The sequence below is a fragment of the Perca flavescens genome, chromosome 19 (assembly GCF_004354835.1).
Source record: "Perca flavescens isolate YP-PL-M2 chromosome 19, PFLA_1.0, whole genome shotgun sequence".
Classification (NCBI taxonomy): Eukaryota; Metazoa; Chordata; class Actinopteri; order Perciformes; family Percidae; genus Perca; species Perca flavescens.
The window spans coordinates 28,376,760-28,437,707 of record NC_041349.1 but is presented as its reverse complement, the minus strand read 5'-3'; the positions used below and the strand labels follow the sequence as shown (position 1 = coordinate 28,437,707).

The 60,948-nt window shown below is 40.3% G+C and overlaps 3 protein-coding genes and 1 non-coding gene across 6 annotated transcripts; 1 reads left to right on the top strand and 3 right to left on the bottom strand.

Annotated features, from left to right (window-relative positions):
* Positions 1-6,200: 6,200 nt before the first annotated feature.
* Positions 6,201-27,039, bottom strand: gal3st4 (galactose-3-O-sulfotransferase 4). Of its 3 annotated transcripts, none has more exons than XM_028564138.1 (4): positions 26,773-27,039; positions 13,853-13,969; positions 8,392-8,692; positions 6,201-7,469 (listed from the first exon to the last, which is right to left on the bottom strand). In XM_028564138.1, exons 2-4 carry the CDS (start codon positions 13,966-13,968, stop codon positions 6,378-6,380), a joined length of 1,509 nt encoding a protein of 502 aa, XP_028419939.1. In that variant the 5' UTR covers position 13,969; positions 26,773-27,039; the 3' UTR covers positions 6,201-6,377. The 3 variants fall into 3 exon arrangements, with proteins under 3 accessions (XP_028419939.1, XP_028419937.1, XP_028419938.1); XM_028564136.1 differs by lacking the exon at positions 26,773-27,039 and adding an exon at positions 15,274-15,541; XM_028564137.1 differs by lacking the exon at positions 26,773-27,039 and adding an exon at positions 15,274-15,541 and having other exon boundaries at positions 8,392-8,689.
* A 5,768-nt stretch (positions 27,040-32,807) lies between these two features.
* Positions 32,808-37,799, bottom strand: si:dkey-3k24.8 (lysophosphatidic acid receptor 6). The gene is made up of 2 exons (XM_028564763.1): positions 37,713-37,799; positions 32,808-34,019 (listed from the first exon to the last, which is right to left on the bottom strand). The coding sequence occupies exon 2, from the start codon at positions 34,011-34,013 to the stop codon at positions 33,069-33,071; it is 945 nt and encodes a 314-aa protein (XP_028420564.1). The 5' UTR covers positions 34,014-34,019; positions 37,713-37,799; the 3' UTR covers positions 32,808-33,068.
* Positions 37,800-45,552: 7,753 nt separating this feature from the next.
* On the top strand, positions 45,553-45,624 carry trnaw-cca (transfer RNA tryptophan (anticodon CCA)). Its single transcript has one exon. It is a non-coding gene; the product is annotated as a tRNA-Trp (tRNA).
* Positions 45,625-46,814: 1,190 nt separating this feature from the next.
* tm4sf21b (transmembrane 4 L six family member 21b) lies at positions 46,815-52,739 on the bottom strand. Its single transcript, XM_028564871.1, has 5 exons — positions 52,560-52,739; positions 50,820-50,885; positions 48,727-48,878; positions 47,436-47,619; positions 46,815-46,992 (listed from the first exon to the last, which is right to left on the bottom strand). The coding sequence occupies exons 1-5, from the start codon at positions 52,737-52,739 to the stop codon at positions 46,987-46,989; spliced, it is 588 nt and encodes a 195-aa protein (XP_028420672.1). The 3' UTR covers positions 46,815-46,986.
* Between the last annotated feature and the right edge of the window lie 8,209 nt (positions 52,740-60,948).

The following is a 60,948-nucleotide window of genomic DNA, read 5'->3' as shown; positions in this document are numbered from 1 at the left end:
ACAAGTTTTGATATTTTATATCATCCCTGTAAAAATGATATCCTACCTCAGGTCTTTCTACAGTCTAATGGCATTTTTCCATTACATGGTACCTGCTCGACTCGAACGTGGTCCTTTTTTTTCCATTGCAGATTTAGTACCGCCTCATGTGTGAGGCGAGCGCTGCTGGTCGTCATAGCGCCGCTTCAGGAAACTGCCGTGACCTAACGCAACGCGTCACCTTTTGGTCGGTTTCAACCTCGACTGATGTGATACTAAAAAAAGTACCTGTTAGCAGGTACCAGGGACTTTTTTTCATAATGGAAAACCAAAAAAGGCAAGTCGAGCAGGTACCATGTCATGGTGGAGCTGAACATAGAGTTTGACCTGATGGTGGCACTAGAGGAAAATGTAAAAAGTTATGTTATGTTGTAGGCACAATGATCTAATTAAAGAACAATGCTATAAGTATATGCTGTATAATGCTATAAGGGTAGGGCTGCAGGATATGAGGAAAATATCTAATTGCCATTATTTTTAACTGATATTGTGATTGCGATATGATTAATTTAATTGTATACATTTTTTTGTATCAATATTCTCATTTTCATTGGAAAATATTAACATTTAAAAAATAAACAAATGATTATAGTGTGAATTTAAAGTTTTCTTTTGTCTGTAGGATACCATTTGTAGGCCGGCAGAACGTACGCTCAAGTCGGCGTTTTGGTGTGTCCCGAGGCACTTTTTGGACCTCAGGGAGCCGACTGATCTCTCCGACTGCCTTTTCTGCAGACGGTCAGCCGTCAGGTTGGTTTGTCAGGGGCTTAAGACTGGTCTGGTCTGCTTAAGGAGGGGGTTAGGGTGGATGGATGGGTCCTAAAACACAGGGCTTTCAAGCAGGGGAGTGGAGTTTGCCTCCCGGGGAACACACAAGACTTTCACCCAGGAAATGCGTCTTTGTGTCCCGGGACTACTACTTAAGGCACACATGTCAAACTCAAGGCCCACAGGTCCAGTCCAGCCCCTCACAGTTTTTGATCCGGCCTGTATATCAAGGCCTGCCTAGTTGTGCGCCAAACCAAAAGGACGGGAAACTGCTTTCAAACTGCAATTACGCGAGACTCTAAGCAGAATTTGGGCCGATTTGCCGACTTTGAGACTCAGAAATTCCCACAGAACCAGAGCGTTTGCAAATTTTTTTTTTTGCTTGATTTGCTTAACTTTTGCTGACATTTTAGGGCTTTATGAGGACCATGTTGTATGTGAGAAGGCTATATGCAATAATACAGTCAAAAATATTTGACTTAATGATTAATAAAAGAATTTCAGTAAACTATACATGTGTGGCCCTTGATGTGACTCTCATTTTTCAATGTGTCCCTTAGTGAAGTTTAGTTTGACACCCCTAACTTAAGGGGACCGGTGTTTTAACCCAAACCACAATCATTTTTCCAATCCTAACTAGTCATTTTGGTGCCCAAACTTAATTGTCGTTACCGCATGACGGTGAACTCAACTGTAGCGGCCCCTGTAGCGACCATATTCTCACAGTGACTGGTACCTGACTCCCAGAAACCTTTCCTCGGCTAAATTTAACTGTAAAGACCGCTAAACTTAACTGTCATGCGACCAGCCGGCGATCGCCTAATTCCGTAGGCTATCACACAAATTGTTGTGCATAAGTGTTCCTACAATATCATCAGAAGACGTTGCCTGTGATGGTCATGGATCAGGGTTAGCTATTGTTTAGGCTCCATATTCCATATAAAGGTCACTGTAATGATGGATTATGTAACTAAAGCACATTTTTTTACAAGTTGAGTTTCAGATTATAGAGAAATAAATATAAACCGATGTTTGCCTGGAAGGAAGGGACATGAATAAACATGGGTATGTCCCTTTAATTTTAAATCTTGGTTAATTCTTTATGAACCCTTTTGACTCATTGCTAAACTAAGTGACTGTTAAGCTGATTAACAATCTCCTATTCACTGAGGGAAACAGAGGAGGCAGCCACAACACACAAAGCAGTACAGCCAATCCCCCTTGAGGGCCGACTGCTGTAAGGTGACACTGTTTACACTGCACAGCACGGAGAGTACACACTGCTTCTCTGTGAAAGTACTCTTTGTTTGGGAATATTAGCATCAGTCAGTCAAATGTTCAAAGTTGAAGACACACAATCCGAGTTTCCTGACCTTCATTCCATACGTGCAGCTGATTCACGTGCTTCGGGAGTTTAATAGTGCGTTCCATTTGTACTCTGAAGTCGAATTTCAGAGCTCAGAACTCAGACAACCCCGCAGTACCCCGAGTTCAAAACCCAACATGGCATCAACAGTAGTGAAAGCTGTAGTAACATACAGTTTATAAGTAATTCTGTCTTCTCACTAAACCAGTCGTACACACCATACTGAATATCGGGATCTGATACTGTAAGCAAAAACGACATGGCCCGTAATGGCTCTTTTCTGGACTCAGTCCTTCCTGGACCCCCCCAACCCCTCCCCCATACCTGCAAAATATCCATCTCTAAATATTGTTCTCAAATGGCTTGACTGCATGGCATGACACAAATGAGACCATGGTGGCTAAATGGTTCATGTTGCAGTTTTTCAGCTCAGGAAATACTGTGTGGTTTTGCATTGACTGACAGCAGTAAGTGGAAACCACAGCAGACACATGAGTCACTTTGAAGTGCTCTGACTGCTTATACACAGCCGGCGCTGCCATGGGTTTCCTGTATGCTCTCACATGAGAACCAGGTTAGCTAATGCAAGTAGTGGCTGCCCACTACTGCTACAGACACAATGAACTTCCTAAATCAGTAAAGTCAACTTTAAAATGTTTCTATTTATGTTTTGTATGCTTTTAAAGGAGAGGGGGGATTGATACAGCATAGTATTGCAATATCTTCCGTGGCAATACCGTTTCTGTAATGCATAGTACAGCAGAGCATACGCGTTTGCATTTAATTGAGGTGGACTAGGCTGTAATACAACCAGTTCAGTTTGTCAGGTGCATGCATTTATGTCAATGTTTTTAAGACAGTGTTGGTCAGTTTGTCTGCTTGAAAGCTTTGCTTTGGTCGTATTGTGTTCCTCCACAGAACTTGAGAATAAACTCGACTGAGCTTCAAGTACGAAACCAGTGTTACTGTTTGAAGAAATACAGCGCGAGATGGCTCCAGCGGAGTACGACAGAAACGCTGAACAAATGGTCAACAAAATCCAGAAACTGAGAAAAGGCGTAGAGGGACCAAAAAAAGAGGTCGCAATCGGATGGTCAAGTGTTCTAAGACTGGTACCGCTGAGTGCACTGACTGGGGCACTGCTGTCTGCCACAGTGTCACTAATGTCAGTTGAAAACACTACAAGTAAAGTTAAAGAAGCAACTAGGGCTGCAACTAATGATTATTTCCATTTTGTGCCAAGGTGAGCGTCACAGTTTTTAGTATTCTTGGAGTTCTCGACAAGAGCTGTTTAGAAAAACCAGTCAGACGATGTCAGCGAGCACACACGTACAGTTACGTAACAATGTAGGAATTCTGTGTTGACTAACTGACTGTAGGCAATATGCACAAGACTGTCAAGTGAGAACTTGTGGTCACACGTCCCTGACAGAGGAGTAAAGATGGTTTTTTCACTACGTATGTTGTAACATTTGACTCTTAATGGAGCAGCATGTCAATGACAATCAACGAGTCCCAAGACCAGGCTGTAACAGTAATGTGATCATACACTGTAAAAATAATGGACCAGGCTTCCTAGTCTGAAAAGTGAAGCCAATGTGAAAGTGCCTTAAAGCTGCATTCTTTCTCATTTCCAGCAGGGGGCGACTCCACTGGTTGCAAAAAGAAGTCTGTTTCTATAGAAGTCTATGAGAAAATGACCCTACTTCTCACTTTCATTTTAATAACAAGTTTATAATCTCAATTGCTATATTTAGGTATTCTTCAATACAGACGGATATTCATTTAGTAAATTATGGTTGCATTTATTTTAAAATAGGTGTTAAAGCAGGGTGCGCTTTAGGCGCGTGGCTACACGCTTTAGAGGCGTGGCTTCACGCCGACCTGTCAATCATGACAGAGGCTAAGCAACGCTAACCATGGCACTGTAGACTTTATTTAAAATAGCAGTAACATTTTTTTGTCGTCCTAAACTTTGACCCTCTCACTGTGTGTTTTCACTTCAAAGTTAATTGGAGCATTAAAATGGCTTCTCCAGTGTTACGCCAACCACGCTATCTAGCATTAGCTGGTAACTTTAAGGGAAAGTTTGCCGGTTTTCTGTGCTGCCGTACATGCAGATGAATGGCGGCAGTCCCCGGAGGTCCGCTGACTCGCTTTAGAAGGGTTGAAAATCTGCAAAATTCCCCCTTTAGCGTTTAGATTAGCGCAGCACCATTGCAACCAGAAACAACACTGGCTTGTCCGCGTCACCCACCCCAGCTCCACCCTCTCGTCAAAAATAGTCACATGCGTTTGCGAAAAAAAATGGGATTCGAAGGCTTCAAAATGTCAGTCCACAAACCAATCACATCACGGCTGCTGCGTCCACTAATTTTGCAGTCTATGAATGTGACATGCTCCATGTTTTAAAACACAGTGCTGAGATAAACAGCTGCAACATTAGGACGAACGTCATCATCAGTCTGAGATAGTTATACCCATCATTTTGACCATGGTCTCATATGTTACAGGAAGCTATCACAGGCCATTTGACAAAAGCAAAGCTGTTTTGTGCCCAAATGCTTATTTGCGGAGATATGAGTTGTGTTTTTGTCATAATGTTTAGGGATTTCTTTGTATGTATTGCCTATTTTGTTGGTCGTATTCTACTTTTTATTGTTTTTTAAGTTACTTAGGGTGTATGTTAGTGAGCTGTCTGACCATACAGCAACCTAAAATTCCTCAAATTCCTGCAGACCCATTATTCAAAGTTTACATGGGAGGGATTCTGGGGGAGTTGAGGTCATTATTAGAATCAGGGTGTGCATCTTTAGCATGCAGCTGTCTTGAGATATATTTTGGCCCACACTCATATTATTTCATTTTAAATACCTGGCATTATGACAAAGGAATGGAACTCCATGGTAATGTTACCGTATGTATCGAGAGATATATCAGCAGATAGTGAAAGGAAGGAATGTGCCCAAATGCTGACATTAACCAGCCTCCTGCAGGCCGCTGAGATTCAAGCATTCAGAACACAAGCACAGGCCTCGGGCGGTTTTCCGTTAGTGGTTCTACACAGGCTCAATACTAACTACTGAAAGTGTTTTTCAGGAGAGGAATAGGAACATCATCCTAATACTTTTTTTTTCCATTAACAAATACCAGCCTATACTGACTTTACAAATCATATCAGGAAAGGAAAATTAGTGTTCGTTAACCCCAGTTTGTAGTCACAGAACTAAGCGTGCAGCTTTCTGAAAAATACCCAGCAATCTTTGAAAAACTCAGAAGGTGGTTTAACAACATTTAGAATTGTCACAAAGACCCTGAATGAAAAAACAATCTATCCACTGCACGATAAAAGAGTTTCCTTATTCAGGTAGAGGGAAATAACATATCTCCTTGCTTGTTTTGTAAATGATATACAACATAAATGCGTAATATGGTATGAAAATATAAAATAATTGAAAGGAACATCAATATAGACAAGTATAACGGACAATAAATAATTTAAATTTGTAAATTTACATTGAGAAGGGAAATATGACATTTCCAGCTACGGTCTTTGTTTTGATTCATAAATACAGTCTTTGGAAACATCATCACCATCATCATCATCATGCAGCAAGCAGAATGTTTTTTCAGCCAGATTGCAGAAAGAGTCTGAGGATTCTGGGAAAAAAGGTTTTTAAATAGCTTGCGTTTGTCTTGGAAAGAAAAAAGGTGCTTAGCTCAGTGACTCAATAATAGTAATGGTACAGCATGAGAGGCAAAAACTGGGGCTAAATGTACCTTTTGAGAAGTTTCAAGCATGTGCACCGAGGACAACGTGAACATCGTAACTCTTTAAAGTATTAATATGAACAGGGAATACAAACAGCCTCGCAGAAGGTACCTGCCACCATTTTTAGAGTGCTTCTCCTTACAAAAAACAAAGTGGTCCTTTCACTTTTCTTCCTTCAACTTGTTACCGCATGCCATGAAAGCATCCCAGGCTCTCAGCGGTCAAAGGTCAAGTCCACGAGAATGACACCGAGTCAAAGCAAAGACGGCTTTTAAGAAAAAAAGCAAACAACCAAAAAGTGGAAGTACAAAGGAGGAGCTTTTTGTTTTCTCATGTATAAACCACACTTGGCTCAGTTTTCAGTTTCATTAGTCCGTATGTCCAAAGACCAAAAGGTACCATTATATTTGGGAACGAGACTCACCTCAAACCTCATCTTCCTTTTTCTTGCCCTCGTATTAAAGTCAGGTTCCTCCTCATTAAGCGGCTCCCATCCCAGTCCCTCTCCCCCTCCTCCACCGTCCTCCCCCCAGCCTCTCCCCCTACTGGCCTCTCTCCTGTCCTGGACGAGTCTTGTCTTGAAAGAGAGCCACCTGCCGCTATCATCAGGCCCTGGTTCGGTTGGCCTGGCTGGGGCTTGGCCGCCGGAGCCCGTGGGAACTGTTTAGCATCCAGCACGTCTTTGTACTGGATCTCAGGCCTGATCATGCTCAGACAGGCCATCCTGGTGGCGTTGTCCAGCCCCAGCTGAAGCTCGTAGCCCAGAATTTTCACCAATCCGCTCTGGTACGGGCGGATGTTTTTGTCTCGGATCCGGTGCGACTCTACAGGCTTTCCGCCATCCCTGAGACAAACCCGAGCCAGATCTTCCCTCCGCGTCCTGAGAAGAGCTACTTCCTGCTCCATCTGGGCGTGACCGAACCTATTGATTTCCCCCCAGAAGGTCCGGTTGAAGGACTTATATAAGTGCCAGTCCAGGGCGTTCCATTGCCTCAGCTTCTCCCGCTGTTCCTCCGTAACATTGGTCAGCGTCTTGGCTTGGAAACGTGGCACTCTACCGCCGACGCCGGCCGCCGCCACCGCTTTGCCCACCCAGCTCCCACCCATCCCCCCGATGACACTGGGCTTCTGCTGCCGAGCATTGAGGCTGAATGAGACGACGGCGTCCAGCGGCCAGCAGAGGGCGTGTCTCAGCAGGATCATGGACTGGTCAAAGTACTCAGACACCAGAATCAGCTTGAAGGTGCGGCGGATCATGGCTTCGGCGCGCTGAGCCAATGCCTCCGAGAAATTAGCATTGTGGTCCATGCCAAAGTCAAACCACAACAGGTTCCGGGCATAGTGGTTGTTGCGGAGGCGGGGGTCGTAGTATTTCTTAGGGTCGTCAGCAAAGTCGCCCAAGCTTTTGGCTTTCCGAAAGGCAGGCGCGACCTCTTTATAATAGGCAAAGGAGGACTCAGCCAGAGCGACTGGGTCCCTGATGATGGAGAAATAGAACGTGTCTGCAGGCATCACCTTCTCCGTCTAAGAAACAGAAAAGGAGAACTTGAGTTTTTAATGTGATGCAATTCAACTACAACAGGTGTATAATTTATTTGGTTCTTATGAGATTTGTTTTTTTTCTGGAAAATGATCATTAGTAACCACTGTTACTTCCACCAAGGAGATAATGTCAGCAGTATTACGGAAAACTAGCCCGATTTTCACGACACTTGGTGGAAGGGTGTGGCATGGGCCAAGGAAGAACCCATTACATTTCGGAGCAGCTCCAAATCATGGGGCGGATACACAAATAATTTTTCACTTTTGGCTCGGTTTGTTTGTCAGCAGGATTACAGATGAAATATAGGCCCAATTAATATGAAATTAAACTTTGGTGCGGAATCCGAATGACTGGGCAGATACACAAATCATTTTTTCCACTTTCGTTAACATTCAGAGATGGGGCGTGTGTTGCATTCAAGTGGTGTCGGACTATATGGAAAAATTTGTTCCCAACTGGGAAAATTCAGGTAATGCTTCCTGATGCTTCCTGTCACACCACAGCCACCAACCGAAGGTCCATCTCAGGACCGCCGCTGCAAGATGTAAACAACGGAAATAACGCAGACCCCATTTCTAAGCTAACGTTGCAGACTGTTTGTGCTGTAGGGGATCTGAAGAGAGGAAATAGACCTTGATTAGAAACTTATTTGAGGTACGTCAAAGACAAATGTAATCCCAGACAAAATGTATTTCCCTTGAAACGTAATTGAGAATGCAGTTTAGTTGTAGGGGAATGTAATTTTACGGAGACAGGGCTGCTTTATATTACAATGTATAGAGCTATGTAACAATACCCAGGGCTGGGTATCGTTCAAAATGTATCCTCGTCACTAAAGAACCTCCCATCATCAACATCCCCAAAGTCACACCACTCCCCCCCCTCCTCTCTTGAATAACTCACCTCAGCCTTATTAAATCTCATGTGATTGCCCATGATGTGGAACTCCACGGCTCTGGGACCTCTGTAACCTTTGACCCTGTGAGCGTTGAATGGTAGTGGGTAGCCCAGCTGGTAGCCCAGTGGCAGGGCGAAGCGCAGGTCACGCTCATCCCCGAAGCGGTACAGCATGTTGAGCACGGTGCTGCTGGCCGTCTTATGGGTCTTGAGGAACATGATGTGGGTGTGGGGCTGACAGGAGCCCAGAGAGGGCCCCTGGGCATCGGGGGAGGAAAAGATGGAGCGACCGGCTGACTGGACACTGCTGAACGACAGGGAAGAGGTAGGGAGCATTTTAACTTTAATTCACATTTAAAATATGTGTAAAAAATCCCACAAACGCAGCAAATGATCAAATGACTCCATTTAATGTTACAGGTGTCGCTTGTAGTGAACCTACAGAGAATTATCAATGTCTCTGTAGTTCCCCTCAGCTCTACAGGGCATTTAGGTCCTTTTTGCTTCGGTTTTCTGGTAAAATCTCATTAACTAGGTTTCCAGCAGCAGCTGTTTTTAGTGTAAAAAAGCTGATAATCCCACTGTATACTACCTGCCCAGCACCTAACCGCAGACAGACACAGTTAAAAACTGGTTGGTGAACATAGTGGAGCATTTAGCAGCTAAAGAGAGACATATTTTTCTCAGAAGTTGGTGGAGACCAAAACCAGAGCTAAAACGAGAGTGAATATTGGACTAACTTACATCAAATGGACACAAACATGACTCCAAATAAAAGGTTATGTTGCTCTGCGTCTGCTGGATATGTATGCTAACATGTTCAACATGACTTAAAAAGGTGATACGTCAATGTTGTTTACTTTACAGCCCCCAAGTGGCCAAACAATCAATTAATGCAGCTTTGATTTGAACTACTTTTCATCAATAATGTTAAAATTTTTCTGCATTTTTTGCACTGACATTTTAAACTAATAATTAAAAACAATCTGATTGTAGAAGTAAATGCTAACCAATAACTCAAGAAAACAATTTTTCTTCATCAACTTTATCCTTCTTAACTCAAAGACACTTAGACTGCTGAGCTGTGTCGTCATTCTTGTGAGCTACAAAAAGCTTTTGGGGATGTATGAGTAGAAAGTTGCCGGTAGATGCATACTAGAGCCTGGCCGGTAAGTGCATGACTCAATTCTAAAAGGGCATGTTCTTTAACTTTTTAATAGTCAAATCTAAGGGATCCTTATTGTAAGTATCAGTATTGGCATCCCACTCAAAAATCCAGCAGGCTTTAATGCATAGGTCAGTTAGAAGGCAGCATACTTTTTAAAGCCAGTGTTTATGCTTTGACAACACCATAGAAATGATCTCAACAGGCAGAGGGACTGCAACCTGAACCTCCCTCAGGGCCCTTGGACCCAGATGTTTAGAGGTTTGAGTGAAGGAGTTAAATAGTTAGCTTTAAAGAGGGCCTCTGCTCCACAAGACGAGAGAGGTTAAAGTCAAGTCAAAGACTACTTGAGGGTTAATAATTGTCTTCAGTATTATGGTCTTCTTGTGTGCAGTAAGTCAGTATTATTATCAAAATTGTATATCTGTTCAAATTGTCCTTTGAGAAAAAAATAAATTTCCGTTAAACTCCCAAACCCCTTAAAAGTATCAGTACATGTTATCTTGCATGCATTCTTCAAAAAAACATTCTTTGTACACTGTTGAACAAGTTAGCCATTAATAGCAAATGCTCACAAACTTCAACAGAACTAGTGAATAGACAGATTGTCCATTAGCAGTCATAACACTGAGCAGTCTTCTCTTTATCTCTGACTGTAGTTCAATTTTCAATGACGATACAAATTACAAAACATAAAAGTTACAACATAGCTTGTTTCAACATCACAGATACATATTTCACATTTCATGCTGCTAAGAGCTTATTTACAGGTTGTTAGTAAAAGACTGAAGTACCCTTTTTATCTTCCTCTCAGCCACCACAGGCTGCTAACACATCTCAGCTCAATGAACCACAATCAACCAACATAAAACCCTGTCCAGGCTAGGGTTGGGTACCGATCACATTTTTTCAGTACCGGTACCTGAAATTTGGTTCCGGTACACAACGGTACCTTTTTTCCCTCTGCAATAACAAAAAATAATTCCGGTCGTGAAGATAATTCCAAACCTATTTATCCTATTTACTTAGAACATTTTACACTCCACACAAAATAAAACCCCAACCTCTCCCCTCCCAAACACGTCCCTAAAAACTATCAAATCATTAAACATTTCTTTCACTGCCCTGAAACTTGTATTTGTATCTTATTCTATTTCAGCCTGTTTTTTAATCTCGTTTTAATTACCATTTAATGTTTTATGTAAAGCACTTTCAATTGCCTTGTCGCTGAAATGTGCTGTAGAAAAGAAGCTGCAATCTCCAGCCTGTCAGTAAGTCAAAAGGGCATCAAGAACACTGCCTGTCTGTCTAAGAGGAAGTGTAACCGCACTGCGACCGCTTTTGGCTCACCATTATATTGTATTCCAGCGAACGCTGTCTGCTGTTTACTATAACACTATGGATAATTCCCAGTGCTTTGGACTAGATCACTGTGATCACCGTCAAATGCTGAGGCGACAGGTAGGGCTGGGCAATATGGAGAAAATCAAATATCACGATCATTTTTGAGCAGATACCTCAATGTCGATACGGTTGTGATTATAGTGTTAAAAGAAACCACGGAAACTACACTGTAGCTCACTTTCCAGCATCACTGACGGATAGCGCCACTTCAATAACTTCATAAGCCACAAACCATGGCAACAACAAGTGTGTCCCAAGCCGCATGCATCCCTTTTTAGTGTCCCATGGAAACAGTTTCTGTTGTGTGAGCTTCTTGCACACAACATTGCATTTGCAGTATTTTTTCCAAACACACTTTTATAGCAAAACAAAAAGTGAAATGCTGCAAACAGAGTAAGGGCCAAACCATGACGAAATCTGTGGAAAGGTGTTGCAACGTTTGGCTTTAAAAAGTCAGACTTAGCGGACTCCAATAATCTGCAGACTATGCGGGCCAATGTGTCTGTTCATCACATTTGATCAAATCATTAGTTGACTTATCAAAAAAAGCATTAACAGATAAATTGACGATGAAAAATATGATTAGTTGCTAGGGCTGAATGATTAATCGTTTTCAAATCGAAATCGCGATTTGAAAACCTGCGATTAGCCGATCGTGAATCGAATGTGAATATTTAGTTGAATGTTTGGTGTAACATTTGATTCAAAGATTCATATTCCTCTTTCCATTATTATATTTACTGTTTTTTTTTCATAAGATGCATGCTGAAATAATGTTATATATTACAGACTGTTTACAGAAATGTACTATCTTCAGTGGATCTTTCATTTATTTTTCATGACTTTATTTAACATGAGCGTAGAAGGTGCAATATGTAGCGGGGGGGAAATCGCAAATCGAATTATAATCACAATATCTGGCGTGAAAATCTGAATTTTATTTTTCCCCCCCCAAAATTGTTCAGCCCTATTAGTTGCACACAAAAAAAATAATGAAAATAGTAGTATATTATGGTTAGGAATAGGGCTGCCTGATTAAGGAAAATGTCTAATTGCAATTATTTATTTTTTTAAAGATTATTTTTTGGACATTTTTAGGCATTTATTCGACAGGACAGCTGAAGACATGAAAGGGGAGAGAGGGGGGGGAATGACACGCAGCAAAGGGCCGCAGGTCGGAGTCGAACCCCGCACCGCTGCGTCGAGGAGTAAACCTGCTGTGCCAACTGAGCTATCCGGGCGCCCCTAATTGCAATTATTTTGACACATATGATTCACGATATTGAAGAGAATGATCATTCAATCATCATTATTCTCATTTTCATTGAAAATTATTCAAATTAAAAATGATTATAGTGTGATTTTTGCGAGGATCTGTACTGAACAAAGATTTTTTTTCTGTAGTCTATAGGATAGGATTTGTAGGCCCAGGACGTCTCTGCAGCTCCACAATACTTCATTCAGAATGGTTTGACACATATTTTGCCTTTAAGAAATATTGCACCCCCCTGCGATGTGGATATTGCACTAGTCCATTTTGCGATTAATTGTGAAGCCCTAGTTAGGAAGAGACACACTTAACTAATGGCATGTACATAATCCAACTGTAAAGCCAATATATTGCTCCAAGCCACGTCTTTGAACACAACGACTATTTGTTTGTTTGGTAAAGAAGTGTCCCACCATTACATTTAGCTGCCATATGGTTCTCCTCAGTTCCTCAGTGTGGTTCTTGTGGTTGCCACTGTCACATGGTGAGCAGACAGCTGAGCAAGCTGAAAAACCGTCATCTCATGCTGCCATGGTAAACAGCTGTGCACGTACACAGGAGCAGCAGTCACATTTAACAGGCTTGTGCCTCAATGGCCTGATAAAATAAAAAAATAATGACCCTACCTCTCACTTGATTTATTACCTCAGTAAACATTATCCTAACAAGTTTATGGCCTCAATCGCTAGTTTCAAGTCTTTTCAAGTCAATACAGCATGGTGTCCATTTAGTAAATTATGGTCCCATTCATTTTAAAATGAGATAAGATAAAACATGGGATGTTTTAGGGGCGAGACAACACGCCGACCTGTCAAGCCGGACAGAGGCTTAGCAATGCTAACCATGGCACTGTGTACATTTAAATAGCCGTGAACTTTTATTGAGGTGTTTGTCTTAAACTTTCGGTAGCACCTTGTCTCTATATCCACGACGTTTTCTTTGTGTTGGAATTTTAACCTCTGGTGGATTTGTGAGGACTATGGTTAACTGCTCTTCAGATCTCTGCAGGGTAAATCCAGACAGCTAGCTAGACTATCTGTCCAATCAGAGTTTTCTCTTGCACGACTAAAACAACTTTTGAACGTACACCAAAACAAGTTCCTTCCCGAGGCTATTTTGCAGAGTCACCGTTGCTCCGCCCGGTGCTTAGCACTGCCCAAGACGATTGTGATTGGTTTAAAGAAACGCCAATAAATCAGTGCACGTTTTTCTCCCATCCCGGAATGCTGTGTGGACTAGCCAGACCTGTCTCCGCAGCGCTGTGGAGGAAGGTCTAACGTAAGCTAGAAGCTTTAGGGGAAAATTACAGATGCTCTGTGTACTGCAGTTCATGCAGATGAATGGCACCAGTTTGTGTTAAACTCCGCTGAATGACTTTGGCAACTTTCTCTCTTTAGCGTTTAGCCTAGCACAGCGCCATTGCAACCATAGAAGGCACAGTCTATGATCATGATGTGATGTCCCCAACTGGGCTGCGTCAATCTGCTGTCTGTGTCCATAGAATATTAACTTAAAGTGCTGGTGTGTCCATATTGTAAGACAATGCAATGCAAAAGATACAGTATAACTGAAACGGCAGCTAAAGCTAAAATACATTTTAAAAAATACGAGTACATGATATAAGATACCTCTTGTTGAAGATGACGCCCAACAGCTGGCCAGCAAACCCAATGGCAACGAAGAGCAGCAGCGCCTTCCACATCCACACTGGACCCAACCGACCACAAACCAGCAACCGCAACATCCTGGGAGGAGGGGAAGAGGGGGGAGAGGGGAGGATGGATGGATGGATGGATGGATGGAGATTCAGGGAGCAAAGAAAAAGACAGAGAGGAGATGCAAAAATAGAAGCAAAGAAAATGATGGGTCAAATGAGAGAAGCAATGGAGTGGAATAAGAGATTGGGGGTGGGGGACAAAGGCATGGATGGGTGAGGAAAGAGAAATAATGTTACAGTATGAGGGGGGAGGAGTGGGACCAAGGGTGATGTCATAGAAAAAGAGAGGGGATGAAGAGATGGGCCAAGAGCGTGGGAGAGAGAGAAGGGTGGAGGAGGTAGGGGAGGGGTGGATAGGCAAAAAGGAGGGATAGAGGGAGGGAGAGATTCAGATGAGTCATAAAGTAAACATGACTAAGGCATCATCATCATCATCATCAGGGAGGAAAGCAGCCTGAAGCGTCCAGAGATTACAAGACCTGCTGCAATCTCTAGATCCTAAATATATTGTTCAGAACTGAATGAGTCTCATCAATATGACTGCTGATAGTTATGATTTGTTCCTTGCCATATATGCCTTAAAGTACTAGTTGATTAATCGATTGAGCGACAAAACACTGATCAACGTGTTCACTACATTTGGACATTAGATTAGATTTACTATGTAGATGTGATATTGTGTAATAACACATGGTAAATGGGTTGTAAAGGGTGCTGTTAGTGAGCAAAATAGGACAGAACTTGCATGAATAGTTGTTAAATGCAAAGCACATTGTCACACAAAATTGTAAATTGAATTGCCAAATGCAAAATACTTGAAATTTGAATAGAGACACCAAATAACTTCCATAGCCTACAGAACAGAAACCAACAGGGCAGTTTTCACTGGGGCCTGGTGGTACTCAGCCAAAGTGCTGCAAACAGTAACCACATAATATAAAACATATGTTATAAACATATGGAACGCAGAGAAAAGTCCCAGCAGAAGATGGGTGATACAGAGAGGAGGAATCAGCGGTGGCCACCACCCCACTGTCTCCACCACAACACAAAGAAGCCTTTAGTCTAGCCCACATCACAGATCCCCCCCTCCCTCCCCTCCAATGGATGGACTGCAAACAAAAAAAAATGTCAAGAGAAAGGCCTTTGAAGCAGCCCCTCCAGCCCTCCACCCACACCTTTTTCCCTCTTTCCCTGCAGGAGCACCCGCCAGCCGCCTTTTATTCCCCGCAATCACAGACTGCATCCCCCGGTCGCTGTGCTTCACCGACTCCCTTCTCTGGCCGGTTCTCGCACTCCACCCGGCTCCTGCTAAGCTATAGCTAACGTTACCTGGTTCTCCGTCTGAAAAGCATAGCTGAGTCCCCGGGCCGGTATCGGTGACGGTGTTATTGTGCAGCTGCAGAGCGCTCGGGGCATCTCGAAGGCTTCAGCTGCAGCCGGTCCGTCCGCCGCCGGTACAGATCAGGCCATGGAGCCGGAGCCGGAGCCGCAGCGGCCCCTCTGTAGGATGCTGAACGCTGCTTTTAAACCCTCACCGAGGCTTTAACCGAATTCCCTCTTTCTGGGTACAGACCGCTCTACCGTTATTCTACCGACTGCCGACACACACTGGGACATAACGCAGAAAGGGAGTCTGTGTGTGCGTGTGTGTAGTACTTCCGGTTACAAAATAAAAGCGGTTTTACGTACATGCAGCGCAACAATCCACAAGAACCTAGGGCTGCTTGATTATGGAAAAAAATCACAATCCCGATTATTTTGATCAATGTTGAAATAACGATTATTTAACATAACTCAATGACTTTTGAAAAGGCTCTGCAATTACTGAATTTAAAAAAAACAGTGAAAATACCTTCAACTGTGAAATTTTCCTTCATACTTTAAATAATAATAGTTTACTTTTTTTTTAATTCAGAACCAGACGCAGCCTTAATTTTGTTTCACCCGTTTCAATTGAAACAGGCCCCGCCCTCCAAGGTGGCCCCAACAGACCAAAATCCCATTCATTTTCTCCGTAGGATATTGATTTTCAGCCATAATGTCTAAACCATCCACGGTAGATTGACCACGAGATACGAGGTTGTGAATCAGAACACAAGACAAAATTTCAGAACTGATCAACATGGCAGCTCGTTTATAAACTTAAAATAGTTCATTTTATGCGAGAAATATGTTCTACGGTTGCTGAATCTGTCTTCATTTCAGATCAACAACAGTCAGTTTAAAAAGATTTTCGGGAGTTTTTTTAAGGGGCCACGAGTCGAGCTGGACGCCCCTGATTTGCATAGAGTAGCCTGGATTCAACTTTATGCAAATAAGGAGCGGGCAACCCTACGCCCCGTCTCTCGAAAGTCGTCGCGGCGCTGCCAGAATGCATTGCCCGGCCGCTTACATAGACAACGAATAGAAAACAGGGAAATGACGGTTGCCAGTGGACACGTACCACGATGGGAGGGGTCAAGAGGTTGTAGGCACATACAGTGGGGCATGCTTTAGCCAGGATTTGGAAATACTGAGGCCATGAGTCCAATTTCGCAGCAATCCGCCTATTTATTAATTTCAATCTTGAATTATATTTCCAGCAACTTGTATTACAGGTAGCTAGATGTTCGCTGTTTAAAAAAAAAAAAAAAAAAGCCTCCACACCTGTATTTTATTCTGGTGGAGAATGCTAAATCCCTACCGACACTGACCTGGAGGAATAGAGTTCAATGGCAAATTCATGCTTTTATTTTGAAGACAACGTTCTCGCATTTCCGGCGTGGCTTGTTTCACTTCTTTCACCTTGACAAACAGGTTTGCTGAATCTGACGTCACCCTGTAATGCTGATAGGCATCCAGAAAAAAAAAGTTATCCACATATGAGAACTCTGAGAAGCATAACTTTAGATGTGAGCATGTCTGTGTGTTACGCTTATTGTGTTTGAGAAATGTTTTGGATGTGCAGTGTGATGTGTACAGTTTCTCTTCTCTTTAACGTTTGATACTTTAAGGATATTTTGCTAGTAATACGTACTGTTCCTATACTTAAGTAGGATAGGACCACTTTTGTGTTAGTACTTTCACGTAAGTAAAGGACTTAAGTACTTCTTCGCTGTACAGTACATTTACTCAAGCACTGTACTTAAGCACACGTTGAGGCTCCTGTACTTCACTTGAGTCTTTTCTGTTCATGCCACTTTCTACTTCTACTCCGCTACATTCCAGAGAGAAATATTGGACTTTTTACTCTACTACATTCATCTGTTACAGCTTTAGTTACTTTACACATTAAGATTTTTGAACACAAATCACACGTAGTTTATACAATGTTTTATTCTAAATTAAACTTCCCAACAATATATCTGAGTAAACAAGTCCAGCTGAAGTGATTAGCTGATTAAACACTTAGTTGATTGACACAAGTGTTTGGATCGTTTCCAGTTTCTAAAATGGGAGGGTTTTTCCTGCATTGAGTACTTTTACTACTTTAACCCTTTGGTTGTCCTCGGGTCAGATTTGACCCGTTTTCCAGACAATTCTTCATAAAGTACTTTTGGGATGTCCTGGCTAATATTTGACATATACCAGTCTAATCCAAAACAACTAATAATTTCTCCACATTTTACTCAGAAATTAGGTATCATTTCATGTAAATTAGGTTGTATTGACCATCAATGCAAAAACTTTTACTTAACATTTTCAATGCAGAATTTCACTCGTAACAAAATATTTTTACAGTGTGGTATTAGTACTTTTTACTCTAAGTGCTCATATTATGCTTTTTGGCTTTTGCCCTTTCCTTTATTGCGTTATATATATCTTTTTTGTGCATGTAATAGGTTTACAAAGTGAAAAAGTCGAAAGTCCCCCCCAAAGGGACTTACCATCTCCAACAGAAAACACTGTTCACACACTGCTCCAAACAGCTCTATTGTAGTCCAGCCTTTACTTCAGAGACCAACGTGGTCACTTTGGAACACACGTTATAATGCTCACCTAGCTACTAGCATGGCTCGCCCTCATACTCTGCTTCTGACTGGCTAGTATTCCTTACCTAGGTACTGTCAGGGCACTCCCTCATACTCTGCTTCTGACTGGCTAGTAGTCCTTACCTAGGTACTGTCAGGGCACTCCCTCATACTCTGCTTTTGACTGGCTAGTAGTCCTTACCTAGGTACTGTCAGGGCACTCCCTCATACTCTGCTTTTGACTGGCTAGTAGTCCTTACCTAGGTACTGCGCATGTGTGACTCCCAACAAAGATGGAACAGAAGTGTGATGCCTCAGTCTGTACAGACTGATCTCAATAAGTGGCGTATATATGACACGCCAATTTGTATGCCATTTTCGCATGTTATCAAGATGCAGATTCGCTTTTTAGCGTGTTTATCAACACCGTTTGGCCTCCATTGACTTACATTACCTTGCGATTGCGTGTGAACTGATGCCGTAGCGAGTAGTATGAAAGGGCGAACTTTACACTGTATACTGTACCCTGTATAACCCTATATTCTACAACGCAACTCTTCATACAATTTGCACTGTTCAACATGGTGTTAAATGTAGGGTGCTGCGCTATTAATTGAATTTTAATCGTGATTACTACTTTGGGGCCATAACCAAAACAGTAATCGAGAAAAAGGATTATTTTGCAGAGACCTTTTTTATTTACTTTTTTTTTACTCAACAACGGATGTGATTTAAAATATAGCAAAGTACAATACTTCAAGCAAAATATACTTAAGTAAAAGTAACATTACAGATTTCAAAAAACTACTTTACGGACACTACACACAGAGAAACGACCCAATTACAATAATGCGAGTCATTGTAATTTATTACTTTCCAACTATGATGTTATGATTTTTTTTTTCTTCTCCATACCCTAGTAGCCCTAGTTAAATGAACTCTCTGAGCAGCAGTTAGTCGTTGTTGCACAGGGTTGACATGTTGGAACAGCTGCAGCAGTGTGAGATGACTGAACAGCAGCAGCAGCAGCAATGACCTGCACCCAACTCTGCTGGGAGCGACCAAAAAAAACTCTCAAGGGGACACATAGATTTAAACTTTGTATTCTAGCTGAAATCCTTCCAGCTTTCTCAACATGCACAGTTGAGATATGGCTTTTGGACAGCGGTGGGAGAAGTATTCAGATTTCAGGTTCATAATTGTATTTAGAGGTTGTACCAGAATAGGTTGATGTGGTTTAATCTTCAGAAAACACCATATATTTGTTGTGCTGCACATTGTTGCAGCTCCTCTTTTCACCCTGTGTGTTGAGCTCTCTGTTTTAGCTACAGAGAAACGGGACATCATGACTTTGCGTAAACATACACGCCACTTGGAAAGTTTGCGTGTTATCTGTACGCATTTTGAGCTATCTGCGTGTATGTCTACGGCGTATACAGCGGACGGGTTGCAGACTGATCTCAATAAGTGGCGTATGTATGACACGCCAATTCGTATGCCATTTTGGCATGTTATCGAGACGCATAATCGCTTTTCGGACGGTTGGGTTTAGGAAACGGGACACGCGGGACACAATCCACGCTCTCCTGGGTTTGACCCATCCTCCACCCCGACCAACGTGGCCGGTTTGGTTCAGTGGGTAGAGCAGGCGCACATGTATTTAGAGGTTTATGCCTCGACGCAGAGGTACAGGGTTCGAACCTGACCTGTGATGATTTCCTGCATGTCTTCTGTGCACTGACAGCCCTGCATACAGCTAACAAAAAAGGACAACAAAAGGGCTGAAGTTAACTTTTTTTAGCCACCAGCCTCTGTGGAAGGCGTATTTTAAAATCCACTAGCCGCACAAATGCACGAGCATCGCTGCTAGGTGGCTTCTTGCTGAGTTGTGGTCCTTCATTGCTTCTAAATTGAAGTTTTTTTTAGTGCCAATTACAAAAGGATTAACCTTTGCTTTCCCTAAGCCAGACACATGACAGTCACCGTTACCGTAATTGAAAAGCATTGAGGTGACTGCCTCATGAAGCTGGTTGAGAGAATGTCAAGAGTGTGCAAAGCTGTCATCGAGGCAAAAAAAAACATATTTTTAGACTTTAAAAAAATGAGTCAGAATTCAAATACATTTTTTCACATGTGGCCCTTATCCTCTTCCATACTTCTGCATACTCAACATGTTCTCACTTCCATCGCGTAAAATAATGACGTTTGGTCAGGTGCCTTTGGCGGTTTTCGGGCTTTCATACTACTCGCTTCTTAGTGCGACGTCATCTTCAAACACTGTGTAGCTGCTGCTCTCCCTGGTGCGTTCTACACACACGCTGAAGGACGCTTTTTACGTTGTATCGGATGCTGACAGCCACTGTCCAAACGTCTGCGTTTTATGAGTTCAGAGTGAGAACGGGTTGGCATACTGCATAATTCTTTATGTGCTATTTTACAGTTTGATCTACTGTACAATAGCCTATAGAAAATAAAAGGAAAGTACAGGAATACAGGTACAGGAATCTGCCAATGTGTAAGAGAATCCGTGTGTGTGCCTAATCAGAATTGTAAATGTGTAACATAATATGGGACCTTTAACATCTGCAGAAGAACACCATGTGGACTACTGAGAAGGTCCGTCCCCTATCATTGGGTCTGTCAGTGACTCACTAACTCCACCCCCAGGATTTGGAGGACCAGATCTCCTGAGAGCAGTGAGGGAGATGAGTGGTCGAGCTTGAGCTTCATTTAAAGCTGACGCTTGTTTTAGTCACCACACGATATCAGCGGTAACGAGAATAGTCTAAGCAGTGCTAAGCATAAGTGAATACACCCATGCAAAGTTGACTAAAAAGGGGAATAAAAAAATAATCTTTTGGAAATCTTAATGCCTTAATTAAAAAAATGAGGGAAAAATCCAACCTTTGGGGACACAAAGTTTCATTGTGAATGAACAATGTATCGTAAATAAATAAATGTTCTTCCTTAAACTACATAAGTGAGTGAGATGGTGACCCTTCACCATACCTAGAGACTGGCATGGTTTTATTTCAGTTAGTTTGATTTGCATTGAGAGATGATCTTATGGAAAGTACCCCATGTCAATCTCTAGGTATGGTGAAGGCTATGTGATGATGTGGGGCTATTTGAATTCCAAAGGCCAAGAGAACTTTATCAGGATGCATAGTATTCTGGATCCATGAAATAACTGGCCTTTAAAAATAAAAATCTGCCTGCCTCTATGGGAATTTAACATAGGGGTGTACTCACTTATGCCCCCTGTATTTTAAGGAAGAACATTTATTTATTTACGATACAGGTTGGATTTTTCCTCATTTTTTTTAATTAAGGCATTAAGATCAATTTCCTCATTTTTTTTTATTCCTCTTTTTGGTCAACTTCAGCATGGGTGCTACAGCTTAGCACTGTATATACTGTATAAGGGGAAATACATAGGTTCACTTTTAACAAAGCAATGCGTGGGATTTCCCCAAGGCTACAGGTACCGCCAGATGACGGTCCTTTCAGGGGCCATGTAGTAGAGTTTAGCCAGATCCCAACCGGTTCTTCTTTTCCTAAACCTAACCCGCGTGTCGCGTTTCCTAAACCAAACAGTAAGCCTCGCAATTACACGTAGCATCGCGATAACATGCCACGTGGCGTTAGAAATTGCCGTGTATGTTGACGCTGTGACGTTGCAGACTGCCGTCCGCTGTATACAGCGTAGACATACACGCGGATGGCTCAAAATGCGTACAGATAACACGCCACTTAGCTTTAGGAAAGTGCCGTCATGATGTCACGTTGCGGTACCATATTATATTGACTCTGTGGACACCGATACAATATTTACTGATATCACAAAGTCTGCCACGATTAGATTTTCATTGAATTTAATTCAGGGGCCTGCGACCAATTCACGATGATACATAAGCCCATTCAGTTACATTTATACAGTATATTTACAAAAAGCAACTAAAATATGATTTGACGATTTTGTTATTAAGCTTCAAAATAAAGGCGCATCTTAAAGATGACGATATGTATAGATATTTTCACTTTATATCAATAATACTGGATCAATATATTGATCCAGATCGATTAATTGTTACACACCTAGTTATTAATAAGCTAAAAAAAAAAAATCAATCAATGCAAAGTGATCAAAGCGGTTGAATTTGCTGATTCAGAGTCAGTGTGTGCGCAGCAGGACGCAGCTCCGGTTCTAAATTTAGAGGTAAAGCCTCTAATCGGTTAACTGCAGCCTTTGTTAAGAAGCGCCGCACCAGCTGCTCCTGCCCAGCCGCCTCCTCCGCCTCCTCCTCCTCCTCCTCCTCCTCCTCCTCCTCCTCCTCCTCCATATGGCCCAGAAAACAGCACTGTGTCCAAAACATGAGGCGCTACGGGGGGGAAGGAGGGGGGTGTCTGAACCACAAAGTCAAATCTGAAGGCTTTTATCAGGTGTAAAGACATTGTATACTGTACTAACACTTCAAACAACGACGGCTGAACGATTTGGAGAATAAATCTAATTGCGATTTTTCTAAGTTCAGCTAAAGTTCAATATTCACTGTGTAAAAGATAAAAAAAATGTCATAGAGCATTATACATGAGACACCGTCAAAACTGCTCTATATTCTCATGCAAGGATAAGTACATGGATAGTGTTTTTCTTTTAATAAGCATGGAACACTCAAACACAGACCATTTATCACAAAAGCTTAAGTTATAATAATAATAATCAAAAACTATTCCAATAAAAGAAATATCAGTACTTTTCTGTAAACTGAAATGTCTGATATGCCTCAGTTCAATAGAAGCATCTACATATTACACCTTCTACCATCATGTTAAATGAAGTTGAGTTGTTGTGATATGTAACATTATTCCAGCATTTATCTTAAAAAAAAAACTTAAACAAATGGTTACACCAAATTTCATTGCATTTGATCAAATCGTGATTTTGATTTGAAAACGATTAACCGTTCAGCCCGACAAACAGCATGCTTCTAGCTGCAATATTGAATGTATTGATTGGCTAATGCAGCATGTTGACAGATGAGGTTGAGACTGTGCTGCAGAAATAGAATCATTGACAGATACACTTTTTTTGCTGAACAACTTATTATTATTAAAAAATATAGATCTATTTTAAAATATATTATATATTTAGTGCGTAGTTTCTGTCTCCCCCATGAGGAATTCAGAGTAATGACAACAACACTGATGCTGTGATTCAATTTTGTACAGTGTCCATCTTTATATACAGTCTAAGGTACATACTGGCACAAGTTGCTCTCCAACACTGTAGTGGGCTACAGCAGCCCACAGGAAGGCCACTGTGTGTGTGTGTGTGTGTGTGTGTGTGTGTGTGTGTGTGTGTGTGTGTGTGTGTGTGTGTGTGTCCTTGTTCCTTATCACATAAATACACTTGCCGTCTGATTGCTGCTGTTTTGAAAGAATATGGAAGAGGAAGTAATTGCAAAATGCAGACAAACAAGAAAGTCATCAACAAGGAGCAGCAGTCGACATTTCATTTTTTGAGAAGTAGAACTTCCCCTGATAAGACGCACACGTCGCACCTTAATTAATTTGCACGTGCACGCTTGCTGAGCCCGTGCATGAGCCGTGCCGTGGTTTCTCTTCCCCAACCCCCTGTCGTTTTCTTGCCTCTCAGTCGCACTTACTTACACTCGGGGGGGAAAAAAGGAACACAAGGATAGTTAGGCCACAGTTTATAACCCCTACCCTAGATTTCAGTCTTTTTTAAACTCCTTTTCCAGCTCTGTTTTGAAACTTCCCAAACATTGGCAGTTCAACGTGTCCTCACACTCCGAAAAGACCATCCATTGCTGATAGCAAAATAACACGGCACTGTTGAGTCACCGATAGAGTTGCACAAGCGAGTATATTCAGTCATGCAATTAGGATAGCTTTGATATATTGGTTGATTTTAGATTTATATAACGGCACACACTTGTATAAAACAGACAAACCCCGGGACAGGGATAAAGACAGACATTTTAGATTCAAATCCAGCACCCCAACCTAAACACATTTGAAGCTGCAGTGGGTAGAATGCATGAGTTAGAGTTAAAAGACATCTTCCTGCAGCTCTCCCTCTCCCGTCTTTGTCGTACAGGCAATGCATGCCCAGAACAGCCAATAGGAACACTCTCTCTCTCTGAAATGATCTGTGATTGGCTGAAGTCTCCGGTCACGGACTAGAATTTCTGAAGCCTGAATGCAGAGCCAACAGAAGGTGCAGTAGGCTAGTTTTCTGTCAGACCACGTAAATAACAATATGCTGAAAGGTTATTATGGAATTTTTGCCCAGTTGCGCCAAAAATAGGGTGGCTAGCACAACTTCCTCAAATGTACTTTAGCTCACTGTGAAAGTTTTGAATTTCAACTGTGAACTTATTTGCATTGGTAATTGTGAGTGAATGTTTGTTTCCACACCTACAGTCCGGTTCAGGTCATCCGTTATGCATTTACCATTGACATGGAAGGGAGAACTTTTGCCAGGCCGCCATTGTAGAGAAGAACAATTTGTTCTTAGGGACTTGTCTGGTGAAATAAAGGTTCAATTAAAAAAAAAAAAAAAAAAAAAAAGAGAGTTTAGCATGGGCCAAGGAAGAACCCATTTCATTTTGGAGCGGATCCAAATCATGGAGCATTACACCAAATTATTTTTCACTTTCCTTAAAGGGTAACTGCTGGGTTTTTTTCAACCTGGACCCTATTTTCTTATGTTTTTGTGTCTAAGTGACTGATGGGAACAACAATCTTTGACATTGGTCCAGTAATAAGCGAGATCGCTGCAGTCGGCAGCCGCGAAAATAAGCTTCAATGAAAGTTAATAGGGTGCAGCTTGTATTCACGTTCACAAAAGTGCTCGTTTTGCCGCGGACAGGCTCAGATTATTTTTCAAAGTGTCTGACAACATTATGGAAAGGAATTCTAAGGAGGTCGACCTTTCGAGAGAGGGCATTTGGCCCTGGTGGAATAAATGTCATGCATCTTAAAATCCATTATAAGCTTTTCGAAACAGTAAATTGACTGTATGTAGGCTACTCCACCACAAATGTGAAACGACTCGAATGAGGTTCTTCCCAGTGACAAATCCTAACTACTGATCCATTGCTGTGATCGTCCTGGTGCTCTCATCCAGTAACCTGGTGTATTATCCTGGCCCGGTCAGGCCGGGGTAATGCTACAGGATCAGTCAAACAAGATTTCCCCAAACGGTTGGACCAAAATGCCTGGACAATAAGCCAACAAGTGCTCTGTGTACTTGAGGATATACCAGACAGGCAAGACGAGCAGGGCAATGAAAATTACTGTAGTTATGAACTGATCAATTAACCAGGAGACAGTGTGGTCTTACAAGTAGGGATGCACCGAATCCACTATAAAATACCCACAATGCAGTGCTAATTTGAGTGTACATACGATGTACCCTATATTTTATCCCCCTATACCACTATGCAACATGGCTGCATTTTCCCGGAAGAGAAGAAGGAGCCAAAGTCACCGCGAAAACTGAAAAGGAAAAATGGAGCGGGCTTTTGTTTCTAAACAGTGGAAATGTAACATGCAACATATACAGTATACACCCCTCATATTTTAGTAAATATTTCATTATATCTTTTAATGGGACCACACTGAAGAAATTACACTTTGCTACAATGTAAAGTATTAAGTGTACAGCTTGTATAACAGTTTAAATGTGCTGTCCCCTCAAAATAACTCAACACACAGCCATTAATGTCTAAACCACTGGCAACAAAAGTGAGTACACCCCTATGTTAAATTCCCATAGAGGCAGGCAGATTTTAATTTTTAAAGGCCAGTTATTTCATGGATCCAAGATACTATGCATCCTGATAAAGTTCCCTTGACCTTTGGAATTCAAATAGCCCCACATCATCACATGCCCTTCACCATACCTAGAGATTGGCATGGGGTACTTTCCATAAAATCATCTCTCAATGCAAATCAAACCAGCTGTTAAGCTAACTGAAATAAAACCATTGTAGCAAAGTGTAATTTCTTCAGTGTTGTCCCATTAAAAGATATAATGAAAGATTTACTAAAATGTGAGGGGTGTACTCACTTTTGTGAGACACTGTATAATATAAAACCTTTTACTATCCTCCTGGGTGCTCGGTTTGCTTCAGGGACGTATTAGAAGTATTTTTGTTATGGCATATTTCCACGCAACAATGTGGTTTCAGTGAGTGTCCGAAATCTTGTTTGTTCATTCCCTATAGTTCACTATTTAATAAACAGTATATAGGGAATAGTGAGTTAGTGAATGAGGGAACGGGTTTGAACACAGCTACTGGTTTAGAGTAGTCTATATCCACAACGTTCCACTTCCGAGATTGCTCCGGTGCCGCCGAAAATTCCGCCGTATGTCCTTCTTTTCTGCTGATGTCCGTTTCCTCCTGCATTCTTTGTGTTGGAATTTTAAACTCTGGATGGATTTCTGAGGACTATGGTTAACTGCTCCTCAGATCTCTGCAGGGTAAATCCAGACAGCTAGCTAGACTATCTGTCCAATCAGAGTTTTCTCTTGCATGACTAAAACAACTTTTCAACGTACACGTTCCACCAAAACAAGTTCCTTCCAGAGGCTATCGCAGGGGGGCGCAATATTTCTAGTCTCATATCACAATATCGATATAATATCGATATATATTGCCCAGCCCTACGTTAATATGAATTCCAAAGTGGAAATGTTGCCTAACAATTTATGTTAAAGGGAAATGTAGCCTACAGAACGTCCGGTGTTTTTCTTGCCTATATCCCCAGTTTAACGTAGGCTAACGCGACCCAGCCTACGTTAGCCTACTGTTTGCCTAAATGTTTGAATATAAAGTAGACTCACCTCGTTTCAAAACGTCAACGTGGAGTGTGTCGTCAAAAAACTGAGCTCCCGCTGTTGGACCTGTAGTTGCTCTCCAGCAGAATTCCAGCAGGAGAGCGCTGAAAAAGTCCGTTAAACTCCCGGGCTTGTGGTCAAACTCCCAGACAGCGTAGCCTACCGCGGTCCCGTTGGACAACGACTATTCCCCGCTCCGTCCCTCTCCGCCTGAACGCAGAAGCAGTGCGTGCAGCGCGGAGCGGTCATCTGAAACCCAGCGTTGCTTTCATCAATCCCTCCGGTCCTCCTCCTCACCCCCCCACCACCACCACCCCCCACCCCAGCCCTCTCCTCTGCTTTCCCGCAGACAGGCAGCGCCTCCAATCCGTTTAGCCGACCTCCCCCTCCTGTGCTTCCACACACACAGCCTACTGTGAAACATTTCTGCCATTTGTCCCATTCTAACGAGCCTCTGATAGAGGAGCCGTATATGGTGTCATGGAATGTAGCCTAAGTAGGCTACATTTACTCAAGTAGCCTACTGCACCTAAGTACAAATGTGAGGTAGCCTACTTGTACTTGAGTAAGCTAGCTACTTGAGTCTTTTCTTTCCATGCCACTTTTAGCTTCTACTCCACTAGAGACGTATTGCACTTTTTACTCCACTACATTTGCTACACTACATCCACTACAGCTTTGGTTACTAGTTAGAGTTAGGGTTAGGCTTAGGGGGTTAAACTACCCAACAATATATAGGCTTATTATAGCCATTAAACAGTTAATTGACAGAACTGTTTTGATCGTTTACAGTTACTAAAATATGCATTGGGAACTTTTAATACTTTAAGAACATCTTCCTGATGATACTATACATACTTTTGCTAAAGTGACATTTTCAATGCAGGACTTTTACTTGTAACAGAGTATTTTTACAGTGTGGATGATGGAAGTAAAGGATCTAAATTCTTCTTCCATCACTGCCTGTATTGTTCTTCAACAGGTGTCTGCAGCGGTTTATTCACACACCACCAACGTTTGGGGTCACTTAGAAATTTCCATTCCACTCCATTATAGACAGAATACCAGCTGAGATCAGTTGCATTGTTTTTTTAACCAGAGCAGCAGTTTTCAGATTACATTATGTGCTTACATAATTGCAAAAGGGTTCTCCAATGTTTTCTGAGTTAGCCTTTTAAAATTATATCAGATTACTAAACAGAATGTGCCTTTGGAACATTGGATGAATGGTTGCTCATAATGTGCAATGTAGATATTGCATTAAAGGTCAGCCACCCACTCAGATCAGCTGGTATTCTGTCTATAATGGAGTGGAATGGAAATTTCTAAGTGACCCCAAACTTTTGACCAATAGTGTATATGTGTGTGTGTATATATATATATATATATATATATATATATATATATATATATATATATATATATATATATATATATATATTCTCCCATATATATATATATATATATATATATATATATATATATATATATATATATATACATATATATATATATATATATATATATATATATATATATATATATATATATATATACACGTTTTTACATGGCCATACATTGCGCAATTGATCCAAGCACCAATTGTAGGTGGCCCATTTTCTTCCAAATGAGAGCTATAGTCCTTTTTGCCTGTAGTATAGCAAAATCAATACTATTATATTCTTGGGGTTTCAGATTGAGATTTGTTGGATACAGGTGCAGCAAAAATCATCTTAGGGTCAAGTGGAATGTTCACAGACAAGATGAACATAGTTTTATTGATCACCTCCCTCCAGAATGTTTTCATTTTGTCACACTCCCAGACACAGTGCATAAATGTTCCTTTCGCCTCATTGCATTTAGGAAGACAATCCTGGAGACAGTTGGGATTGGCACTGTGTCTTTTTGATCATCCATGTTGAATTGGTGACTCCCGGTGGTAGACTACTTCAGGTGCCAGTATGCTTCCTCAGAACTGCTTGTCTGGTGGTCGAACAGCTTAAAATAACAGGAAATATTGAGCATCTACATTGTTATAAACACGGGAGAATTTTTACAGATGTTTTGTTACATTTTCTGATGAAACCAGAAATTACAGTAAGTAGTATTTTGACAAGACCTTTATATGGAGCTAAATGTGGGCCAAAAGTTTTGATAATTTAAAGAAAATAAATTTGAAACTGACTGTTTTGATCTTGAACTTTTAAAAATACAACAATGCATTCCAACTAAAAAATAAGTGTAGGCAAAGTTTATTTCAGGTTAAATATCATTTAGATTCAGTTCTGAAATTCTTTTGAATATATTATTTCTTTTCATTTTTCACTTTCATATATATTTTGCCATTTGAGGTCTTATTTCTTTCAGTTGCAGATTTTTATGTTCTCAGATTAAGAAATATCAAAATATACTGTATATGAAAGCGATAAATGAAAAGAAATAATATATTCAAAAGCATTAGCAACTAACTGATTTAAAGTGGCTATATGTAACTTTAGACAAAAGCGCTAGTGTTTTTACCACACCATTCTTTACGATTTAGCTCCATACCTTTGCTGCTATGCAGAATTGTTCACCATCACCCACTTCATGAGTCACCAAGTTCCTTTATGTGCATGGCAAATAGCCAGTTAGCGGAACGTACATTTGTTGCAGCCATGGAGCCTTTATGTCTGGGCCCTGAGATCTTTATTTTATTGAGGTCAAGTATACAACACACACACAGGAAACCACAGACATGATTACAATGCATGCCGCTCCATCATGTAGGCTACATACATCTTGGCGGTAGTGTTTTTACCACACCCGCTGTCGTAAAGGTCTTTTCTTTACGGTGCTGTATTACCCAGTGTAGATTACTGAGTTAGCGTTACCGGGAGGTCATATAGTTGCGATGAATGTTTTGCTTGGACAGAAAATTAGCATGAAAACATATCCCAGAGAACGGTTGACTCGGTACATATGTGTTATTAACCCCTAGGTTCATTTTGCACCAAATTTGTCCTTTAACCTGACATTTTTATTTTTCAAAGTTCAACATCCATCTTGATCTTTCAGTTTGAATTTTATTTTTGAAATGATCAAACCTTTTGGCCCAGATTTAGCTCCATACCTTTTCTGCTATGCAGAATTGTTCACCATCACCCACTTCATGAGTCACCAAGTTCCTTTACAAACGTGTGCATGGCAAATAGCCAGTTAACTAGCGGAACATACATTTGTTGCAGCCATGGAGCCTTTATGTCTGGGCCCAGAGATCTTTATTTTATTGAGGTAAAGTATACAACACGCACACAGGAAACCACAGACATGATTACAATGCGTGCCGCTCTATCATTTAGGCTACATACATCTCTTCAAATCGTGCAGACACAAGCAAAAGCAGAAGGTAACGCTGCAGGGCTGCAAACACAGATGAGCTGTTCCTGTCCTGTAATCACTCACTGTTTCACGTTTGTAGAATAGATAGAAGAATAGAATAGAATATATATTTATTGTCATTGTTTTCAACAACGATACACAGTTTAGCAGCTTTCAGTTTGGCAGTGTAAATAAACAGACAATAAGCAATAAAATAGCAAAATTTTAAACATATTTAAAATCGAGATAAATAACAAAGTGAGGTGACGCTGTGTCTCTGTTTCTCTTTCCATCACTTGTGTGTGTTTTAAGGAGCTTTCAGAATGAAATAAGATAAGTGCTTAGTGATAGTGCGAAAAAGAGATTATGGTGTCATTAGAAAGTGCAATACAATGTATCTTGTTCTTTTTTTAATCTGTGATTACTTATTTGCACAGAAACAGATTCTGATATTGTTCAACATCACTGGGTTGTTGTTAAGATGTTAACTTTTCTAATAAATCTACATTGTGAAGCAACACTTGGTGATATTTTACAAAATACACTGAATTACAAGGATGTAGAGAACAGGGCGCTATTGCAGACTTATATACTAAGGTTTTGATTACATTTTTTTTTAATATAGTCATTCGTGAAGTAAAGCCGGTCTAAGGCATGCAAATCCAGGGCTGAAAATGAGTCCCAATCCGGCCCTGCAGCCCAGTAAACATGCTCAAGTTAGATTCAAAGTGGCTTCGGTGACTGTGAATGTCTAATTACAACCATGGAAAAATGGCTACATACTAGGTCATTATGGGATGTACTGAAGGATAGTTGGATGTCTGTATTTATCATGGTTGCTGTGATAGACTGAATACATGTCCCGTGCATGCAGGGATAGGCTTCAGTGTATGTGTATATATGTATATTAATACTTGTATTCATGTATTTCTCTGAATGATTTGTATATGCGACCGGAAGACGTTTGTGGGGTCTTGTAATGCCAAATGTTTGGCATGACATAGAAAGAAAATAAAATTAAAGACTAAAACTCTAATGCCTGTACATGGAAGACTGTAAGATGATTGGCTGCAGTCTTATGGTTTGTGTCCATATAGGTGTTTTTTCATGGAAGGGATCGCCCCTGGATTCAACTTTACGTTTTATGAGTGTCCTCCTGGATCCTATTTTACTGTAGGCTCCTAACGGCCTGAGGGTAGAGCACAGGTGTCATACTCAAGGACTGCGGGCCAAATCCGAATCAAAATTTTGATCTGGCCCGCATATCAATTTAGGTTCACAATAAATGTTGGCCCGCCTAGTTGTGCGCCAAACCAAAAAGACAGGAAACTGTTTTTCACACTTGCGAAACTCAACGCAGTATTTGAGACGCTTTATGTGGACCAAATAGGCTACATGAATACAGTCCAAAATATTTTACTTTTCGATGAAATAAAAGCATGTCAACAAACTCTACACGTCTGGCCCTTGATGTGATTCTCATTTTCCAGTATGGCCCTTAGTGAAGTTGAGTTTGACATCCCTGGGTATGTCAAACTTCTATTTACCGTATTGCTGTAAATGCTTTTAATTTTTCGTGCCTCTTAAGTTCTTATAATTAATATTTCATGTACCACATAGACCACATCCTTCCTTTAGATCTAGAAATATTTCTGTTCTACAGTAGCTTGTGGTTTAGCCGGCATGTCGTGTAAAAAAAGTCCAGCATGGGACAACCCATGATTTTCTAAAGGGAGTTTCTTACAAAGGAAAAGGTTGACACTTCTCACTGTGGTTAAATTTTCCGGAAGTCTGGTATTACAGTGAGGTTTCAGGGTTGGTAACCTTTTTTTTTGTACTGAGACCAAAAACCAAAATGTTATCATCCACAGTATCTAGGATAGCAAACTGCACTATAGCAGCCACTGCTGCAACTAGTATTTAAACAAAACAATTTTTGGACATATAAAGCTAAAAGCCTTCGGGGCCACTCCCCCTAAAATTATAGGTTGTCATACATTATATATATTGCATTTCTGTTAGTAAACAAATGAGATACGTGTGAACCAGTTAGCATTACAGATTCTGTAGGACCAAAGGGAATTTTTCGGGTTATTGAGAGGAACAATGGAGCGTCGGAGAAATGAGCAGTCCCCAATAATTTGAGGCCTGTGTCAGTTTATCTGGCTAGCTTGTTAACATGCTAACAGTGTGACCTTATGGCTTTCACGCTGAATTGAAAGCAGGCTAACTGTGCTGCTTTCACACCCACTTGCCTTTGACTTTCTATATGCTGTCAGCGGGTTCACTGAGGATCTTAGCTTTACTGGAGCTATATGCCTGAACCCCTAGATGTAGCTTTCTGCAGCTGCTGCTTCTATGTCTCGAAGAATAAGCCTAGAATACTCAACCAATTTCCCAAGCATTTTTACATAAGGTCACAATAAAATTGAAGCAGATGAATTTTAGGTTTTTTTTGTTTCCGTGTTACACTTTGCAAAACAAATAGTGTATCCTTTAATTAATCATATAGCGGCAACTATAATATTTAAATTGTTAATTGTATAATATAAAATGTATTTGTTTAATTTGTTTCTCTGTAGGGAATGAAAGAAAACACTCACTGCTACATATCATTTATTGGCTTTTCACCACCAAAAATGCATCTACATTACCATAGAAAAAAAAAAAAATACATATCTGTTGGGCAACATTTTAGCTTGTGGACACTCCAGAGGGCGGCCCTTTTTGTGTGGTGGCACCGACATATACCTCATACTGAACCCTAAAACTACAGAAGATTGCAGGCGGAATATGTTCATTGGAAACATGAAATCTGCCAGCTTAATCTTAAAAAGTGGAACTAAGCAAAATGAAGTAAAAAAAAACAAGTTGTGTTGTTGACAGTCGGCCTTGGAGTTTGTTGGATGGCAGTGTCTGTTGGGTGGTTCTCCAGCAGTCTTTTAGCTGTTAAGCATATTGCTCCTGTTGTTCACATCAGAACTTTGACTATTCAAAGGAAACATCCTCCAAACAGCACCTATGTCTATGTTCCTCCGGAAGGTGTCCGTGGTGAAGTAGTACGCAATGGGATCTAGTACTGAGTTGAGACATGCCAACATTAGGCTGTAGCGGTATGCAGCTTTCATTGGCGATGGTGTATTTTGTCCATACACAGAGAGGAGACCCAAGGTGGCGTGGTAAGGGAGGAAGCTGAGTAGGAAAATGAAGAGGCTGGCGGCAATCATCCTCTGGATCTTTCTGCTGTCCACCAGGTTGGTCTGGGCCACTGAGCTTCGTCGGACAGCACGGACCAAACCCCAGGAACAGATCAGCATGATTACTAGCGGGATCCCAAACCCCACTAACAGAGTGGGTACAACCACCACTGGCTTTGTGGCAAAGGTCGGAAATCTATTAAAACAATTCTCATCATGGATCACGTTTGTTTGCTTAATGTAGATGGGCAAGCTGGCCCCGAAGGTGAGCATCCATATTCCAAGACAAACCAGCGGCGCTTTCTTTCTCCCTGCCTGGACACGAGATGACATAGGGAAGGAGACGGCCATGCAACGGTCAAAGCACATGCACGTCAGAAGGAAGATGCTCCCATACATGTTGGCCTTCAGGACCAAACCAAGGACTTCACACAGCATCTCAGGAAGGCCACAATAGCCTAGATGGTAATAGATCCTCATGGGCAGTGTGAGGGTGAGCAGCACATCTGCTAAGGCCAGGTTAGTCATGTAGACAATGGTTTGCGATCTGGATTTGGTTTGACAGCAGAAAAAGACCAGTGCAAGGACATTAAAAACGAGACCCAGAATGAAAATAAAGGAGTACATGCACACATGGAAGACGTCAGGTTGTCTGGTGTCGTTGCAGACAACGGAGGCGTTGGTGGACATAATGACCTGAGATGGAGAAGAGAGAGAAGAGTGGTTAGGAAAAAGTCTTTGTGAGAGTAATTACCAGTGTTGTAGTCAAGACCACCTAAACCGAGACCAAGTCATCACCAAGACCAGAGTGTATCGAGACCAAGTCAAGACCAAGACTTTGAGGGGTTGAGACCGAGTCAAGACTGAGACCAGACCAGGGCCAGACAGCCAGAGCTTCTCCTGTCTCCCGCAGTCACTTTCTTGGGCGTGTGTGTTAAGGTGGGGTCGGGGAGAAGGGGTTAACAGTGACAAATTTCAAATTAGAAATGAGTCAAGTTATTGGTTGCATTTGAAGCAGGACGTTTTACATCCAATCACAGCGATGATGTTAACACATACAATTAGACAATGCAGATGCAACTTAGTGATATCCCTGCAGTTGTGGTATTGACCGGTCTTGAAATAAAATCCAGAGTCTTCATTATCCGAGACGAGACCGAGACCTTCAAAAAGTGGTCTTGGGACCGGTCTTGAGTACTACAACACTGATAATTAACGTCCTCTTTAGGCAGCAACGACACACAAGAAGGAGGCCAGGGTGGATGGTTGAGTCATCTGTAGTCTACCGTAACTGTGGTTCCATATCTGTGAAAATAACACACATAATATTTGTGTAGTTTGATTGCTCTAGGATCAGAAAGGATCATAGACTTCAATGGTAGCAGCTCGCTACAGCGAGTTCCACCAATCCAAGACGTCGCTGTAACTAACGCTTAGGATTGTGGGTAGTGTGGTATTTCTCCATAAGATGATAGTTACAGGAGCATAAACCTTTGTTTCACAATCTCTTTATTCATCATTATGGCTGATAATCAAAATCCTTATGGGGAAAATGAATGGGATTTTTACTTCCATACTGTTGACCTCTTTTATAGTGGTTTTAACCACGTCATACAGGCCTACTTTGCTATGACGTGTTGTATATTTTTACTGTTGGGTTAAAACTAGGGCTGTCAGCATTAACGCATTAATCGCGACGCAATTAAGGGCCGAACATAACGCGTTCATTTTTTTTAATTGCCTGCAGCCATTTATTAATTTTATTAATTTATTTTCACTTCACTCTGCTTCACGTCGTGCCTAACAGGCTACTATTTTGACCCTTTGCTGCACCGTTACTTATCATCAAGCTGTCATACTTCCTCCTAACACATCCTACTGCTGCAGGCTGCAGGCATGATGGAGAAATGCAGCAGCAACACAATTCTGAATGGCACTTTTTATTTTCCAAAACTCTCGGACAGCTCGTAGACCAGTCGAAAGCCACAGGCACATTGTGTAAACCCGAATTAAAATATCACCGAAGCACGTCAAGCTTGAGCTACCAGCTACGAGCTAAGCATATTTTGGAGAGTGCTACTCGCCGACCTGTTATTGAAACCAAAGTGCAAAGTGCAAACGCTGTCTCATCAACCGGTGATGACTGGACGTCAGTGAGTAATCCAAATTATTCATAAGTTACTGCACACTATACTGACTCTGGTAAGTAGGGATGGGTACCGAAACGTGCCGACCTGGTGCATTCACAGTAATTGTAAAATACCATTTTCCCATCTGGTGGTTGTTTTTGTCATTCAACAGCAATTTACTGGTGAAATGAGTTATTGTTATAGTAATTACATTATTATTAAATCTTTAATTTTGACCATGGCCTTAACAATAACAAGTTCCTGCTGTTGTTTAGTACCCTTCTTTTTTTTCTTTTTTCTTCTTTTGTTTACAGAAAATAAATAATAAACTAATACAAATCTTAAAGTCAAGTTCATAAAGTAACTTTCTTTGCATTCATTTGATTCCCAATCAAGATACACTGGTAAGAATGTCTTTCCATTGTTAATATGTACTTAAACATTTCTGAAATGCAAAATAATAGAATTTTAATCATGTGATAAAACATGCGATTAATCGCGATTAACTATAGAAATTATGCGATTAATCGCAATTAAAAGAAATTTATCGTTTGACAGCCCTAGTTAAAACCTTGTATATCTGAAACTGTTGTTTTTCAGCTTATGAAAAAAGGCTAATTTGAAGACATTTTATTGAGCTATTTACCTCAGGCAAAGTCAGACGGAATCGCCTCGTCATTTGAATATTTGTAAAACCCACAAAAATTTGGGTGTCCAAAAACATTGATCTATGAAAAAGAAAAAAATGTAAGTGATTAAATATTAGGAGATACAAGGTTACTTCCCTACAGTAACAGCTGTATTACTCTCGTTGAACTAAAGTGCTTACGTGCCTAACATTCAGGGTTTTAATGATAATGCATGACCATTTTTGGTGACATGTTTCTCCCCAAAAGATACTTCCTCCTTAACAAACCAGCTCGTATTGATTATAACTGCTGTTGCTGCAGTTGTTGTGCACCGCTCTGCTGAATGCATGTTTGTGGTTCTGCATCGACCTACGCCCTTTTCTACAGTCCATGAAGGTGATCACTCCCTGTGATCATCTGGCTTCATTATGTGTCTGAACTCATTTTTTATTGCCATTACTTTTGTCTTTTTTTACTCTCTGTCTGCTGGTCTGCTACATAGTATTACTTCAAATTGTTACCCCATTCACCTGTAGTGTCTTGAAAAGTGTATGGAATTTTACAATATAGTACAACATACTGTACATAATCTTAAAATATAAAATCTTATAAAGGCTGCTTTCTCAAAATGAGTTTTTTTTTTCCTGTACTCTGAGCCAGAAATGTCCACTTCAGACTTTGTAAATTGCATTCCTATCTACATTCTGAAGGTTTTTACAGAGAGCTTTGTATTTCATTTCTAATATATTATTCATAGCCTGATGTACATGATGTTTTATACCTAAAAACATGTGAAAATTGTAATTGTAATTAATTTATTTTTTTATTTTATTGACAGTATTTTCTGATTTATGGAGTGACAAAAAGAGATATCCAAAATCCCCCTGTAAAAACCTTTGATTGTAGTATGTCAGCAAAATAAAAATCATTTTTGAACCTCCAATGTTCACATTTCTTTTCTGGAGTTGTAAATTACAGCATATATTTAATAATAAGACAGTGCTTCATTTGAGTATTTTAACCCTTGTAATACCCAAAAGAATTACCTTAATGTAAGTGATGGTGTATTTAACGGCGCTATTTGTAATGTGTTACCCTATTTACCTGTAGTGACTTCCCTTAAGAGGAACATGTTCTGTTTCTCAGCCTGCAGTTCCTGGTAGAAAGCAGAACTGTGTTGGGTTGCGTTGATTGTTGCAACTAATAATCTAATGATCTTTATGGTTTCCTCTACAGGCAACGAAACCACTACCTCATCAAACATTTTGCTTTTGTGTTAAAACTCTTCTAGGTTTTATCTGAAACACATATGGTGGTACAAAATGGAAAAAGAAAAAGTGAGAAGAAATCATTTGCATTTGCATTCAGCACTTTTCGTTTGTATTTATTTGTAGCCACGGTTCAAAATGAACTTTTTTCAAACCCTGTTTGTAGCTAATACGTCCTCTGCTCTCACATTTCTGAGTACAACGTTGTGATTCTCAAGTAAGAACATACAGTAGCTTACACACCCGCACACAAGTCATTTCCCATCAGATTATGATTTGATCCTGTTTTACAGACATGTGCGGTGCAGTAGTAGCCCACATTTTTACAGTACGCGTAGAAATGAGCTCACAGTGTGACTTTACCTGTTGGATGATCAAAAAGAGGGGTGAAGATCCAGCGGAAGAGGAGAGTGTGTGTGCCTGTCACCACAGCATGCTGACACCCTTATACCCCTGTCACACTCGGTGTGAGAAGCAGCACAGGAAGTTGACCAATCTCAAGACGTAAGACGTAAGACACACACAAACACACACACACACATACACTCTCTCTCACTCTCTCTCTCTCTGTGTTAGTCTTATGTGTCCCCTCCCTTCTGCAGACCTGCTAATGAGGATATGAAGCCTACCCAATTTTTTACATTCTAGCTGCAGATATAATTATCTACATACCCAAATTGTCTGTCTCTCTGTATCTGTTGCCTATACTTTTTATTCCTTTTATATGATTTTACTGATTGCATTTAGGTGAGTTAAGATAGTAAGTTAATTAAGGCTAGATGCAGTCCAAACAGGTCTGAGACCATGACCAAAGAGTGTCCACATCATCGTCCAAATCGGTCCAAATGTTGAAATAGTAACAGTTAGAGAATAGAGGAGCTGTAGACACGTGAAATATTATAAATGACTAAATACTAAATTAGCATTATCTATTCTAGAGGCTATATTCTATGTTCTTTAGATTATTATGGACATTTGGAGTCCAAATCTTACAGTGCTCCAAACTAAGAGAGCTGTGATTCCATGAACTATTATGAACAGAGGCCGGGATACGTTCACACCGCAAGTCTTAATGCCTAATTCAGATTTTTGACCTTTGACCTTTTAAAATGTGGCCTATATCAGACTCCAGTGTGAACTGTTTGCGGTTTGGAACTGACCTGCATGCACAAAAGATCAATAACAATGACATCAGACGCAGCACGCTGTTGCACTGAAGTTAGGGAGGTTATGGAGGAAGTAAGCAGTTTCGATTTTATTTCAAAATGTTTGCGTAATGGCAGCCGTAACATTAATGAGCAGGTGCCGAGGAGGAGAAGAATTTAGAGAAAGAGAGCCAAATTAGCTATTTTGGCCTTTTTGTTGGGTTATAGCTGCAAATTCATAACAGAGGTCTGTGTGGATGCAGAGACGAAGCCAGGAGTGGTGGGACTGCGTTGTGAATAGCTTCACTGAGACGCAGTTTATTCAAAACTTTCTGTCAGTTTTTAATTTTACTGTCTGTGTCTAGGGCTAACTCCCTCCGGAGCATAATTGTGACAAATGTCAGTGTAGATTGACGTAAAAGTCGCATAAAATCCGCCTTGGTTGTTCACACTGCGGCCGCATTGAAAAATGGGTCTGAATCAGGACCACATATGGAAGTGGTCTAAATCTGATTTGAAAAAATGTGATCTGGGCAAGATTTGTGTATTCACACTACTTCTGAAGAAGTCTGACCTGGTCACTTGACCCCCCAAAAAAATCTGATTTGGGCCATTTTTGCCTGCAGTCTGAACGTAGCCGTAGTCTCGCTTTGCCAGACCTTCCTCCAAAGCGCACCGAAGGAGAGTCTGGCTAGTCCACACAGCTTTCCGGGATGGGAGGAAAACGTGCTCTGGTTTAATGGCATTTCTTTAAACCAATCACAATCGTCATGGGCAGCGCTAAACTCCGCACAGAGCAGCTGCAAAATAGTCGTACGAGAGAAAACTCAGATTGGACAGATAGTCTAGCTAGCGGTCTGGATTTACCCTGCAGAGATCTGAGCAGCAGTTAAACATAGTCCTCACAAATCCACAAAATTTAAAATTCCAACACAAAGAAAGCGGAAGGAAAAACGTGGAACGTCGAGGATATAGACTATCAGACAAGTGACTCAGGGAAAATGAGACAGAAGTCGACTACTGGCTGATAAGAAAAGCTCATTTAACAACTCTAATTACATTGCTCAGCATAAGTGAATACACCTATGCTAAAGGTGAATAAAAAGAGAAATACAAATGGTTTTATTTCAGTTAGCCTAATAGCTGGTTTGATTTGCATTGAGAGATGATCTTATGGAAAGTACCCCATGCCAGTCTCTAGGTATGGTGAAGGGTATGTGATGATGGGGGGCTATTTTAATTCCAAAGGCCAATGGAACTTTATCAGGATGCATAGTATCCTGGATCCATGAAATAACTGGCCTTTAAAAATAAAAATCGGACTTCCGGTTTTGGATGCGAATGGAGTAGACGCGTCTACCTCATGGTCCCTGTACAAATCTTCTACTTTATCAGTTTATAACCCTCTACCAGTTTATTTTTTCTGAATGTAATGAGATAACAAGTTTAATATACACGAAAGCAGAATGGCATTCAAATCAACCAAGCATGCGAAGAAAGACACAAGTTAAGACGACGCGATCGCGGCTCATGGCGAGGTTAGCATGTCGGCCTTGACTAGCTTACTGGAGGAACACAGAGCCGCAGTCGGCGTAATAATATCAGGATCATTGGCTTACCGAGTCTGTTGAGGGTTCTCGGCCCACAGTGTTCTTTTCTGAGATGCTGTCGGAAATCAGGGGCGAGCAGTTTTGCCGTCTCCTCCGGAACTTGATCAAGCTCATCGGGCTCTGATCGCTAAGATGAAACCGGGAGGGAGACCGAGAGCGGTAATAGTCCGTTTCCATGACTGATTGGTGCTGTGGTGTTTAATCTGAGGTCATCGTTGAATTAGATTTGTTGTATGATGTATCTCATTTATTTATTTATTTTTGGCGCAATCACAAATACTGCTTGCGAGAGTTTGATTGCAATTTTGGTTTACTTTAGGGACATTTTTTATTATATTTTTTACATTCTCATTTATTTTGATTTGCCCTGTGATCATTACATTGGTCATAGTATGATCCAAGGATAATTATGCCATGGGTCTGCTCGTATGTTAAGCGTACTATCTGATATTGGAGTGTTATCTATGTGTTGTATAATGAGGATACTTTGTTTTAAGGGATTGAGGATTATATAAGGTAAGGCGAAATAAGGAAGTGTTCAGAACACTTAGTTCTTGTTCTAATGGGTAGTTTTGCTGTCATTGCAATGTTCTTTAAGGGTTGGGTTGATTTTGTGGGTGGGTTGGGTTTCTGTATGAGATAGCGTTGTGCTGACCTTTGTTGTTCCTTTGTTGATGCTATGTCATTTTACTTTTTGTAATTCTTTTATTTTCATTCTCCGATCACAGGCTTCTGATAAATACTCTAATGGGTAGAGAGTTGAGATTTTTGAGTTGGAACGTCAAGGGCTTAAACCATCCAGTTAAGAGAAACAGAGTTCTTGCTCATCTTCGACAGCTCAAAGCAGAGGTTGCTTTCTTGAAAGAAACCCATTTACACATCGCAGATCACAATCACCTCAATCGTGGTTGGAAGGGGCAGATTTTTCATTCTTCTTTTCAAGCAAGAGCAAGTGGTGTGGCTATTTTGATTAATACGAATGTACCCTTTATACCAAAAGATATTATATCAGATAAGAATGGCCGTTACATAGTTGTTGTAGGCACGCTATGCAATAAGAATGTAACTTTAGCTAACTTTTATGCTCCTAATTTTGATGATGTCAGTTTTTTTAAACATTCTCTCTCTCTTATTCCTGATCCAAACTTACATTCTCTTATACTTGGGGGAGACTTTAACTGTTGCCTGACCCAGTGCTTGACCGTTCATCATCTAGACCATGCGCTGCAAACAAATCCTCCATTTTTCGAAATAATTATTTTTCTGAATATGGTATATCGGATGTATGGCGGCGTTTGAAAAGGAGTTTTCTTTTTTTTCAAATGTTCATCACTCTTACTCTCGGATTGATTACTTTGTTCTGGATAATGGTTTAATTTCTAGAGTTCAGTCTTGTGCATATGAAAGTATTATTATTTCGGACCATGCTCCTCTTACTCTTGATCTGACTTTTCCAAATTTGCCTTCACCTAGGAGGAACTGGTGTTTCAATACTTCACTCTTGTCAGGTGATAATTTAGTTTCCTTTGTTGCTGACCAAATTCCTTTTTTTCTAAGCGTTAACAAGGACTACGTGCTAAACAAATTATAACTGGTCTTCGTCTAGATAACGGGGAGGTCACAGCTGATCAAAATACTATTAACGACAAGTTCAGAGATTTTTATTCTACTTTGTATACATCTGAACCCTCTTCGCAGGGGGATATTGAAGATTTTCTTGGCCGACTAAATGTCCCCACTTTATCCTCGGATGTTCGCAACCTTTTAGAGGCGCCGATTTCTCAGGAGGAAATGGCGGCGGCTATCTCTTCTTTACAATCCGGCAAAACCCCAGGAACTGACGGCTTTCCGTCAGAATTCTATAAAAAATTCTCAGTACAGCTCGCTCCTTTTTTGACATCTGTTTTTTCTGAGTCTCTTAAGACTGGGACTCTTCCCCCAACGTTAAATCAAGCCTGTATCTCTTTATTACTGAAAAAGGATAAAGACCCCTTAGACTGTGCGTCATATAGGCCAATTTCTCTACTCAACTGCGACGTTAAAATTTTAACGAAGGTGCTTGCCTCAAGACTTGAAGATGTTCTCCCCACTATCATCTTTCCTGATCAAACAGGGTTTATAAAAAATTGTCAATCAATCGTCAATTTTATAATATCCGCCGATTACTTAATGTGGTATACTCTCAGCATCAGGCCATTCCAGAATGTGTTGTCTCTTTAGATGCAGAGAAGGCGTTCGACGGGGTTGAGTGGGAGTACCTTTTTTTAGTTTTAGAAAAATTTGGATTTGGCCCAGTCTTTCTTTCCTGGATTAAATTACTTTATAGTGCTCCCTCTGCAGTAGTCCTAAGTAATGATCTGTACTCTAGGCCATTTGACTTGCATCACGGAACCCGACAGGGCTGTCCGCTAAGCCCACTACTATTTGCTTTAGCTATAGAGCCCCTAGCAGTCGCCCTACACCAGAGTCAGCAGATCACTGGAATTGAGACCATGCATAGGTTAACTCTATATGCAGACGATCTACTGCTTTTTATATCAAATCCACAAACTTTTTTACCTGCGGCTCTATCTTTGCTTTTTGGCTACAGGCTTAATCTGCACAAGAGTGAACTTTTTCCAATTAAGAAGGTAGATACGCAATTACAGTATTCCAACATACCTCTGAAACTAGTCAAGAATAAGCTCACTTATCTTGGGGTCTGTATCACTCGCCATCATAAGCATCTTTTTAAACATAATTTTGGCATGCTTCTTGAACGGATTAAGAAAGATCTTTCTAAATGGTCACCTTTAAAGATTTCCCTTATTGGGCGCATTAATTCCATTAAAATGGTTGTGCTTCCTAAAGTTAGGGACCCCTCTCTTCTTAGCCCTGTGTTCCGTAATCATTTTTTTTCACCTTCGATGCAGGATGGCTCATTCAAGAGTTGGTCTCGCAAGGGGATAAAATTTTTCAAAGATTTATTTATGAATAATGTTCTCGCTTCTTTTGATCAATTGGTTTTACCTTTTGGTCTTACCAAGTCAGATTTTTTTAGATTCTTGCAAGTACGACATTACGTTAAGTCACTTGTACCAGACTTCTCAACGATGCCTTCTGAAAATCCTTTGGATAGTTTCCTTTCATGTAACGTAATAGCTAAAGGCTCAATCGCTATTATTTATAATTTAATGATAAATCTGGCATCTTCATCCCTGGATAACATTAAAAGAGCTTGGGAGGAAGACCTTAATAGACCACTATCCGAAGACACATGGAACTGTGTTCTTAAACAGGTCCACTCATCATCAATATGTGCTCGACACTCGCTTATACAGTTTAAAGTAGTACACAGAGCTCATATATCCAAAGTTAAACTAGCTCAAATACTTCCTGATACTAACCCTATGTGCAATAGATGTCAATGTGTGGAGGGAACATTAATACACATGTTCTGGACATGCCCCAAATTAGAGCATTACTGGCGATTCATATTTCTCACCCTTTCTGTGGTCCTTCAGCATAGATTAGAACCAGAACCTCTAGTGGCATTATTTGGAGTTGCTCCAGAGGAGGTATGGTTGTCAGCATCAATGTGTAAGGTCCTTGCTTTCTCCTCCCTGATCGCACGTAGAGCAATATTATTAAAGTGGAAAGACCCCTTGCCACCCACTCACACTCAATGGATCAAAGATATGATGTCTTGTCTCTGCCTCGAAAAAATTAGGTATTCGCTAAGAGGATCGGAAAAACAATTTTTTAAGCTGTGGCGCTCTTTTATTGAATATGTTGATAAGTCTGTTTAAATAATGCCACTACTATGGACACTTTATTATTTATTTATTCATTTTCTTTTTTTATTATTTTTATTTCTTTTTTCTTTTTTATTCTTTATGTATGTATGTATTTGTTGTGTTTGGTTGGAGGTTAATGTTTGTTAGTATGTTTGTATGTATACTCGGTTCTTACAATTCTATTTTTATTTAATGGACAGTATGGACGCTATTCTAAGGTTTGGGGGACTGTGAATGTGATTTATGTTAAAAACAATAAAAACAAACTGAACGAAAAATAAAATCTGCCTTCCTCTATGGGAATTTAACATAGGGGTGTACTCACTTATGCCCCCTGTAGTTTAAGGAAGAACATTTATTTATGTACGATACATTATTCATTCACAAAGAAAATTGGTGTTCTTAAAGGTTGGATTTTTCCTCATTTTTTTTGTTACGGCATTTAAAGATCAATTTCCAAAAGATAAAAGATAAAAGATAGATTTTATTCCTCTTTTTAGTCAACTTTAGCATGGGTGTACTGTAAACTTATGCTGAGCACTGTAGAGTCTAGTCCAGTGTTTTCTCAAATGGGGGTATGCGCACCCCTAGGGGTACGTTTGAGTACTGCAGGGGTTGCGTGAGATTAAAAAAATAAAATGAAAAAGGTCATCAGTCATGCATTATTCCTAAAATAATTATACAATAATAATTTCAACGTTTTTTAGGCCAAGGACCCCCTAGCTGAAAGAGAGACCGAGCATATATTGTATACAAATTTTGTTGCATATTAAACTGGGACAGATGGATGAAAATGGATATATCGATATAACAATATATTATTTCAACATGTTTTAATGTTAAACGTGGAAGGCAACGTAAGTCTTGAGGTCTCTGAGGTAAACTGTAGGCCTATCTGTTGATGGCCACCATAATGGCTAAGAGTATCAACACTGTTGTGTAAATTAAATTAGTTTTTTTTTTGGTACGAATGGGCCGATTCATCTTTGCTTATAATATGTTGGATTCATCGTAATGTGTATTGGCAGACATTTTAATTTCAAAAACAGACAAACTTTCAAACGATATATATCAAACAATAATTTGGCGGCCACCACGCAGTAACTCTGAGGACCCCCTTAGGGGTCACGGACTCAATGTTGAAGATCTCTGTTTTAAATGTTGCATATAAGTGTTTTTCAGTTACAAGGTTGTTGTTTAGTAAATCAGGCAGGCACTGTATTGTACCTCTTTTAATATGCTTCTTTTTCTCCTTCTGGGGGGTATTGGCTGAAGAAATATTTCAAAGGGGGTACATTATTGACAAAGGTTTGATAACAACTGGTCTAGTCTACAAACACTACAGATATAATCTGACTGATTAACAGACATTACCTGGAGCAGACGGGTGTATATGGGCCATGACGTAGGCTAAATTATGCTGACATCTGATTTAAAATGTATATGATATCTTGTGAGAGAGCCCTCTAGCGGCTAATAGGCCTACATTAACAACATTGCCTTTCGCAATGGCTGAACATTTAATTTTAAATATTACTGTGATATAATGCCACAGATCGACAACGTACATTGTTTAGGAAAAGCAGAGTCATATCTGAAATGCAAATAACAGTCTACTATACGGGGTAGGGCACAGGCTCTTTAATTTAATGTCGGACCGTTATCTGCTGTAGACCTCGTGGCGCAACGGTAGCGCGTCTGACTCCAGATCAGAAGGTTGCGTGTTCAAATCACGTCGGGGTCAAGTGTTTTCCTAGGCTGGTGTCTGTTTTCTTTTCATTTCAGTGTACACCGTTTCTTATCCCCACGGTCAGCAGCACCCACATCAGATTGTGAGAGATTTCCATAAAACCAAGGCCTACTGCATATTTGCAGCGGTGAAATAATAAAGACCTATATATTTTTAAGGAAATTGTTTTTTAATTTTACACCGTTTCAGTTAAATAATGTATGCATAGTAAAATGCACTTAGCCTATATGAGTATTAAAAAATAAGTAAAATCTATATAAAATGTATTTTAGTAAATGGATAGAAATGAGAACGATGAGTTATAATGACCTTTAATGTGTCTATTTGATGTATTAAGGCTTGCTTGTTTGTTGATAGTTTTATTTCATTTAATTTCTTAATGACTTGTATTGTTGTTTAGATTTTTTTTTTGTCTGTGTACGTCCCACTCTGGATGAATATGTTTTATTTTTTTTCCCCAGTTTTGATTATATTTGGCTGAAGCACAATGACAGAATCAAATCATATGTAGCTGGTGGAGACAGAGCTCATTTTTGACCTTGTTTACTGTTAGGTAGTTTAATCTGTAATCTCAGTAACCATTGCAGCTGTCAATGCAAGGACCTCAACATTGTACCGTATTTAGGTAAATACTTATTCACATTCAACTGGATATTTGTTTGCTATACTGTTAATATACATGTATCTATTATTTGATTCATGTATTACATTACTTTGTGTAACCTATGACTTAGTTAAACTCATTTCAAGCACCAAAACAAGTTGTCCACATGAGTAAAGGTATGTTTTTACAAGGGATTTGAAGACTTTCCAAAAAAAAATCAACTTTTCAGCTGTAGGGCCACATTATCTCTTTACACGTTGCTCTAGGAGAAATTCGGGCCTCACTATACAGAAAACCAAGTTTGTTCTGAGCACTTTGACAATAGAAAATAGATGACAACTTGTTATGACAATCTTTTGATGTGGGTGTGTATTTCTGCCTCTCAGACAGTCCAGGTTTTAGCCTCTGTTAAATCATGTTTCTGTGTTCTCTGCAAGCCTATGTTCGGAGCTTTGTTACAAAATATTTTAAAAACGTACAAATTTACAAATACGAATACAGCATACATCCGTTTTTTCCCCATTTACATTCTTTCATCAGCGTAATCTGAAAACAATGCTATCGATTATGGCTATAGTCCCAGTCATTCCTCTTGAATCATTTCCGACTGTGCGCCTCTATCTCATCGCCCGTCGGCGCAGCAGATCAGGAGAGTGGCGATGATGATGGCGATGATGACAGAGTGGATGGCGATGGTGATGGTGATCCCTGTCATTTCTTCTTCAAGAAGTCATGGTGTGCTGTAGCTCATCTTATTGCTGAGAGAAGAAAGAGAGACAGTTCAATCACCTGGAGCGCACTTCACACTAGGGCTGCACGATATGAGGAAAATACCTAATTGCCATGTTATTTTGCCTGATATTGCGATCGCGATATTGGAGGGGAATGATCCTTTTTGTATCATTGAAAAATATATCTGTACAAAACAAAGACTTTAGGATAGGATTAGCACAATAATTAAACTTAATTCAGAATGGTTTGACACATATTGCGCCATCCCGCGATTTGGATATTGCACTCGCGCATGTGGCGATTTCGATACAGTTGCGATTAATTGTGCAGCGCTGGTTCAGACACACATTGCACACAGTTCAGTAGCAGAGTGAGACACATCACTGGTTTCGGGGGGCAGACAGTCGACCTGGGTATAACCCTGGTTGAGCCATCGGTGTGGAAAGTGTATAGTCTGCTCTGGTCTCACCTCTTTGCCACAGGTGCCACAGATACAGCCAAAGAGTCCGTTGACCATCTGGATGGCACACAAGGCGAGCTCCAAGCACGCTGCCGCCAGCAGAGTGGAGAACAGGCCCACGTTGAATTCAACCACGTTCTTTGGCGCTTTACACCAATTCCATTGGTCTTTTTCAAACAGGTAGTTCCCGGAGCTGGAAAGGATGACATTTAGTAGTGCAAGCAAACATACAGTAGAACACAGGGACATGCACAGCTACGGGCTATAGACCTTTTTCACGGCAGACACGTTGACATGTCATAGTAGGAAAAGCACAGGTGTATTCAAAACCATTACTGATGGCTGCATTCCACTTAGGAGATACCCTGGTATTAAACTATTAATGATGGCTGCATTCCACTGAGGAGAGGCCCTGGTATTAAACTATTAATGATGGCTGCATTCCACTTAGGAGAGGCCCTGGTATTAAACCATTACTGATGGCTGCATTCCACTTAGGAGAGACCCTGGTATTAAACCATTACTGATGGCTGCATTCCACTTAGGAGGGCCTGGTATTAAACCATTACTGATGGCTGCATTCCACTTAGGGAGGCCCTGGTATTAAACCATTAATGATGGCTGCATTCCACTTAGGAGAGACCCTGGTATTAAACCATTACTGATGGCTGCATTCCACTTAGGAGAGGTCCTGGTATTAAACCATTAATGATGGCTGCATTCCACTTAGGAGAGGCCCTGGTATTAAACCATTAATGATGGCTGCATTCCACTTAGGAGAGACCCTGGTATTAAACCATTAATGATGGCTGCATTCCACTTAGGAGAGACCCTGGTATTAAACCATTAATGATGGCTGCATTCCACTTAGGAGAGGTCCTGGTATTGTGCATGCTGACTCACTGAAATAGTTTACTGGGACACTTTATGGAACTGAGCCATTGTTAAGGTTATCAATTTCAGCTGTGTTTTTCCTACCATGACAAGTCAAAATGTGTGCTGTGAAAAAGGTCCATAGTTGCCCGGACAACAGCCTGTTTTCCCCAACTGGCTGACTGGAGACAGAGCCTGAATAACTCTTTATTTTTTATTTTTTGCTGTTGAGCATCAATAAGATTAGCCCATTATTAGTAAAGTTAAATCAAATTAAATTGCCATATCTTCCAATCTTGTGTACATTTTTTTTCAGGTTAGAGCAATGGCCCCTCCAAACGTCCCTGACAGAACATTACATTGACTTTAGAGTATTCTTTTATAAATGCAGTTCTCATTATAATGTCTATTCATGAAGACTGTATACCTGTTAGCGAAGGGTGCTCCCCATTGTTCCTTCATGCTCTGTTGGTTGCTCCAGAGACACGTTGGCCCGTTAGAGAGGCCCAGGGCAGCAGTACTCAGACTGTACACGGCCCCCAGCACCCCAGCTGCTGCGAAACCAATGGACAGGAACATCTGCAATGAACACACACACACACACACACACACATACACACACACACACACACACACACACACACACACAAAGTGGAGTCAGTGCTAGAGGGACAGATTCAGATTCAGATTTCAGCGACACTGAAACGGCATGCCAACTTTTTTGGAGATTTTACATTTTGAACTCATCTCAACTTTATAAAGTACCTAAATAAAATAAAATAAACACCAGGGTTAAAAATGATATAAAACCAATGATTCACACTTATGAGATAATGCTATAACATTACTCCAAATGTAAAGGCCAGATTAAAAATATAGCTCTTTCATTTCCTTTTCAAAATACAAAGAGAGCTTGGCATTCTGACATCCAAAGGCAGTGAGTATGTAGGCAGGGATTTTTATGCCACTTTTTTAGCCCTGAATGTTGTACTTTTTTTTCTTGTATTTTTAACTGCAACATTAGCTACCATGTCTTTTTGGTAATGGTGTGTTTGCAGTGTTTTTTCTTTTCTTTTGTGTCTTTTGTGACACATTTTTACGCACCACGTTGACCTTTTAAGTCACGTATAATTTCCATTACTGCTAACCATTTCCAAATGCATACAGCAGCCACTGGCTTCCATGTTTTTCACTACAGTGTGAAAATCAAATTCCATCACGGTTATTGTTTGAACTTAGACCACAATAAACACGATATGATATGTTATGATGATATGTGTGTGGGGCAGAGGGGAGAAGCAGCGTGCATACTGTAGCTGCCTGCCACAGTGCCTTGACACTAGGGGTCCTCAAAAACGCTTCCTCCCACTGGCTTACAGTAACTAAAACCTAGGCAACTTTGTGTCTGCAAATGTATACTGAAAAGTTTAAGAATACAGATTTTTCGGTGAATAAAAAATCATTACATTTCACAGAGAAAGGTTGGCTTGAGAGAACACGTTAATTTCAGCTACAACTGGAAGATGTCCACATCTATGGCTGCAGGTTTCACCGAGTCAAATTTAAGACTTTTAACGTTTTTTTAAGACCATTATGAATGAAATTTAAGACCTTTATCACAACATCAACTGAGCCCTAAATTCCATTTTAATCAAGCCAAGCATCGCTAAACTTGCACTTCCACATACCTAAAGAATAAAATCTGTTTTATGTCTTTGGTACAATCCAAAAGAGACTCGCGCCAAGAACACGAAAGCTGATTGGCTGCAATTAAAGTAGCATGTTGGACTCATTTGTAGTCATAATACAGCGAAATTATATTTTGACTATTTGGTTAAAACTACAACACCACGGATTTAAAAAAGAAAGAGCATTAGAGGTAGCGTTGCATGGACGTAGGGACATTAAGACATGCTTCAAATTATTTAAGACCTAGAAGACAATAGTAGCGAATTTAAAACTTTTTAAGGCCTAATATTTAAGGCCCGTCAGACACCGCCTACCAAGAGTCTGGGTCTGCCGAGGTTTCTTCCTAAAAGGGAGTTTTTTCTTGCCACTGTCGCAATAGCCACTGCTAATGCTTGCTCTTGAGGGAATTACTGTAATTGTTGGGGTTTTGGAATTTATAGAGTGTGGTCTAGACCTACTCTGTCTGTAAAGTGTCTCGAGATAACTTTTGTTATGATTTGATACTATAAATAAAATTGAATTGAATTGAATTAATATTTAGATTTTTAAATTTTTGACTTTTAAGACCCCGCGGAAACCCTGTAATGACTTGTCTGTACATTTGAACCTGTGCTGTTTCCTGTTGCTCTGGTCTCAAAACATCTGGCCAAAGGACTACAGTTGAAAATTAGCCGGCTGGCTAACACTGGCATGTTTACCGAAATATTGATTAATGTGTGTTGTCCTTTATAAATTAAAAATTAAAAAAAACATGATGGGGCTAACATGGTACGGTAGACAAAGATATAGGCAACATTTGAGTCAGACAGTTGACATACTGTACACACTCACCCCACAGCGGTTGGCACAGCAGTTCTTAGCACCGGTCAGGTGAATGTGGATGGCAGGAATGAGGATCTGGCAACAGAAACAGAGGAGGGAACAGAGAGAGAGAGAGAGAAATTACATTTAATGTAGGTAGCGCTAACAGAGACGTAGCTAACGTTATGGGTGGCCTCTGTTGTGATTGTTTCCCGACGCTTCATTAAACTGCCGTTAGCGTCGTTAGCACCCGGCACTGGAGTTAAGTGCTGGCCGGGTACGGATTGCTGTAATGATGCTAGCTGAATGGGGGCTAACGGTAACTAGCTAGCTATATGTCCCGGGGCTGTTGTCAGCTGTCATCCCAACTGAAGTCTCTCTGCGCCGGGGGAGTGAGGCAGACCGACCAGAGTGTGCTAGCTGGCTAAATTAGCATTAGATTAATTGTCTATCTATACAGCTAATGTTAATGTTACTAGTGAACTTATTCGTGGGTTAGCCCAGTGCTGTTAACCATGGTCAAAACAATCATACTAAAAATAACTTTATGAGCATGTTGAACGATGTTGTAACCTCATAATGTTACCCACCAAGCATTAGCATTAACGTTAGCTACTTGTCAACCAGCACACTGTAGTAACGTTAAGCTGGATCGATATTGATATGTATCAATAAATCACAAAATGATGCTGTGTGGCAAAAAAAAAAGCAGAATTACAGTTATGAGTATTTCTTTCTGTGACGTACGTATCATCTGGGTGACCGTGTTATGACGGAAGTTTCTAGTAACTAGAGGGTGAAAGGTTATATGACGCCACTGTCAAAAAATAAAATAACAGATTTCTCTGGGTTTGAAATTTGGTGGAAACATTTGGGATAGTGTAAGAACACAACTCATAAAAATATATAACATAGGTATGGTCGTTTTAAGACATTTTAATCCAGAAATGTTACATATTGTACCTTTAAGTGCCCCTTTAAAGCATAGAAAAATGACACTTATCACATCCCATCTCTTACCAAGTGGTTTCTTTTCTCTATGATCTTTCTTTTTTAATCTGAACCAAGTAGTTTCAGTTACCTTAACTTGATCAAACCTTATAGAAACCACTACAAACATACTTTATACATTGAAATCATCATATCATTTCCAGAGGTTGAAAGAGCACAAAAATATTCTACTTCAGTAAAAGTACTATTACTTTAATGAACTTTTACTTAAGTAGCCTACAAGTAAAATTACCTGAATAAAAATTCAAGTAAAAGTAAAATGTAACTCATTTAAAATTAAAAAGTTACTTAGTTACTTTTCAACAGCAGGGGGGAAATATTTTTTTTTATTCATACTTAATATTTTATTTATACGTATTATACTTGTTTAATTAAAAATCGCAGTCTTTTGTGATTTATTAAGGGCACAAAGTAAAAAAAACTCAAAAAAGTGACATAATCCTTTTAAAAAAAAGCTAATTAAAAGTAAAAAGCGTTTAAAGACCTTTTTTTACTCAGTAACAGATGTGATTTAAAATGTAAAGTACAAAATTCAAACAAAACATACTTAAGTAAAAGTAAAATTACAGATCTTACAAAACTACACTAACTGACTTTAAGAACTGAAAGTACACAAAAAAAACTACTCAATTACAGTAACGTGAGTTATTGTAATTAGTTACTTTCCACGTCTGGTCGTTTCTATAATGGTAAAATGGGCCTTTTTTGTTGGAATACCTAAAGCATTACTCCCACTGAATGTAATCTCAGTCTACTCACCATGAGTCCTCCTCCTATAAAGCCCCCCATGTATTTGACCTCCTCTGTGATTTGGCCCTCTGCGGCTGCATACTTTGTGTCAAAGTCAGGGAAGAAGAGAATGATGTTGCAGATCATGGACACTAGAGCCAGGATGTAGAGCGGGATTGCGATAAACTTAGAGCAGGCTCCCGTACACATGGTGGCGGCAGGTGGAGGTCTTTCAAAAAGGTAAAAATGTCAAAAATCCCAACCGCTCCTCCAGTCTAAATATTCAGACTCTCCTTAACGAAAGCTTTTCCTCTGTCACTTGGAGAAATTTAAGGATTGTTTGCTATCACACTTCAAGTGCAGCTTCATGCATCAAATGTCACAGAAAGTAAATGGAAGAACTGTTGGAATATATATTAGAGGTTTTGGAGGGTGGAGGGTATATAAAGGTGCAGCTACAGGAGATAAGCCTGATGATCACCCTCTTTATGACCCAGACTTTATGCCATGGGTGTGCACGTTGTTTCCATGGGAGCCATAAAAGGCAGTTGTTTGTGGTCTACATTATCTTTTTGTGAGCTAACAGCACAACTAACATTATTACAAGTAATTTTCCCTCATTAGCACATATTGGTTTTTATTTTGGGACTGGGGTTATATAAAATAATTTGGATTTATGGTAAGAACACTTAAGGTGTGTTGAGACTGAACGCAAGGCAACTTTTAAAGGTAGCGCCATGTTACATATAGTTTATGGAAAGATGTGGGCACAAATCATAGACTGTAAAAATAGTGGACGTAGCATCGGTGACGTCAGCCATTGGTTTATGGACTGCCGTTTTGAAGCCGGGAGTTTGCATTTTGGCCGTCGCAATCTTGGTATTTTGGAGCCAGAAGTGACCATATTTGGACTAAAGGGCGGAGTTGGGAAGGAATTCAACGCTTCTAATTGTATGTGTCCATATACGAGTTGTTTTCACAGATGGGATCGCCCCGCTTCCCAGCATTGCACGCTAGTGGGCTTGCCACCAATTTCTCTTCAAGGACCACTGAGAAGAAACCAGTCTACACCCTCCTACAACCGCGATGGCTGTATAGGAGCTGATTGGACGAACTCGTCACATATGGCTGGCTGCTCCCGAATTTCAAAACCGACCACAATAGCAACTCGTTTGCAATACGATCTCGTATTTTACGAAAAATAGTTCACCAAAACTTGTTTCTGAAAACATTTTAAGCGAGAAATTGGCCATGAAGTTGCTGAATCTGTCTTCATTTCAGATCGACAACGGATGGATTCAACGTTATGCAAATTAGGAGCGGGCAACTCGTCGCCGTGCTTCCCCAAAGTCCCCGCGACGCTACCAGAATGCATTTTCACAGCTGCTCCCATAGAAATGAATAGGAAGCGGGGAAATGACGCTGGCACCTTGAGCCAGTGTTGTGTATGGTTTCAACGGCACTGTGCTAAGCTAAACGCTAAAGATTGGTCGAAAAAAAACAGCAATTGGTTGAAAATCAGCAAACTTGGCTTAAGTTACCAGCTAACGCTAGCACTAGCTAGCTAGCTCAGTTAGTAGAATGCTATGCAAGACCTTATTAATTCAATTTTCAATTTTTTAGGCAACCAAAATGTTCCAATTAACTTTGATGAAGTGAAAACACACAGTGAGAGGGTCAAAGTTTAAGATGGAACATGGAAAACACTGAGAAGTAGGGTCATTTTCTCATGGACTTCTATAGAAACAGACGGCTTTTTGCAGTTAGAATCTGTACAGTCAGCACATTACTATTCTGGGCGAATAAAGCTAGAACACACGTCCAATGAATAACGTGAAGCCTAAACGTGTCTGCATCTAATTTTGAGTCAACACTGTTTTTAGCAAATCAGGACAGGTTGTTGTTTTAATATGATTTTTATTTGTTTTAATATGAATTCATGAGGACCATTCCATTTAAAATTATGAAATTCCTTTTTGAAAAGATTCTTTGTGTATGGACATTTTATGGCTTCATTAGGCAGGGACAGTGCAGCGGTGACAGGTAGTAAGGGGAGACTGGGAGAGCTGTAATAAAGTGGGTGGGTGTCTTACAGTGACAGGCAGAAGATACGCTGTCATCACAGATCCTGACTCAGCTGTAGATCCAGATCCTCTCTGCCAGAGGGTTCTCCTTTAGGCTTAACATGAAGACTCTTTTATCAAACACTGATAGCTTTGTAGAAGTTCAAGTTTGTGTGTGTGTGTATGTTTGTTTATGGTTTTATTACCTTATCAGTGAATTATGGCACTAGTCAATTGTGTAGCTGTAGGGAGTATAAAAAATGGACTTTAACCCACACACACACACACATACACCCTCATTAATATAGCCATACACTTTGAACAGCGAATGTAGCTCCATTCTAAGAAACCCCCCAGCATCATTACGTCTCAGTGAGCCATTGTTTCGAGCATCAATTCATCAGTCATCAGTGTAAGCGTAGATTCATACATACACACATTTATTAGTGTAAGTTTGACTCATTCTCTAATATGTCTTCTATGTTTTTGATTTATGTGGACTGTAATGTTTAATATACGTTTTCAAATGTGGGCTGCAGGAAGCCTAGCTGTGCTTAAAGGTCCAATGTGTTGGAATTCCTATTATATATCATATATCGCAATAAACTCTCTCGCACCACACAGTTCAAAGTATGTATACCAGCTACGGTAGCCTTCATGCTTCAAAAAGCCGGTCTCTTGCTCTTTTCAATCTCCTTTTTCTTTTTCTTTTGCGAAGAAGAAGAAGACTCCTGTTCCTGAAATTTGGATTTTGAATACGTGTGGTCCTCCATATTTCCTTCTTCAAACTTGCCGAGGCCGGGAAGCTACGATACCCATTATCAGCATTAGCAGCACCTGTGAGTTCATCAAAACACGAAAGGCGGAGCAGTACGTCCTGTATGTCCCTTACCGGCTAACGTATTTCAAGATGGCGCATGAATTAAGATTTTAACTGACAACATTTGACATCCTGGTCTTTTTGGACTACTGCGTTTAACGCATTGTGTATTGGGACATACTAAATGTTTTTCTGGCATACTAAATAGTATGGTATGAGGGTTGGAACACACCCATTCTTTTAACAGATTACCATGTCTCCCCATTTACAACCACCTGGTATCATGCGATGATGAAACTATCACCGTGGCAAGAGGTTTTTGTTACACAATATTTCCAAGGCCATGAATGAACATTTTTCCCACTCTAAAAGAGTAAATGACATAATAATCAACAGACTATGGAGTTTAGACCTTCAACTCGTTGTTGGTTATTAACTTATCGAAGGTCTCGTGGTCATTAATATAAAAAATAAAAAAATAAATCGTGGATTAAGATGAATAATCTTATTTTACTTCATAAACATTACAAGCCATCTTTTCTTGGAACTATCCTGCAGCCACCAATTATGTACCTAGAAGTCATATAGAGTCGATGTAACCGAGAGGAACAGCTAACGGAGCTCCTTCCTGTGATATCTTCTGTTTGTGTCTATAAAAATGTCCGTTTACAGAAGAACATCAGACGCAGTGTTTTCCCTAACGACAGCCAACAGTATGACCGTGGACGTTTATGAGGTTTTATTTTTGTTTTATGGTGCTATATGGTGATGTCAGATAAATAGATCCTGTTTGTGCCTGGTACTACCACTCTGATGGTATTATTTAGGCACACCCACACACACACATTCAGGTGATAAAGCATTGACGTCATAATTTGCATGTAAGGGGAAAAACAGAGGGGTGGGGGGGGCAGATAAGAGTACTGTAAATACAGAGTACAACAAAGGGACTGGAAAAGTCCATTGATTTATTATTACTGCCTTATAATAAGGCCACAGAAATAAGTCTTAAAAGTCTCTTTGAGGTGCCCTGGTGGCTCAGCTGGTTGAGCGTGCGCCCCATGTAGCAAGGCTCAGTCCTTACTGCAGTGGTCCAGGTTTGAGTCCGACCTGCGGCCCTTTCCTGCATGTCATCCCCCTCTCTCTTTTCCTGTTGTCAGCTCTCCTATCAAATAAAGGCTGAAAAAAACCCTAAAATGATCTAAAAGAAGATTAAAAAAAGTCTTTGTTTTTGAGGTGCTCTGGTCGCTCTCCTGGTTGAGCGAGTACCCCATGTACTAACGCAAATGTGTCAAACTCAAGGCCCGTGGGCCAAATCCGGCCCCTCGCAAATTATGATCCGGCCCGCACATCAATTTAGGTTCACAATACATTTTGGCCCGCCTAGTTTTTGCCACTTTTCTATGATGGCTGAGGAACTCTTTCCTGACTTCTTTAGGACTTAAACTGTCTGACACATAATACACATAATACAGTCAAATATATTTTACTTTTTCAATTAAATAAATGCCTGTCAATAAACTAAACATGTCTGGCCCTTGATGTGATTCTTATTTTCTTATTTTCCAGTGTGGCCCTTAGTGAATATGAGTTTGACACCCCTGTACTAAGGGCTCAGTCCTCACTGCTGTGTCCTGGGTTCGAGTCCGACCCGCAGCCCTTTGCTGCATGTTGTTCCCCCCCTCTCCCTCCTTTCCTGTCTTTAGCTGTCCTATCAAATAAAGGCCAAAAAAGGCCCAAAAATATCTTTCAATAAATTGTCCAAAAAGACTTTAACGGTGCTGATCACTGATTTTCAAATGTACAGTGTATGTGTGTGTGTGTGTGTGTGTCTAATGGAACATACTCATGGTTTTATCATTGAGTACAAATTGTCTTTACTTTGTGTAACTGCCGCAGAATTAGGGTTAGATTAGATTACACTAAACTTTATTGATTTATACGTAATATTTTATCATGGTGCGTGAAGATCGATGCTGTGTAGCCTACTGTCTACCTGTCTTATATAGAGAGCTTGTTAACTTTTTTATTTCATCTGTTGGTTTAACGGTTTGTCTATGAAGGACATGAACTGCCTTAACGATATCGTTAAAGTCTTAACGATATCGTTAAGACTTTAACGATATCCTAAGTCATCGGAGCCCAGCAGAGCGACTTAAACTCTCTCTGGGAGAAGCGGGTTCTCCAATTGAAATTCGCTATGAGCAATAGACTCAGCACTTTATTGGTTTCATTATTTGACCTTATATTTTTGTTGTATTATTTGAAATATTTTCCTTCTTGCATATTTATGGATCTCGCACTTTCCCATATTCCTGTTTATTGGGCTCCCTCTGTCATAGACATGCTCCAGTATGTCCAAAAGTCTGCCGCCAAGACCTGGCAGCACATCCCGCCAACCCTCATCCACCTTCACTGGCTCCCAATTAAGTCCCACATCACATATGAAATCCTCCTTCTCACCTACAAATCCCATCACGCCCTGGCCCCCCAGTACCTCTCCGACCTCCTCCATCTCTACGCCCCACCCTGAAACCTGCGGTCCTCAGACGCTGGCCTGCTCTCGGTTCCCCCACACCAGACTCTGTACCTTCAGAGACAGAGCCTTCAGTGTTGCAGCCCCCATCCCTCTGGAACACCCTCCCTGCAGATATCTGAAATGCTCCATCCCTGGACATATTTTGAAAAATTCCTGAAACACCACCCGTTCACCTAGGGCTGGGCAATATATATATATGTTATATCGATATCGTTGATATGAGACTAGATATCGTCTTAGATTTTGGATATCATAATATCATAATATGGTAAGTGTTGTCTTTTCCTGGTTTTACAGGCTGCATTACAGTAAAGTGATGTCATTTTCTGAACTTACAAGACTTAGACTTAGCTGTTCTGTTATTCACCTTTACCCACTAAGTCATTAAATCATTTCTAGTGATTATTTATCAAAAATCTCATTGTGTAAATAAAATTTAGTTAAAGCACCAATAGTCAACCATACAATATTGTTGCAATATCGACATCGAGGTATTTGCTCAAGAATATCGTGATATTTGATTTTCTCTATATTGCCCAGCCCTATGTTCACCACAGACTAGGCTACAACCTCCCTTAGCATAGCCACTGTCATTCTATAAAGTGTCCTTGGGTTTCATGAAAGGCACTATACAAATATATCTGTATCTGTATCAATACAGATACATACTGTATTAATTCATAATTTAATAATAAAAGGGGCATTTTTTGGGAAACAATTGACAATATTTTATACCTTTAGCAGGCATATTAAAACAGTAATAATAATGTAAGTTTTGGTGCTATTTCATTACAAATCCTCTTTAAAAATAAAAAAAGCAGAGGAACAAGAAGAATGGCGAGATTCTACAGCATGGAAAGTACATTTACACGCCCGACCAAACAGAGGTTATTATCAAAGCAAACCTGTACGCACTGAATGACTGTGATATGAATGATTTAAACTGTGAGTGAGTGAGTGAGTGATAGATTCCTGAAGTGGAGAGTGTTTTTATGATGTGAGTGAAGTAATGCTTTCATGTATTATTGTGTATATATTTTATGAACTTTTTGTAAGTATAACATCAACCTGTCCAGGGACTGCGGGTGGAAATTATTTTTGAAATTTTTTGCTAGAACCTGGCACATGACATCTCTTCTTTTTTAGACTAACCGTTGAAACGGACTAACTGTACTATATTTCTAGGTCAGTGCACTGTGCGGAGCACCATTTGCTTTTGAACTAGTCAAATAACCACGGCAAACTGTTCTTTCTGATGTTAATGATTACAGAGTTATCTGTTTAGTGTTATCTTGACTTGACACGACAGTCAGTTCTTTTAGCTATATTATATAGGCCTACTCACAGGCTGGACCTATCTAATCATGTTGGTTGCTGAGGTAACAAGCAGCAAAATGTCATTCCCAGGAATCATTTCAACTCTTAAGGCTCTCTCTCCCTTTTTTAGGCCAGCAAAATATTCCAATTGACTTTGCATGAAGTGAAAACACACAGTGAGAGGGTCAAAGTTTAAGATGGAACATGGAAAACACTGAGAAGTAGGGTCATTTTCTCATGGACTTCTATAGAAACAGACTTCTTTTTGCGGCTAGCATCTGTACAGTCAGCACATTACTATTCTGGGCGAATAAAGCTAGAACACACGTCCAATGAATAACGTGAAGCCTAAACGTGTCTGCATCTAATGCTGAGTCAACACTCTTTAGCAAATCAGGACAGGACGTTGTCTCCATACAAATATGTAGTTTTTTTTTTTTACTTGTTACTTGTTTTAATATGAATTCATGTTGACCACTATTCATTTTGAGATGCTAAATTATGAAATTCCTTCATGAAAAGAGTCTTTTGTGTTTTTGTGTGTGTGTGTGTGTTAAAGCTATAGTGCATAGTTTCTGTCGCCCCCCATGAGGCATTTTAATTTATGACCACAAAACTGTCTGTGTACCGTCCCCCCTCTCTCCTCCACACAGTTGCTAGTAGCCAAGGAGGACACGGAGGATTAAAAAAAAATACATGATGGACTCTTCAGAAGAGGTCATTATCTCCACTCGAAAGTTGTCGGACGACACCATTTTCTGAACATAGTCATACTGAGAAATCCAGAGAGAGTTGTGTGTAGCTGAAAGTCTTAATTAGCTTTGTAGCAACTCAAATGGCAATGGCTGGAATGTTACGGATGTTCATTAATATCAAAAAGTAACCATCAAAAACATCCTAAAATACAAGTCAAGTCAAGTCAAGTGGGTTTTATTGTCATTTCAAACATATAAACTGTATATAGTGAGATGAAACACTGTTTTACCATGGATCATGTGGTATTACACATTTAAAAATATATAAAAATGACATTTGAGACAGGCTACATGTAGGGCACACACATTATAGATATACATGAAGTGCAATAACTACTTAAAGTAGAGCATTCAAGACAGACAAGGGACAGGACAGACAGCAGTTGTTGTCTGCTGTCTGTCCTGTCCCTTGTCTGTCTTGAAGACAGGGCATGTAACAGAGCACTAATTGTTATAAGTTAGATTAACCGTGAGGTGGAGGTAGAATATATAGAATTTAGCAGCAGAGAAAAAGTGCAGGAGTGCATTTCAGTTCAGTGTGAAAAAATGTGCATTCATTCACCGGAAGACAGTTAATGTCTTCAGCTAATATTGGCCCATTCAGTGATGCTCTAACAGAAAGTATACACGGCACTGGGAAATTAACTGAAAGCAGGTTGTTTCAGTGCTTAATGCAAATTTAAACTCTGCATAGCCGATTGCACACACACACACACACACACACACACACACACACACACACACACACACACACACACACACACACACTTCAGTGACATTTAAGCACAATATGTAGGTTTTTATGTGGAAGGTATGCAGACAAGAGTAAAAAAAAACAACCTTAAGAACAGCTGAGAATGTATCACTTTTTGGACATAAAAAGTGAAGTCACTACTTTTCTAGAACAGTGGTTACCCAAACTTTT

Bases quoted from the DNA above. Each gene is read 5' to 3' on its own strand.
- gal3st4 (XM_028564136.1), bottom strand. From the start codon at position 15,296: ATGCTTTTCAGACGGAGAACCAG. The intron at 13,970-15,273 runs GTAACGTTAGCT...CCCTCCTCCCAG, and splicing joins CTTTTCAGACGGAGAACCAG to GATGTTGCGGTTGCTGGTTT. The intron at 8,693-13,852 runs GTATCTTATATC...CCTGTCGTTCAG, and splicing joins GGCGTCATCTTCAACAAGAG to CAGTGTCCAGTCAGCCGGTC.
- si:dkey-3k24.8 (XM_028564763.1), bottom strand. From the start codon at position 34,013: ATGTCCACCAACGCCTCCGTTGTCTGCAACGACACCAGACAACCTGAC.
- tm4sf21b (XM_028564871.1), bottom strand. From the start codon at position 52,739: ATGTGTACGGGAGCCTGCTCTAAGTTTATCGCAATCCCGCTCTACATC. The intron at 50,886-52,559 runs GTGAGTAGACTG...TTCTGTTGCCAG, and splicing joins TTATAGGAGGAGGACTCATG to ATCCTCATTCCTGCCATCCA. The intron at 48,879-50,819 runs GTGAGTGTGTAC...TGTTCATTGCAG, and splicing joins GCTGTGCCAACCGCTGTGGG to ATGTTCCTGTCCATTGGTTT.